The following is a 72,089-nucleotide window of genomic DNA, read 5'->3' on the forward strand; positions in this document are numbered from 1 at the left end:
GCTTCTTACAGTAATGACATTTGCCCTTCTTCTTGGGCTGTCCATCACCTTTCTTGGTATCCTGTGAAGAACCACCATCACCTGAGTTTTGATTTGCACTCTTTGGCTGAGATTTCCCTTTTCCCTTTTGACCTGTAGTGAATGCTTGTTCAGCATTTGTGTTCATATTCATATTCTTCCTCATTTGCTCCTCTTGTAGTAAGAGAGCAACAAGTTCCTGATACTTGAGGGGTTCAACAGCATTCCTCATGCTGAGGTTCAAAGAGGTATGGAAAGCCGAGTAAGATCTTGGCAAAGAGTGCAAGATGGTGGACACAAGCTGTGTCTCAGGAATAATCTCATCCACATTGATGAGTTGCTCTCTCAAATCCTGCAGCTTGTTTAAGTGGCTAGACATATCATCTCCTTCATTCATTTTCTGATTTTCAAGCTCTCTTTTCAAAAATGAGATCCTAGCCTCATTACGAGCAGCATACATCTGCTCCAAAGTCACCCATGCATTCTGTGAAGAGCCAGCTGAACGAATATGAGGTATAATGGACCTCTGAACTGACAATGCAATGAGTGACAAAGCTTGTGCATCCCTGGCATCCCATGTCTTTTGAGCATTTGTTCTCTGAACAGGCAATGGCTGTCCTGGAGCCTGTACCTGTTGTCCTCGTCCACGAGCACCCCCTTGGGGAGGAGTCTCTGGAGCCAATGGACCTGGACGTGGTTCATCACCACTAACAAAATCCCAAAGACCTTTTGCCACAAGCACATTTTTCAGCATAAAACTCCACTAGGAGTAGTTCGTGCCATCCAATTTGTCTTCCTTAGACAAATATGTGAATACATCACTTTGCTGTTGATTTGCCATTATGCTTTACGCACAATGTTGTACCTGTTTACCAAAAAATCCAATAGCAAAAACCCTGATAACAACTGTACTCCACTGAATACAGTTCACCCGAATCTGCCTGCACTCTCAATCCTCCGAATGTGCAGCTCAATGCACCAATGACTGAGTAGAGCGGCAAATTGCGTACACAATGCCAAAATGCCCCAAAAATGCCCAAATTTGCTGCACCCTAACTGTGCAAAAAACCTGTATATTTTCTTGCTAGAAAATCTGCCTGTTGTGCCTGTATATTTTCACAGAGAAAATAAAAATGCCCAAAAATTGAATTTTAATGCTTACCACCGAATGACTGTGTAGGTTGTGTTATTTCTGCAGGTACAGTCCCCAGGTACGCAGCACTGAATGCTGCACTGAAGGTACAGTCGCCAGGTGCAGTCGCCAGGTACACAGCACTTAAAGCTGCACGTTTCTCTATGCAGGTGACAAATAGCGCTGACTGTACGGAAGCAAGTCGCAGGCGGCGCTTGATTGATGCAGTACCCGTCTGAAGGCGACCACGTTACAGAAGGCGGCGCACAGCTGCAGGCGGCGATTTTCTGGTTGAGCTTACTGTACGGGGTTGGTACACGTTGTTGAAGGCGATGCAGGCGGCGCACAGGTGTACAGGCTGAAGGCCAACTGAAGGCGACTAGGCACGGGCAGGTGGCGCAGACTGACTGGTACACGAGCGCAGAGGTTGTAGGCGGCGTGCTGTACCCGACTGAAGGCGACGTGCAGGTGTTATAGGTGGCGTACTGTACCCGACTGAAGGCGACGTGCAGTACTGTACTGATGGCGCAGTCGGCGAACTGGTACGGAACCTGCAGTGTACCTGCTGAAGGCGGCGCAGGCTTTGTACGGGCAGGTACTGTTGTACGGGCAGCAGCAATACAGAGCTTCAATGCTCTGCTGAAGGCGGCGCAGGCTGTGTACGGGCAGGTAGTGTAGAGCTTCAAGGCTTTGATACCAATTGAAGACAAACAGGGTTAGGGTTAGGGTTTACACAGGTTCAAGCAAGCGTGGAAAACAAGGAGAAGAAGTGAACACGACTGCTGTATACTTCAATGATAGAAAAATCAAGTACAATAGCCACATGATAGTGACCCTAAAAAGATAAGCGTTCACATGTCCGGCCATAAATGTGCCGGGTGGACCAAAACACTTATAAACTGCATATAAGTGAAACTGAACTAAACTGGGGGAAAAAGCCTCCACTAACTGAAGTAAAAAGTGCCCCAGTAACCTACTGATGATCACTAGCACTCCTCTGGGTGCATACACAGCATAAAACCCAACAACTTCAACCGGTCTATCAAACAGGTTTGGAGTTATATCCAAATCATACCTTGCAACAACTCATTTCTGCTGCTTTAGCCACCGAATAGTTGGAGCAAAAGCTAAACCAAACTTAGTGGGATGATCATACACAAAAGGGCCAAGACAAGGCTGTCCCAAATCTGCAAAAGGGTGGACAGCCACCTAAAAAGGACTTTAGTGAAGCCAAGGGAGGCTCAAAACCTGAAAATACTTCTGAGAAGAAGCGTCTCAATAAGAGGCCTAACTATGGGCTTACTTCGGAGCAAAGGATGCAATATGTTCGTGAAGGGAAGTGTTTTTCTTGTGGAAGTAAAGATCATATGTTTAAGTAATGTCCTGATCAGGTAGCTCGCTGAAGCTCCCGCCTCCACCCTGCACTGCGCGCCCTTCGCCTTCCCTCCCTCGCGTCCCTTCCTTCCATCCCCCGCCTGCCATCGCCCCCTTCTTCTCGCCGTTGCGCCCCTTCCTTCCTCGCTGCTGCGCCTCCCCCCTCCTCGCCATCTCGTCCCCCCCTCCTAGCCTCTTCGTCTGTTCGCCCGTCCCCCCCCCTCTTCGCGTGTTCGCCCCCCCTCCCTTTGTCGCCTGTTCGCCCCCCTCCTCTCCGCCTGTTCGCGCCCGCCTCCCTTCAGCAGGGCCCCGCCCCCCCTCCCTTTCGCGTTGTTGCCGCCCCCCCCTCAGGGCTTCTCCTTCTTTTTTCGCCCCCTCCCTCCTCTTTCGTGCTGTTTTTCACCCCCAGGGGGTTTTGTTTTTCTTCATTTTCATCCGGTCTTCCACCTCTTTGTGTGCAGCCCGTTTCTTGCAGGTTTTCCGCTATCGCCTCGCCTTCGCCTGAGCTTCAGACTCTGATGGAGACTCCTCCCGCCTCGCCTCAGAGGGACTCATCCGCAGCCCCCTCGCCCGCCCCCGAGGACATCCCCATCAGGCTTTCTCTTTCACCGGAAGAGGAAGCGAGCCTCACCGCAGAGGTGGAACGCCTCCAGGCTCATTCCACCATCTGCCGTATAGTCGGCACTCGCCCCAGCAGAGGGGAGATCAGGGATCTTCTTCAGGCTCGCCTTCTTGCAGATGTGGGCAAGATCCTGGATGTACAGCTCCTGGGCCGGGGCCATTATCAGATCGAGTTCGAGGCCGCCCAGAGCGCTGCCAAGGTCCTTGCCATGAGTCCTCTGGACATCAGGGGTGCTCGGGCTTTCTTCAGACCTTGGCAGCATGGATTTGATCCAGCGGCGGCGGAGCAGGGAGAGCGCCTCTTCCATATTACAGTTTGTTTCCCTGGTCTCCGCCGGGAGTATCTTCCGCTCCTCTCCAGGCTCGGAGCATTGGTGGGCTCGGTACTAGAGACGGGCCCCTCAGCAGCTTCAGTGGTGGCCAGAGCAGCTGGGCTACGTTCGGTCAGAGTGTTGGTGTCTGACATCTCCTCCCTTCCTAAGGTCATTCAGCTACCTAGGATAGGGGGGGGGGGTGGATAGATCAGAGAGTGGAGTTCTCGGGGCTCCCGAACCAGTGCTGGATACCTCAGGGATTCGGCATTTGGTCGTGCGCATAGTGGCAGACTTGGCACGCGACCCTGGATATGTAGGTATACACGAGGTTTCTCTGTCAGAGCAGGAGGCAGTCGCCATGGGCCACAGCCACTGGCGCCTGATCCGGGATTCTTGTAGTACACCGGGTGGGCAGATTCGCAGCCGTTCGGATGGGGACTACTCTCCATCCAAGCCGCTTGCGAAGGCCCGCCGTACGGCTGAGACAGCATCCACCTCAGCAGGGCATCCATGAGGATCATCTCATGGAATGTACAGGGCCTTGGCGGAGCACACTTTATACGCTATCGAGGTTGCTTGAGGCAGGAGCTTCAGAGATGCCTGGTTGGTGGCAGTATTGATATTTTGATGATGCAGGAGCACCACTTGGGTGAGAGCAGGATCCGGAGATATGGTTCGGTGATGCCTGGTAGATGGGACACTTTTTGGTCTGCAGGGTTTGGTCCTTTGGGTGGACAGGGAGGAGTATGCATGGTTATTGCAGATGTATGGCGGCAGGCCATTGTGGATCGAGGGATCATTGTGCCTGGTAGAGCACAGTATGTCATTCTGAGGATGCATGATGAGCTATTGGGTGTGCTTAACATCTATGGGCCCAATCATGCTAGTGCCAGAGCAGAGTTCTGGACTCAGGTTACAGATGCATTGCCAGAGGCCGCACATTGGTGTGTTGGGGGAGACTTCAACATGCTTGAGGACCCGGCAGATAGGGTGGGAGGCAGTCATGTTACAGTGCACGGCACGGAGCTTGCAGCTTGGGACCGGTTTTGCATGTCACTGAGAATCACTGATGCATGGCAGCATGGGGCTTTCTCCCGGTCTCAGGACAGTCTTAGTTTCTCTCGGTCGGATCGCCGGCAGGGAGGGACTAATCTATCACGGATTGATCGCTTTTATGTGGGCGACTGGTTAGGGGAGCGAGGGGGCTCCGTCGGCATTCTCGCTGGCACCTCATTTTCAGATCATGCGCCAGTTATATTGACATTGGAGGAGGGGACACGGGAGCCCAGCTTGCAGTTGAGGATCCCAGAGAGGGTACTTGCAGATCCCAGTCTCGTTGAGGACATTGAGAGGATTTGGCATGATAGTCAGTGCTCTGACCAGGATGCAGCGGGCCAGTGTGCCCAGGGACTCATTGATCTTAGCTCTTTTCTACACGCTGCAGCTTTGACACGACTGGGAGAGATTCGCGAGCGGGAGCAACGGCTGAGACGCAGCCTTGCTTCGCTACAGCGCCTTAAGGAGCAGCAGCCTGCATGTGAGTGGGTGGCGTCCCAGCTGAGCCAGGCACGCCATGAGGTTAGAGAGGTAGAGGAGCAGAGACATGAGTTTTACTATCGTCGTCAGGCCTCTCAGTGGACGCAGCTTGGTCATAGAGTGACTGGGGAGTTTTTTGAGATCACTGGACCCCGTCATGCGCGAGCAGGAGTCTGCCAGCTTGGTAGACCGGATGGATCGGTAGCTACTGAGCTCGGGGAGATCAGAGCCATTGCCACTGCATTTTATAGTGACCTGCTTTCAGCGGAGCCAGCCACTGAGGATCGAGATGTTTGCAGACAGACTGTGTGGGCCCATGTGCAGAGGAGGGTCACAGACCATATGCGTACAGTTCTAGGTGCGCCTCTGTCAGAGATTGAGCTTGCCGAGGCCTTGAGGGTCCTGCCGCGACATAGTTGCCCAGGGGAGGACGGACTGACGCCGGCCTTTTTTATGCGCTATTGGGACCTTTTGGGGCCAGGCCTCCGCAGGGGCTTTCAGCATGTTTTGGACACTGGGGTGATGCCGCAGAGCTTTTCAGAGGGCTTGATCTATCTTATCCCCAAGGGGGAGGGAGTATCAGATGACATTCGGCATTGGAGGCCTATTACGATCCTCAATACTGTCTACAAGGTCTTAGCAAAGGCCTTGAGTTTGAGGACCTTCCTGGGGGAGTTGATTCATGCTACTCAGACAGGATTTGTCAAGGAGCGCAGTATCCTTGACAACATCTTTACTTTCTGGGAGGCGACGGCCCGAGCTAGATTTCTTGGCGAGGACTTGGTCGTGATGCTTCTCGATTTTGAGAAGGCATACGATAGAGTTGATTGGGGATTCTTAGAGGGCACTATGCTTCGCCTGGGCTTTGAGCCAGGATGGATCAGAGGGGTGGCAACTCTGTATTCCACAGCTCGCAGTCAGGTGCTGATTGCAGGAGGACGGGGGCCGAGTTTTGAGCTGACCAGATCAGTCCGTCAGGGGTGTCCTCTCGCCCCTTTCCTTTTTCTCTTCTTTGCGGAGGCTATAAGTATGTATTTGACGGCAGAGGAGGTTGGTTTGAGAGGACTTCAGCTCCCAGTCCGGAGGGAGGATTTGCTTGATGCTGAGTTTGCAGACAACACGGGCTTATTTTTGCATGGCCAAGAGGCCAATCTTATTCGGGCTGAGCAGTCGCTCCAGGTTTTTAGTGCAGCTTCAGGAGCATTGATCAATTGGCGCAAGACAGTGGCCTTTTGGATCAGTAGTGCTCCCACTCCGGCATGGAGCCCGGACCCCGGTTTTAGATGGATTCCTCCAGGCACAGCAGTGCGGTATTTGGGATGCCAGATTGGCCTCGATTTGTCACCTGAGCAGCAGATTGCCCCGCTTCTTTTGAGCATTCGGAAGAAGCTATTGTATTGGAGTACAGCTCGACTATCCTTGGCTGGGAGGGTGGTGGTGGCAAATCAGGTGCTGTTAGCGACCATGTGGTACATTACGTCTTGCTGGATTTTCTCGAGCTCTTGCATCAGCCAGGTACAGAGGCTGATCAGGAACTTTCTGTGGTCTGGGCGGGACGGTCAGCCAGCTCGGGCAAAGGTTGCATGGGCAGTTATTACACTTCCGCTGGCTCAGGGCGGTTTGGGCATTATAGATCCAGTCGATCAGAGTAGAGCCTTATTGGGGAAGCTTATTGTTCGGGGGTTGCTTCCAGGCGCTAAGCCTTGGAAAGAGCTCCTCTTGCAGCGACTGTAGGCTCGGGCGCCCCCTGCAGGGGGTTCTTGGGCACCAGAGATTCACTGGATCTTCATAGAGATGAGGAGGACAGGCCTCAGTAGAGGATGGGAGGACAGATTTGCTTTGAGTATCCTGAGAGCTTGGGAGCTGCTGAGACCGGGGCTCTCTCAGCGGCCTCCTTCTTGTGTTGAGGAGCAGGCCAGGCAGCCGCTCATCTGGAGCCCAGCGGTTCGTACGGAGCAGGGTCATATGCTGGGTTCTCGGGTTCGTCTAGCCTGGGGACCTTTAGCGGCAGGCCCAGCTCGTAGTTTTGGAGACTGACAGGCTTTCTGCAGTCTACCAGAGGAGATCCAGGTGGAGAGGCTGAGTCACTTCAGAGGGGGGTTGATTATGAGGGATGATATTCAGGAGGCACTCACAGAGGAGTGGTTCACACCTCTCGAGCCAGTGGCCCCACGGTGGATGGGAGCCTTTACATAGTTGGAGATCCTGATTGCTGTCAGAGCTAGCACTGAGGATGGCAGATGCCTCTACTATGAGATTCAGGATGAGGGCAGACTCCAAAGAGTGGCGGTGGAGTCGCCTTTGGTTGCAGAGTGCACCTTTCAGAGGATTCGGGTAGTGGCTGCCGCTTCTCGGAAGTGGCATATTGACCCCGACCCTGCTGATGTGCTCCCGGATTGGCGCATATGGGCATATGCAGCGCGCCCCTTGGCCCGGCTACAGTGGGATCCCGGGGAGTACGAGTGGCATGATCCTTATGCATCCCTTGAGGCCACAGAGATCACCTTTTTCCAGTATACTGTTCGGCTGGGACGGCATATTTTGACGGCGAGGAGGACGGTTTCTCCAGCGGCAGCGGGGCATTGGCGATTGCAGGGACTCTCACAGGAGTTCCTGAAGGATTTCTGGGCTCGGCTCTGGGCTAGTCGGCAGGCCCGCAGGATCTCGGCTTTTCAGTGGCTGGTCGCCCACAGGGGCTCAGCAGTTGACACTTGGCTTGTTTACAGCGGTCTTCCGGCGGCCTGCGTCCGATGCGGTCACTCTATGGAGACACAGAGACATTGCCTTTGGGACTGAACTCAGGCACAGCAGATTTGGCTGCGGATGCTGCGTATTCTGGCCTCCCTCTCTCCAGAGGGTATGTTTACGTGGGGTGCCGCTGCTTGGTCGACTTCGTCAGGGCCTGCTATGGGCTATGAGATGGAGCAGGGCAGTCAGGCCATCAGATTTATTAGGGGCCAGCCTCGCCTGGTTCCGGCACTGGATTTCTCGTCCGCCAGCTGGACATAGGAGAGGGATTTACGATGGGAGCTCCTCAGCAGCCTCACCATCTGGTTCACCTGGAGGGCCCGGTGCTTTACGGCCTTTGAGGGGAGATTGGAGCCACCAGCAGAGACTGTTCGTCGGGGGATTTGGCAGGAGTTGATCCACACCCTGCGAGGACAGTACGACCGCATCCGAGGAGACTCGGATGAGGCGATCTTACGGCGCCAGGCCTTTCACACCACTTGGCGCTGTGGCCCGTTCTACACCTTACACACGGGATCCCACCGTTGGCACTACATGCCACCTGTTTGGCTCTTCCCCCCCCTATTGTATGATTTAGCCGCTCAGTTCTTTATACTGATGCTTGTATTTTGCAGCACCTAGGGAGAGTCTCCCGGGCTGCCATGATGTATTCGCTGCTCTTCTCTCTCTTAGGAGCAGGAGAGATCTTTTGTAGCCCTACGGGCGTTTTTATATAACTAATGAAAGGATCTTTTCTCGGAAAAAAAAAAGTAATGTCCTGATCAAGTTCAAGAACTATCTTCTCATTAATATGCAGTGGGTTGATGAGGATTACTTCCAGGATTATCCGCAGCTCCTCCATGGTTATTTGGAGGCTTGTCAGATGCGGACAATTGTTTAGAAGCCGGGGGGGATTTCACCATTGGGCCACCCTAATGGTTCTCTTTGTGTGTGAGCCCTGGGCTCTAGACGGGCATCTAACTTTTGATGCTCGTGGGTTGAGTCCTCGGACTCTGTATGGCCCTGGACTTGGCTTTCCGGTGGGCCTGTTTGTGCCCGGAAATGTCAATGTAATTACAAGCTTCATGAACGGGGATTGTCCATTAGCAATGTTGCATTGTGCACACATGATTTGCATGCTTTTGAAATGTCTTTGCGTGAATTGTTTTAGCTGCATGCTTGATATGTGTGTCTAGCTCAAGGGTCCGGGACGCCCACTCGTGAGCGGTGGAATGCCCTGTCTTTTGACATGATTTGTGGCATGTGAACAGGTGGTAAGTATGTATTTTTTATTGGAGTTTTACTTCATGTGTTATAATAACTTGCAGGTTCACACTCAATTAAAAATATGGTGGACAAATCTATACTTTGGCCGGGCACCCTTTACCTTTATGAAGAAAAAAGAATGGAGGGTGTGCATCCAAAGCACCCCACCTTTGTAGGACAAGTGTGGGGATGGCTACCTAACCCCCCACCAACCTTGCATGGTGGAAGGTGCCCATCTATCCACGGGAGGGGATCAGCCCACGCTTAAGGGACGGACAGCCCGTACAGCTCTCCCTCTCACGCTCTCTTTCCCTCTCCACTGTGGAAGTCAGATCGCCACCACTAGCAGCGTCAACGACGACTCCTCCCCGCCTCCATCCAACCCGTACACAGGTCAGCATAGCCTGTGTGCAGGCGGCCAGCAACCCACAACTGTGTACGGCTCAGCCCACAGGCCGTACAGCAGTTGTCAGGTTGTACAGTAGCCTGTGCGCAGGCCAGCTGGCCATCAGGCCTGTGCGCAGGCCAGCCAGCCCATCAGGCCATACAGAGGCCAGCCAGCCAGCCCTCTGCCATACAGGTTAGCGGCCAGCGTACCGTACAGCCGTACAGCAGGTTCAGGCCGTACAACAGGTATAGGCCGTACCGTATCCTCAAGCCAGCCATCCGTATAGTCGGGGCTTACGAAGACTTTTACTTGATAGATGTCTGGACTCCTTCGAATTTCACCGGGTGCACACCGTGAGGGACTTCCACCGCAAGGACTAGTACGGCATGAGCCCTAGTACTAGGGACAGGTGGCAAGCGCACGGTGTGAGCGTCTCTGGAGAGCGAAGACACGTCATTTCACCTAAATATCTCCAATTTTTAACTATTTACCTGGTCCTTTGTCAACTCTTCATCTTATGTGAGCATTTACTCATTTTTAGAGGATTTTCTTTTATTCTTCTATTTATCTCCTCCCTACATTTGGATGAGTCCTATTGGTCCATAAGAACCTTAATTTAAAATTTTCAGAAAATCTTCACCCCCAAGGTAATGCCTCTTGAACATATACTTAATTTCTAATGCACCTTCTGAAAATCTTTTTGAATTTCTGTTTCAGGGGAACTTATTCTAATAAGATGAGAATGTTTTCTATCCAATAATATTTAATATCTGAGTATTATCTCTCTATAATATTTTCTCTCTCTAGGCCAAAACTGGTAGAAACAAAATCTTTATATTTCTGGAGAGGGATTTGATTACAGGGGAAGATGCTGGACATCTTAAGAGCCTGGGGAGGAATCTTACATCAATCATTTGACCAACAGAAACCAAGTTCTTATTGATGTTGGCACATGAAGTACATCGGATAGGTACTTCATCTGGCCATTTTGCATAGCTAATGGCACATTCCCGATATGAGCAATGGGATGAGCTGTGTCATCCCCAGTCTCTACATAACCTGGTATGTCTAAGTTTTTCACATCTCTAAGCCACTCACCACCCATGACAGGTCATGTGGTTAGAGGCTCCCGAATACACATACCGTACATCATCAGCACCTATGGATACATCTGCAGAGTCATCACTGAATTCAACATGTGCTGCACAACAAATAAATGCTCATATCTTTCCTCAGCCTGCTTGCTTGAGGACGCCTAATTATTTTGCTGCATTTTTCCATTCTTCATGTCACTTTGCTTCTTCCTACACTCTCTGGACAATGTGATAGTCTCTACAGTCTACTCTTGACTATTGTTTGTTCCAATCCACGTCCTCTTTGTCCGCTCTGCCTTGAGACTAGCCTCTTCCACCACCTGTGTATGATTGTTGTTGCTTTGCGAGTCATTGGACTGCTGTTGTCCAAAATTTTGATTTCCAAATCGGCCACCACCTTTGGCCTCAACCACCATGACCTCTTCCTCGACCTCTATCCGAACTGGAGTAGAAGGCCTGTTTTGATGTGTTCCTGCTTTGTGTAGAAGAGTCTTCTCTTCTATGATCAGCATAGACACAAGATCCCGAAAGTTAGAAACATTCTCCTTGACAGCAATAGATGTCTTGAATGGCTTGTATTCCTTTCCAAGCCCATTCAGACATACACTTACCAAGTCGTCATCCTCCATAGTTACATTTATAGATCCAAGGGATTCAACAATACCCTTGATCTTCAATGAATACTCATTGAGATAGACATGTTCTTCTTCTCCACAGTGTGCAGCTCTTACTTTAGCTGCAGTTTCCTTGCCTTTGTATTAGTCTGGAACATCTGCACCAAATTCTGCCATGTAATTTGCTAGTGTAGGAGCATCCTGTATGTGCCCAATCATAGTGTCTATAATACTAAAACAGACAACCAATACATCACCTTTCTTGCACCGTGGTTCCAATCCTTGAATGCCTTTATCTCTAATGCACGGTGGCATTCTCCTATGGCAACTCTGGAGGGTCTTCATTCTCGCCTTCCACAAATTTTCAAAATCCTTTACCCATCAGAAAATTGGTCATCCTGAACTTCCAAGCATGGAAGTTATTCTTGTCAAGCTTCTCACTAACAATCTAGTTGATGCCGTTTGACATCTTGTCTGCAATATCAACACAGACTACACAAACAACACGTTTCTATGTCACCTGCACAAGTGCCGTTTTCTTGCAGAGCGGTACTAGATTGCACCTGATTGTCTCAACTAGTGACTCCACTTTACATACATACACCCTAGGACCTCTTTAATACTTATGTACAGTACATATAGTGCCTACCTCTTCCTGCTTGTCTTCTTCCACCTTCGTGAACTTCTAACTTGCCTTTTCCTTTGCCTTTTCATTATCCATCCATCTAGTCAGTGCATCCAAGTCCTCCTGACTTGTTTCCTACTACTGCAACCAGCTGACCATCTTCTTTCTTCTTTTTCCCTTTTCCTATCAGCTCTACTTTGTTCTTTGCTTTGCTGCTGCTGATGTCGGGTTGTATGTTGAACAGTGCTGGTTTATACTTGGAGGCTATGCCTTCCACATCCAGCACAAAAAGTGACACAAGATCCGAATTCTCTTTCAAAATCCTCTCTTCTTCATCTTCTTTGACTCCAACTACCATCAGATTAAGGCCTTTAGCGTGCAGAGGCTTGTCTCAAACAGCTGGGCTTATTTGTCTGCCTTGGCAAACTGATAACTTTATCCTTTTCTTCCCCTTCTTGATAGTAATGGTGTCATTCTCTCAGTTTTTCTTGATCTTGCCATGCCCGAGCCACGGTCTTCCAAGCAGCATGGGGCCTACCTCTTCAGTCATTTTCATTACTATCAAGCTGACTATGAATTCACAATCTGCCATGCTAGTTCTCATATTTGAAAGGATACCTAGGGGTGTGACTCTTCTTTGATCTACCATTCTGATGTTGAATGGGGCAGGTTTCCAGTTGAGAAGTCCAAGCCTTCTTGCAATTATTTCTAAAATAATATTCACTTGAGAACCTCCATCCAGCAACACATTATATACCTTGTTTCCCTTGATCTTTCACATTGTGTGACCTCTGGCACTTTAATGTCCATGTCAGGTGCTTTTCTGGCAATTGCTAATCTGTAATCCACCTCCTGCGTGTCCTTTTTTCTATCAAACAGAGCTGACTATGCCCGGCTTTCTCCTATCTTCTTGATCCTCTGTGCTCTTAGTAAGAGTTCATCTCTAAAGTTTGGCACAAGGTTTAGGATCTGATCCAGGGAGATGTTGAGTTTCATGTTTTTCAGATCTTCCCATAGATCGTAGATGCCTTAGTCACTTTTCTCCTTGGGTGAAGACTTCATCCAGTCTTTCTTATCATCTGACTGGCTGCTCCTTTTGGTAGTTGCCTCTGACGATTCTATTGATACTTGCTATATGAGGAATTGTCTGTCTTCTTCCAAACCGTTTCGGTGATTCTGGTCTTTGTGACACTTCCACCTGGTTGATCTTGGTCAAACACCTCTGCTTTCCCTTTACCTTTTTTGTGAGCACACCTACTTGCTTCATCAGCGATTCTTTGGCTGACTCTTTCCTTATCAAATTCATCCATGCCATCATTCGCACAACTTGCCTACTTACATAGTCCTTTTGCTGACCTTATCTTGGTCAAAATTCTTGCCCTCTCATCCAGCATCTTTTGTGTGGCTTCTGGTGGCAACTCCTTTACTGATCCATACCTGATCAGTCTTCCTGCCTATTTCTTATAGCATCACCTATGCTAACCCTTTCTTGGTCAGTCTTCCTATTCTGATAAGTTGTCTGGGATTGGACACTCTGAGTCCTCTTTGCCTGACCCTGTGCTCCCTACACCATCTTGGTCACCTAGATTCTGACCCTTTCCTGGTCCTCCCACGTGACTTTTTTCTTGGGCTGGCTCTTCTAAGCCTTGGTTATTTTTGGCTGACACACCTTTGTGGACCTTGTGACTACCAAGACCTATGGTCTGATGTCTTCTTGAATTTCATGTATTTGGGCCATGTTTATACAGTTGGTTCATGCTTAACACCATCAACTGCCTGGTTTTGTATATCTTGTTGATGTCTCATGAACATTTGGCACTCTAGTTTTTTGTCTTGATGTCTTGCAGTAGTAGCAATACAAGTTATTGTACCCTAAGTTGTAGGTAGGGGCAGGTCTTGGATTGTAATAGTTGCATTGACCTCTGCCTTTGCCTCTTGGTGCATGATTCATATGAGTTGCTACTGCATTGATGTCAGCTATGGTGTTGTTTCTTCCATTGTATCTACAGTTTTCAGTGGTATGGTAGATGGCGCATTTTGGTGCCATTTTGCACTCATTCTTGTAGTGCCCTTCATTGCCACATCTTGAATAGTTCACACCCATCATGTAGTCTGATTCAAAAGTTTTATCATAGTTTTTTTCCACCTCCACTGGTTAATTTGGAGACTGTAAGGTGTTCCATCTTCTTGAGGAGGGCCTTGTCTTTTGCTGTAGACTCCTTCTTGTTCTTTTTCATCTTTACTTCTGTTTCTGACTCCTCTTTAGAGCTGTCCTGCTTTGACTCCTTTTCTTTCTTGCCTTTTTTCTTCTTCTTTCTTTCTTCTTCCTCGTTAGAATCGTTGTCTGACTCCTCTACAATCTTCTTACCTTTCTTTTTCTTTTTCTTCTTTACAATCTTTTACCTTTCTTTTTCTTTTTCTTCTCTACATCAAGGTTCTTCTCAGCTCTTTTGGATGCATCCACTAACACATCAAAACCATCATTCTAGACATCTATTGAGGCTATTGCAAGTTTCAGCTTGCTCTCCAACCCTTTTGTCCAACCCTTTTATGAACCATTCTCCCATGAGTTCATCTGAAGGTCTGTTTTGTCAGCATCTAGCTTGTTCCTAAGTGACCTGAATTTGACAACATAAGCATCTACATCCATGCCTTTCTGAACCATGCTGCTCATCAAATCTATCAATTGCCCTGTGGTTTTCACCTTTCTGAATCTTTTTTAAAAAGCTATTCTTAGTTGATCCCAATCAACAAAGTGATCCTCCTCAAACTGAGAATACCACTATGTGGGGACATCTCCAAAGGTAGTGACAAACCACTAGCCCATGTGCATATAACCTCCATTTCTTGAATGGACCTCCTCTAATGACAAGTTTCCACAATCCATTAGCCTAATGCTAAACTCCCATGCTAGGGGTGTTCCCATGGGTGTTCCACCTTACAATGCAAGGGGGTGTTCCTATGCCCAATAGGAGACTTCTTTGATACAAATATAAGAGTGCATCTACTCTAAGGAGGCTACTTTTATTTGAATGAAAGAGCAAGGAAATTTGGAGTGCATCCTACTGTAAAGGAGCCTACTGTAAGGAGACTCCTTTGATATAAATACAGGACTGCATCTACTCTAAGGAGGCTCCTTATGATTTTAATGTAAGAGCAATGAATAACGGAGTGCATCATACTATAAGGAGGTTCCTTTGATACAAATACAGGAGTGCATCTACTCTAAGGAGGCTCCTTTGATACAAACACAGGAGTGCATCTACTCTAAGGAGGCTCCTTTGATTTGAATGTAAGAGCAAAGAAATTTGGAGTGTATCCTACTCTAAGGAGACTCCTTTGATACAAATACAAGATTGCATCTACTCTAAGGAGGCTCCTTATGATTTGAATGTAAGAGCAATTGACAAACGGTCAAATGACATGTAACATTCTAATAAGTTATTTTATAAAATCCTATACAAATTGTCATTATTATCTAGTATCATCCAAGGTAAGGAGATCAGTATTATTACGATTCTATTTTCTATTTCACAACCATCACATGAGGATACTTTTACCTTGAAGATTATGTATTTACATAATAGTGCCTAAGTTGTGTAATTTGGGAGTATCCTAACAATTGCACTAGAGCATCTACCATTATCCCAATCTGTCAAGCACATTATTAGAATGTACGAAGATATAGAAGGGTCTTAAGGCCATTCTAACAAACATAAGCCACATGAATGTTTCAAATCCACATGAAGAAGATACTTTATCTTCAAAGCTAATGTGCTACAAGAGGTTCCAAGGCCTATAATGCACCAGTTTAGAATGAAAGTATCTAATACGCACACTGTCAAATGCAAGGAGGTATAGAATGGTCCTAGGGCCATTCTACCAAGCGTATTGTTGTGGGCCAAGAGTTAAGTTATCTGGCAAAAGGATGAATGGCTCAATTTCAAGAAAAACCTCCAAAATCTAAAAACTTGCTCCAAAATCTCAAGAATTGGGCCAAGCTGGGAATGGGATTTTGCTGGGAATGGGATTTTTCCCACTTTATCTAATATGGGATTGAGTGCTTCCAAAATCAATTAAAATCTTAAATGACTTAGCTTAATAATCTACTAGAGTCTGGATAATGGAGAACCGTTGGTTCTAATATTTGTGGCATGGATATGCCCTCTTTCTGCAGCTTCATTCAGGTCTCAGCACAGCAGCAAGGGCTACGACTTTAGAACCAGGGCACCCGACCTCTAGAGTTACTCCAACATTGTTGTGGGGGTGTTGGGAATCGTTCTCCCTGGTGTTTCCCCAATCTTGGTGGGAGTACACTGGGGTGACTTTGGGTGAAACCTGACGGAGCATGGTAAGATTGTTGTCTAGACTGGCTGCTGGGAGCAAGAGCTATTTGAGGGCTCCGATAATTGTGAACTAAGTGCCCACCGACTTCATGACATTGGTAGTATCTCTACTCTCTCTTGAGTCTCATATGCGCCTCATAAGGTAAGAATGGTTGGAGTGAAGTTTGCATGAAGGATTTCTTTGGAAGTTCCATCCTTCTTGAGTCTCGAGACTAACTGGGGGTTCATCTTGCAGCCCTCTTTGACACATACAGCCTCTTAGTAACCTTGGCAATTTGCTGGGGGTTTTGCGCAGAGACTAAATTGAGAATGCTTTTGCAAAGTCTTCGTCCATGGTAACAACTTCTGAGATGGATGAAGGCTTAGCATTCTTTACTAAGGTATCCAGGGGTGGGTTTAATTTGTTGACAAATATATTCAATAGAGTTGTCTCATCCAGAATAGCTAGGGCAAACAGAGAAGATCAGAGTAAGATTGGTGATATTCTTCGATACTGCAATCTCCCTGGGATAACTTTAGGAATTGGTTTATCTTGTACAACCTCATTAATATTGGAGGAAAAAACCTTCTTCTCAGAAACATCTTCATATCCATCTACCTTAGCTGATTCTGATTTAGGTTACCTGACTGACAAGGATTTTTCCAAATAGACTTTGCTATGCCCATGAGTTTAAGCCATGCAAGATCCATCTTACTTCTCTAATTATATCCAGCCACTTCAAAGTATTCGTCCATGGCATCACTCTAGGCTTCATGGCATCACTCTAGGCTTCTGTTGCTTCCCTTAGTCTGGTCTCTTCTCCTCTAAAGGGACCTGTATGTGCCTTCTTATGCAAGGATTTCTTTATGTCATGTGATCTAACTCTTCCTGGTGGGGAACTAAGGGGATACATGGTATCCTGATCCAAGGAACTCAATTAACTTGGGTACAAAACCTTATAAGGTCTTAGCTTTTCAAAGGACTTATTATTAAAACAATTGAAAGCAGAGTCCACACAAGAATTCATTTTCCAATAACTTTATTTCCATTAACAAGATTTAGTTACAAGAGCTACTAGACCCTGATTCTTCTTCTCATACAACAACGATACTCACGCGTAGGCATCCCATTGTAAACTTTCTCGGTTGCACTGGGGGTAACTATGGTTTGGGGGATAAAGTAGCTTACAAGTTTAAATGTTAGGGTATAGGGCCCATATCTTAGAGGGAGATAAAGTAGCTTACAAGTTTGGGGGATAAAGTAGCTTACAAGTTTAAATGTTAGGGTATAGGGCCCATATCTAAGAGGGAGAAAGGACCCATAAAGTACTAGCTCTTCTACAACATTCAACCTCAAGTGGATCATGGCCAAGGAGAATTTCTCTCAAAAGAGCCTCATGTTAGAGGTATAAGTGTGGATCCTCACTCCCGTGTACCACATGAATCTCTGCACCTAGGGTGTCAAAAAGAATAGCTATTCTTTGAAGTGTTGTATAAGCACTCTAATGGGTCCATGGAGACGAGATGCTTGAAGGCAAATGCTATCATGTCCTCTTCCTATGAACAACCCGATGATCCCTGATAGATGTGTCCTAATCATCACCACTCCATTCTCGGCCATCTGAAATACAATTAACTCTACATAAGTCTATGCACAAGGCATTTTAATCAATAATTTTAACTATTTCTTTTAATGGTATCACTACAATTGGGTGGTTTTTACAACCAAGCTCTGATACCAACTGTATAAGGACCACCTACCCCATTGGGTGGTATCACTCCATTCCAGTTGTTGTAAATCACTACAATTGGGTGGTTTTTACAATCAAGCTCTAATACCAATTGTATAAGGAACCCCTACCCCATCCTAGACTAGTTATGCATTAGAATTCCAAAATGATAGGGTAGATGATCCCTACACTCAGGGCCTTGCATTGCACTATTTCAACACTAGGTGAATCTAGCCACTCTCTATAGCTGAGCTAGAAGAGACCTCACGAGAGAAATGAAAGCAATTCCTCCAAGAATTGTCACCGAACTTAATACTGCTTGTTCATTAACACTCAAAAGTATAAGGCATCATAATAACAGCTCCCTGCTCTCTGCGGACTTAGCGAGGGCTAAAATGCTCATGGATCACACTTGATAATGAACGATATCGACTCCTAGATCATCCTTGACTTGAATTAGTTGTTCCCAATTCTTTTTTTGGTTGTTGACATGGTATGAACAATCTTGATTTCTTTTAAGTCGGGATCCGTAAAAGTGAGCCTAACCCCTTCCTTCCCAAGGGTTAGCCAGCCACCCAACCACTCAATTAAGGATCCGAATTTAGTTTGTTTTTGGGAAAGGGAGGTTACCAAGGAATACCTTGCCCCCCTAGTCGGCACTAGTTCACATGCATTCAATAAAATAGCACACCGGCTAATCTACCACAAACATGCACCCCATTACGCATGCACATCTCTGAAGATGTTTCTTTTGAAGGCAGGCAAGGGATGAATGAAATATATATACATATGCCATCTATCCACCATATCTAAAACTAACCAATGTTGCTAGCCCATGTCCATAAAAATATCCAATCTGGCCAATGATGCTGGTCCATGTCCACATAAATACTCAACCATTTGCTGGCTCAGGTGCCACTATCACGACCATTTTCCCAACTCAAGTTAAATAAAATACGGCCATATGCTCAGCTCAGGTTAAATAAAATATGGCCTATACCCAACCTAGGTTAAATATCCCTACAGAGCTAAAGCAAGAGCTGCACACTGTGGAGAAGAAGAACGTCTATCAATGAGTATTCATTGAAGATCAAGGGTATTGTTGAATCCCTTGGATCTATAAATGTATCTGTGGAGGATGACGACTTAGTAAGCGTTTGTCTAAATGGGCTTGGAAAGGAATACAAGCCATTCAAGACATCTGTTGCTGTCAGGGAGAATGTTTCCAACTTTCGAGATCTTGTGTCTATGTTGATCATAGAAGAGAAGACTCTGAGTGAAGATTCTTCTACATAGATCAGGAACACATCAAAACATGCCTTCTACTCCAATTCAAGTAGAGGTCGAGAAAGAGGTCATGGTGGTCGAGGTCAAGGTGGTGGCCGATTTGGAAATCAAAATTTTGGATAACAGCAGTCCAATGACTCACAACAACAATTATACACAGGTGGTGGAAGAGGCCAGTCTCAAGGCAAGGGGAGCAAAGAGGACGTGGAAATTGGAACAGATAATAGCTAGGAGGAGTAGACTCTAAAGACTGTCATTATTGTGGCAAACCAAGTCACTAGGCTAGAGAGTGTAGAAAGAAGCAAAGTGACATGAAGAATGGGAAATTGCAGCAAAATAATTATGCGTCCTCAAGTAAGCAGGTTGAGGAAAGATATGAGCATTTATTTGTTGTGCAGCACATGTTGAATTCAGTGAGACTGTAGATGTGTCCATAGGTGCTGTTGATGATGTATGGTATTTGGATTCAGGAACCTCTAACCACATGACCTGTCATGGTGAGTGGTTTAGAGATGTGAAAAATTTGGACATACCAGGTTATGTAGAGACTGGAGACGACACAGCTCATCCCATTGCTCATATTGGGAATGTGCCATTAGCTATGCAAAATGGCAAGATGAAGTACCTGTCTGATGTTCTTCATGTGCCCAACAACATCACAAAGAACTTGGTTTTTGTTGGGCAGATGATTGAGCAAGGTTTGCAGGTTTGATTCAACCCTGATGGCTGCTATGTTGAAGACTTCAAGGACAAATGTTGATTGGTTGCCAAGGGCAAAAGAGTGGGAAGAATGTTTACTTTGGATGTGAGCATGCCGAGCTTAAAGCTGCTATATATGCACAAGGTGCAGTTGTTGTGGATATAAGGCATAAGCGTATTGGTCATGTAAATGAGCAGCGATTGAAGTCTATGTAGAACTCTGAAATTATTACAGGTTTGCCAAAGTTTAAGGTGGATGGAATACATAAGGTATGTGAAGCATGCCAATTTGGGAAGCAAAAAAAGAACATGTTTCCACATGATAGAAATGTAAGCAAGAGGGCACTTGATGTGGTGCACTCAGATGTATGGGGGCCGACCAAGACGACATCAATGGGAGGATGTCACTAATATGTATCATTCATTGATGACCACACTAGGAAAGTGTGGGTGTACTTCATGAAGGAGAAAAGTGAAGTGTTTACTCACTTTCAAAATTTCAGAATGTTGGCTGAAAAGCAAACAGGTGTGTAGGTTAAGTGCCTAAGGTCAGATGGAGGGGGAGAATACTTCTCCAATGAGTTTTTGATGTATCTGAAAAAGCATGGAATTCAGAGGCAATTTACATGCAGGTACACTCCACAGCAAAATTATGTTGCTGAGAGAAAGAACAGGTACATTGCACAGGTAGCTTGCGCATTGATGGCTGAGAAGAGCAGTAGATTCACCGGAGTCCCTCCCGAGGACGATTCTCCTTCCTCGCCTTTCCGGAGGTCATCTTTCACAGCGAGTGGAGTATTCGGGCCTCCGCGGCCAGTGTCATCTTATTCTTTGTTGTGCGTAGTAGAGCCCTCTTCCAAATCCAGTGCTTCAAAAGACACGCTGGAGTCACCAATTAGAGAGGAGCACAAACTTGGCAATGCTCCTTAACCACTATGTTGGTTTATGGTTTTGTCTATTGACTGCAAAATCTATTGATGAAGGCTTGAACTTGTTGTTGTTTGTGCGCATGTAATTTTTAGATGTTTGCGATTGCATCATCTTTCAAACCATCTGGTAGAACACGGGCCAGTTGAGAATTTATCAGAGCACATCGAAAGGGCTGCAAACAAAAACCCTGGAGGTAATGTTCTTTAGTCCACCATCCTGGTCATATGAGTGTGTACACCTTGATGTTCTATGGGTGATCATTTTTCTCTTGTTAAGCATGTATCCTTGTGTGTTGCAGGTGTATTTGAAAACAAAGGAAAATACATCGTTAAACCAAGACCTCCAGTTTCAACACCTTCTGACATGGTTGAAAGTGAAATAAGGTTTAGAGAAATGCTAGAGTGTTCCTTTGCCGTGTAGCCTTGAGCACCTATTAGGTGAAAGTGCACGAATGGAGATGCCATAGTGTGAAGTTCATGGCACAGACACGAGTGAGCAAACACGAGTGAGATTGTACAAGAAGGCATAAATCTTGGCTCAAGCACCAAAGGGGACAGAGTGGGTTGTGACTACAGATTCTCTATGGTTGAAGCAGCTATGGAAACAAGTACTGGTTTGGTGAACGAGAGTGTTAAGAATGCAGCGGATGGAATAGATGTAAGTATGGGGATTCCAATCACACCAATGTCTCATAAAGATGCATGCATTGCACGTGAGGAGGAGGAAACTATGGACTGCACATCTTCTACTCCTGATAATATTACCCTCTCTGATATGGCTGCGCATTTATTACTTCAATGTATTTTGGAATGTAGGAATAATATGAAGCCTTGTATTTGTATGTAGAGTTGGACCACACAAAGGGCACTGAGGCGAAGAAGCAAAAGAATGCAAAAAAAGAAGCGGAGGAAAAGAACACTGAAAGTATGCCACCTCAGGCAAATTCTATCCCTTATCATCAAGAGCTTCGTGCATGCAAGAAGTGATTAATCACCCTAGGATTAAATCAGCCACCATGCACTTTTTGTAGTTAAATTTGCCAACACTCATTTTTTAATCACTTTTACGAGCAAAGCCAACCCTCTTGTATTTGCATCATCTTCAAGTAATGGAAATTTTGTGCAATCGATGTTTCTTGCTTCATCTTCTTATTATTGAGAACCTTAATTTCATGTGTAGATTCTTCCCTATTAAATAAGGCTTTAAGGTCTTGTTATTATTGAGAACCTTAATGTCATGTGTAGATTCTTCCCTGTTAAATGAGGCTTTAAGGTCTGTTCAGGAAGACATCAGGGCCTTGTCATGTTATGTGCGATGCTGGCCCATTCAGGATGACATCGGCTACATCTCATGTTATGTTCGAGAGTGCCACACTCAACCAAGGCCAAATTTTTGACAGAAGCAAAAGGCTAACTATGACTTTTCATACCGTCGACACTTGTATACATCTACAGAGGCAAAGTTGTGCATGGTGTGGCCTAGTGGCCCTGTGATTTTTCCTATGATTTATCTAGGATACTTGAGGTTTTTGATTTTCATGGCACTCCCTAGGCCTACTAACCTATTCTCACCACTTCCAAAAAGTGAATAACCCAGATCTTTAGTGCTGGATATGAATGGGTTGCTAATGTATCCTCACTGTCTAAATGCAAGGAGGGTTCCACCATGGACAATGTATTTTGATAGGGTGCTTGTAAACAGTTACACACTACAAGCATAGAGATGCTAAGGACTTTATCACATGGGCAAGAAAAAACTTTGATGTGTACATTTGGAGCTATGCTTTACTTCAAAATGTCAAACAAAGGTTTTCTATAGCATTTGGATCTATACAACACTTGATTCATGGATTTATGGGCTAGGAAATGTGCATGTCAGTAGACTTTGATTTTCAACAGAAGAAACGTGTGTTTTTTTAAAACTTGCAGACCTTTTGGGAAAATTGTCCAGAGTACAATGAGCACACTAACATTCTATTGGATGACAATGTGTACAAGTGCATGATGAACGAAACAGGTACATTTCACATTATGCCAAAGTTCAGGGCCATGGATGATACTAACTTACAACTTCTCCTACTACAAGTGGTCCCATGGCTTTGGGGTTGGTTGATATCAGAGAATCGAATGTACTATGCCTCGGAGGATGCCTTCAGAGCCGAGTGAGATAGAGAAGTACAGGGAGAGGCATGGTACTGTGACGCAAAGTTGGGGATTTTACTTTGGTCACTTCTTGGAATGAAAACATTCTTACATAAAACCTCACTACCTCCTTACCTCCCTCTCTCTCCCTAGATTAAGATGAAAATAAACACATTAAAGGTGATGTCATAACTCATGGAAGGGAAGAGAAAGGGCTCCAGAAAAGCAAGAATTTTGTCTAATCTTGCCGCTCCAAACAAGAGGGCAATCCTTTGTTCGTAGAAAACCTTTCTACTCAAGACTATGTGGACCGAAACATATGGGGAGTATTGGTATGGCTCATCTGTGCGAATCGGGCAATTAGGGTGAAACATTGTGGAGTGGAAAGTGATAAAAATGACTTACAAATGATTAAGATGCATGGGGGTTATAATTTCACCAAAAAATTAAGAGAATTTAATCATAATTAGGAGAGAAATGGCCAAAAGTGCAGAAAAAACAGAGATAAATAGAGAATTATAATTTTTTATACATGTGGCTATACTAAAATTGAACTATATAAATATGTAGAGCTTAAAGAGAGCTTCGCACCCATATAAAAACTTTTCAAATCGGACAACCGAGCAAGAAGTTATAAGCATTTTAGTGCAGGGGTATAAAACTGTCCTAAAAGGCCTAAAAATTAGCAATTTTAGTAAAATTTCTAGTTATTGATGAAACATGAGATGGAAAACTTAATGACATATATGGAAAGAGCATTGAGAGAGCATTCTAGTCATATGAATAGTTTTAGAAAAGATAATTTAAGCAAAGAGAAATTACCAATTGAAAGTAGGAGATTGAACCGCCAAAAACTACATCCTTCTCTCCATTGCATGAGACTCCATTTTAGTGGTTCCTCTTGCCTTGCATCTTCATTGATGATACAAAATAGAGAGTAAGGGTTAACATTACGCAGTGGATGACCTAAAGTCTACTCATGGTTCCCAATGTCTTTCCACTTGCTCACCTACCGCTAAAACCAATGGTACCTCCAAAGGTCCAAAGAAGGGCGGCAATAACACAAGGGCTACCTTAAGAAGTCACAAGCCCACCAAGATAATAACTCCTTATCTCTCTTAATTTGGGTCATGATGAAGGATTTCAAAGTTAGGAAAGGCATGAAGAGATAATGCTAAACGAAGCCACTACATATAACAAGAGTGCTCAATAGGAGATTGATAGTAGTGACACAAAAATACCCAATTGAGGAGGCTCTTCTAATTGAAAATGAAATGGGAGAGGAGGGCTCATTTTATAGGTGGAAAGTCACCCTCTCTCACCGTGTTACAAATTACAATTGTGGAAATCTTCCACCTTCCGTGACATAAGGGAGGATGTCATATCAATTGTCCATTTGGGCTAAGTCTTCTATTGATTATTAAATTGAAGGCTTCTTTGACTTTGAGGATATATTGAGACAATTGTCAAGCCTAAGTGGCATGTAGGTGGAGACCCCAACTTACACATGGCAAGAGTCTCTTCTTCCATGTAAGCATTCTAGAAGCATCTTTTTTAATTATGCACCTACACACACTCCTCCATGTGCCTTCCACACTCCTCCCTATGCCATCCACATGCCCTTATTTGTAGCTACATGGTGAATGCAAATTTAAAAGTACAAAATAAAGCCATATAAGCATGAAGGCCCACTTTTATTTTCCACCTCACCCTACTAACAAAGCATACCAAGGTATTTATATATAAACATACTCATGGTATTTACAATGTGCACCTCTGCACATGAGATAAAACCTTTGGAAATCCAAAATATTAGAAGAAAAAGTCGTTGTCAGGGTAGTGCCACGCCGTAATTCCATTATGGACGCTGCCCCAACAAGCTTCTTGAACAAGCTTCCATCTTATTATCCTTGTAAAGACACCAAATTATATACAAAGTTAAAATTTTAAGATATTAATTTTTTGTGTCACAGTATATACAACAAAAGGTCAGCCACCAGCATGAAGGGTGCCAGTTTGTCTACTATGAGGAATTGGAGCTCAGATGGCAAGAGAGAGAGAAAGAATGTAATTTTGGTCGCAGTGCTGGTCGAGGTAGGAGATAGTAGATGAACTACTGAAAAATGTCTATAGTTGGAGTGCACCATACAACAAATGTGTATATTGATACATTTTGGAACCAATATTGGAAAATGTTAACCAATGGTGCCTGTATTTATAGGGATGTAAAATATTGACAATGTAACATGTGATTAAACTTTTGGCTTGATACATTAATATACATGTTTTCCCAACCTTTCACGTATTTTAATTACTATCACAAGCTTTTTTATGGTCCTAAATTTCACTTTTCTATGAGTAAATACAAGTTGGATGTGGTCTATATTTGTGCAATTATGGACCAATTTTTATTAGTGAAGACTCTCTAGCTTGGATTGCATGTACCACTTATCTTGACCACTTTAAAGTGCTACAGCCTACACACTGTACACTCTATGTACCACTTATAAGTGGTACATGCAGTACAGGAGTGTTTAGCATGTACCACTTGTCTTGACCACTTTAAAGTGCTACAATCTACACATTGTACACACTCTATGTACCACTTATAAGTGGTACATGCAATATAGGAGTGTTTAGCATGTACCACTTTAAAGTGGTCCAAACTTTGCAAGGTGAAGAGTGTCTACCCTAGACTGCATATACCACTTATCTTGACCACTTTAAAGTGCTACAACCATATATAGCTTCATGCACATCTACTGCAATCCTAAAAACCTTTGGCTCATCAGTCATCATCAGCCTTTGGAGCGCCACGTGCTCGAAGGCAAAAGTAATCATCTCATCAAGGGTCGGCCCTGGGATGGTCCTCGTCGGCTGGAGGAGGGCCATATCTGAGAACATAAATCCCTACTTAATGTGGAAGCACTTTGGCAGATACAGAGGCTCTAGCAAAGAAACCTCTGCAGGCATTTGCAAGGCATTTGGGTGCAGATATTTTGGACATTTTGGGCATTTTGGCACTGTGAGAGCCATATTTGCTGCATTCTTGCTGAGTTAGTGGTGCATTGTATTGCACATTCAGAGGACTGAGATTGTAGGCAAATTTGAGTTTGTTATACTCAGTGGAGTACAGTTGCATTGAGAGTCTTTGCATTTGGGTTTTTGATACACAGGTACAACATTGTGCTAAAGCACAATGGCAGGTCAACAGCAGAGTGATGTATTCACGTACTTGTCTAAGTTGGATGGCACGAATTACTCCTTATGGAGTTTCATGCTTAAAAATGTGCTCGTGGCAAAAGGTCTTTGGGATTTTGTTTGTGGCGATGAGCCTCGTCCAGGTCCATTGGCTCTAGAGACTCCTCCTCAGGGGGGTGCTCGTGGAATAGGACAATAGGCACCAGTTCAGCCAGGGCAGCTGCCTATCCAAAGAACCGGTGCTCAAAAGACATGGGATGCCAAAGATGCACAAGCTTTGTCACTCATTGCATTGTTTGTACAGAGGTCTATCATACCTCACATTGAGGATTGCCAAAGAGAAGGAGGAGGAGTCTGGGATGTCTATCTCAGATGCCTCTAAAGCACCCACGGAGACTGCATCTTTTGTTGTAGACAGGGATTACTGCTTCTACACATGCAGTTATGATGCCTCTTGGTCTTCACAGGCACTCAGTGTGACTGAGCATGCATGTACTTGGTATTTAGATAGTGGTGCTTCAAAGCATATCACATCTCACAGGGATTTGTTTTGCAGTATATGCCCTGCCCCTGTTGGCAAGTCAGTTCAATGTGCCAACAACGCTTCATATCCAGTTCGTGGCATTGGGGAGATTCAGCTCACAGCCATTGATGTCTCTATTCTCCGCCTTAGGGATGCCTTATATGTACCAAGGATAAAGAAGAATTTGTTGTCCATTTCTTCTTTAGCACAGTGTGGTATGTAGGTCAATTTTGATGATGACAGATGTCAGAGACAAAGACAATGCTTTGACTTTGATGCTTACTGGTACATTATGTCATGGACTTTATCAAATGGATGCATTTCAGCCAGTGGATTAGTCCGCTTATCATGCATCCACTCTCATGCCAGCTATGGTTGATGCTGAGTGTTATATGTACATTATGTATGCTATGTTATATACACATAATGTGTGCATATACTGGGAGGCTAACCCACATTAGGCTTGTGAGCATGGGAGCATGGGAACAAGCTCTAGTGGAGCATGGGTTAGGACTAACCTTAAGGTTTAAGATTAGGGTCAGGCATCCAAGGGTCACACATGAGAAATGGAAAGTCAAGAGTCACTTGAGGGCCCTCCTATATAATAGGGGCATGGGGCACACTCAAGGGAGCTTGGGGGCTTGGAGGCTAGGAAGCTTGAGGCTTATGCTATGGTCTCTTGTGTAGAGATCCATATCTACTCATCTACCATTTCACACTATAGCTACATGCTATAGGATTGGAGTTATACCTCTTGATGGTATTGGACATCAAGGTAGAGGTATGATGTATTTCATTTATGATTCATGTGTGCATCCCTTGGGCTCGGGGGTGGTTGGGTGGTTGAGTTTATGCCTGATTTATGCATGTTTATGCATAACAATTATCTAGAGAGATCTTAGGGTTTTAACAGTGGTATCAGAGCAATCTCTATTTAATTATTGATTTTTTTTAGTAAATTTTAATATTTACTAATAAAATATTATTTTTTGTTGATTTGTGTTGATGAATTGCACGTGGATCATCGATATGGTGATTGGAACGTGTATAACTACAATTCAATGGACGAATCGACGTTGCGGGGGAATACCGTGAGTTAATGCTATTTTTTCCTATTTTTTATGGTTAAAATCGAGCATTAATGGATTTTTTTACAAAAATTCCATAAAGTTTATGGTGGATATTTTTGTAGAATGGATTCCTTGAATTTCTAAAATTTTTAGAAATTTTTTCCTAATTTTTAAGGAATTTTTTGAGCATTTTTATGATGAAAAATGTATTTTTATACATTTTTGCGAGTTTTTTCCGCGAGAATGCGATCAAATTTCTGTCAATTTCTACTGAAATTCAGTAGGGGACAGCGTGTTGATGCATGAATTGCTCTCCCGTGTGCGTGGGGTTCTCTCCGCCTCTCAAATCTGATTTTTCTTTCTCTTTTTCGGGTGAAAAATCTCTTTAAAATGATTTTTTAACATTAATCAGAATTAATCTTAATTATGATTAAGATATGTTAATTAAAAAGTTAATCAAAAGATTAAGTTAATCTTTGATTAACAGAGAAGGGAGGAGGAAAGAGATTGGAAGGAAGAAGAGGGAGAGGAAAGTAGGGAGAAGGAGGAGAGGAGGGAGTTTCTCTCTCTCCCTCCACGTTTCTGCGCACAGGCCGGGGGGAGGGGGCTGTGCTGCAGCCGGGCGAAAAAAATCGTCCCCCCCCTTAAAAAAATCAAATTGGCTATAAGCCAATAAAGGTTATTTTTTTTCATTTTTTTTCATTTTTTTAAAAAAAATGAGTTTTTTATTTTAAAAAAAAAGCTTTTTGAAAATATTTCAAAAAAAGCCTGGAAAATACTGAGAATATGGGATTTGAGAAAAAAAAATCTCTGAAAATTCCTGGAAATTTCTTTCTTGAAAATTTTTGGCTTTTCATCTTCCGAAAAACCTTTGGCTTTCCGTTTTCCCAAAGCCTTTTGGCTTTCCGAATTCCGGAAAAACTTTTGACCTTCCGTATTCCGGAAACCTTTGACCTTTCACATTCCGATTTTTTTGGTCTTTTCATTTTCCCAAAACTTTTGGCTTTCCGTATTCCGGGAAAACCGTTTGAATTCCGAAATTTTTTGACCGTTCGTATTCTAAATGCGTTCGGGGTAATTTAAAAATTTCAAAAAAAATTCTTAAAAATTAGTGAAAAATTAGACAAAGGTTATTTTAAATTTTGGAAAAATGTGGGGTTGGTGTTTGGCATGTGGTGTGTCCATTCGGGCGCCCGTGACCATTCAAATTCTCTTAAAATTATATTTTTTGACCCAAAAAATTAAAAAAATCCATTAAAATTGAAAATTTTCATTGGATTTGAGAATTGTCGAGCGGAATTGGAAATTTCGTGAATGATGGGATTCTCAGGGAAAATTAGGAAATTTCTAGAAATTATTTTTAGAAATCCTAAAAATTGGTATTTTTAAAATATCAATGGTATTTTGGTAAATGAAATTGCTAAAAATTTTCTGGAAAAATATAGGTTTGGAATGCCATGAGATAGGTTTGGTGGAATTCAAAATTATTATATTTTGAGGCCCTGTAAAATTTGGAAAAATTTAGAAAAATTCATGATAATTCTTTTTCTCGAGAATTTAATATTTTCGAGGGTTATTTAATGTTGAAGTACGTTTTCTCGTACTGATATTAGATAGATGCGAGTTATTCGCATATTTTATTAATACGATTATACCTCGTATTAATGGATATTTATGTTTGGATTAATTCTAAACGATGTATTCATGATTTTTTACCATTGTTTAGCCATTCTTTTTGGACATGTTCCTTAATTTCTTTTGATGGCTATAATTTACGTTCAAAGTGTGTTTCACCTTTGACACTTTTCCATGATAATTTATTTTGCACTTTTTTAAGTGTGGTTTGTGCTTAATTTTTTAAGCCTCTATCATGGGTTAGTTGATCGGTTTGTTTTGGTGGATTTTGGATGTTTTCCAAGTTTTATATGGACTCATCATGTTTTGCCTAGATCACTTATGTCTAGGGTTTTCTTATTGAGTGCTACACACATGTGTTTCACTTTCTTACTTTGGAGTTTTATTTGGACAACACAATGTTCATATACTCTGAATTGATGAGTTGGCCACCAATTTTAATGCTTCTTTTGACATGATGTCCATTAGATGGTATGCATTGATTTTTATGATCAACTATGGTTTTTATGGATTTGAGGAGCTTCTATGCTTTTATCCATGGTTTTATAAGGATCTTTTGATCTTTTGAATAATTACATGTGCTTTGAAGGTAGCATTTGCCTTCGTTTTTTGCACATAATTTTGGAGTATATTTCTTGTACTCTTGTGTATATTCCAACTCGGATACCTAGTTGCTTATATATCTAGGTGAGTTATTTTTTCTACCCTAACTTTATTGTGTTTTGGGTAGTTATCATTAGAAAGGCGCCAATAATTCAAAATTCTTTTCTAATGATATACTCGATAAGGGTTATTCCTTGATGTAGTCTCAAGTATATAGAGACAGGTTTAGTATGTGAAAGTCTGGATAAGGCCATATTATTCCTTTTATACAGGATTTTATTCATATTTCCTAGACGGCATACTAGGGAGTTTCAAATTGTTAAGGTATGTATGGATGGTATCATGGTGGTATGGGACGCTAGGGATCCCTCACATATATTATCTTATGGGATAATTTGGGCTCAAGATTGTTGCTTTGCTTACATCACTTAGCATGTTGACCTCAACATTCATAGACAATCTTATTTTCTAATTCACTCGAAGTTATAGTGTGGGCATTCTCTAGATAAACTTCTTTTATCTATAGCCTGCATGTTATGATGAGGGCAATCTCATCGGCATTTTCACTTGTTGAAATCTCTTTCTTTAGAGTTCAAACAAGTTTATCTTGTTGTGGTCGGATAAGGAAATTTGAATTCTTCCTTTGTTGGCATTTCTTTCTTTAGTTCCGTACTTTAGGTGATTTACACAATCAACCTGATAGGTTTACGGATGGACATATGTGACTCATCGAGACGTTGATGACTTTCTATGTTGATATGGGTAACTCGAGACGTTGAGTATTCCATATGCAGATGTGGGTGTGTCGGGGCGCCAATGAATCCCTGGTTTCTGCTGTTATAATGCCATGCTTTCCTACTTTATTCCGAATGGTTTACAACGAGGAAGTTACTTTGAATGTGAATTGCTCTGATCATCCGCCGCAGTCTGATGGGCAAACAGAGTGTATGAATCAGATTGTAGAGTATATGCTTCGTGCATGTCTCTAGAAAATCATCATATTGGGAAATATTTCAATGATGGAATTTGCCTATAACAGTTTTAAATATATGGCTATTGGTTTTAGTCCGTGCATACTTATGTATGGGTTTTAACCCAGGGCACTTGTTAATGTCAGTCTTAAGAACATCGAGCTTGATGCATCGAGGGATTTCTTGCGTGATATGTAGGAAATTCTGACCGAGGCTCGGGATTCTATTAGGAGTTCTCATGATAGGGCATGGTTTTATGCTGATAGGAGACGCTCATCTCGGTCTTTTGAACCAGGAGCGTTGATTTATTTTAATGTTCCTAAAGATTTTCAGACTTTGTCAATGGAAAAATGCTCGAATTTATCTCCTAGATATTGTGGTCCATTTCGAGTTATATATCGGATTGGCACGGTTGCGTATGAACTAAAACTACCTCCAATTGTTAGAGTTCATCCAGTCTTTCATATCGATAGATTGAAAGGGAAACTGGGAGGTGAGGATGACACAGTTACTCCTCAAGAACTCGTTGAAGTCGATGAATTATCCTATGTTCCACACATGAACCTGATTAGGTACTTGAATTCAGGGAAAGGAAACTTTGTAGTTGACTAATCCCTGAGGTTAAAATAAGGTGGAAAGATAGGGAAATTGAGAATTCAACTTGGGAGTCGGTTGAGATTGTTCAGCGCAGTTCTCCTTCTTTTCATTGCAAGAGTGCAATGTTTTGAGAGAGGGGAAGTATGTTATATGTACATTATGTGTGCTATGTTATATACACATTATGTGTGCATATACTGGGAGGCTAACCCACATTAGGCTTGTGAGCATGGGAGCATGGGAACAAGCTCTAGTGGAGTATGGGTTAGGACTAACCTTAAGGTTTAAGGTTAGGGTCAGGCATCCAAGGGTCACACATGAGAAATGGAAAGTCAAGAGTCACTTGTTGAGGGCCCTCCTATATAATAGGGGCATGGGGCACACTCAAGGGAGCTTGGGGGCTTGGAGGCTAGGAAGCTTGAGGCTTATGCTATGGTCTCTTGTGTAGAGATCCATATCTCCTCATCTACCATTTCACACTATAGCTACATGCTATAGGATTGGAGTTATACCTCTTGATGGTATGGGACATCAAGGTAGAGGTATGATGTATTTCATTTATGATTCATGTGTGCATCCCTTGGGCTCGGGGGTGGTTGGGTGGTTGAGTTTATGCATGTTTATGCATAACAATTATCTAGAGAGATCTTAGGGTTTTAACACTGAGTTATGGCATGCTCGGATGGGGCATGTAAACTTTGGTAGTCTTATGCTTATGCAGCGACATAGCATGTTCACAGACCTACCTCTTATGGAGAAGCCTCCAGATCACATATGTGAAGGATGTATTTTGGGAAAAATGCATCGGTTTTCTTTTCCACATGATTAGGCTCTAAGAGCAATTGCAAAGTTGCAGCTTATACACAGTGATCTTTGTGGTCCCATGTAGACGAAGTCATTAGGATGTTGCTTCTACTTTGCTACATTTATTGATGACCTCTCGTACATGCTGGGTCTATCCGTTGACACGGAAATCACAGGTATATGATGCATTTTTGGCCTTTGTAGCACTTGTTGAAAATGAGTCAGGATGTCAGGTTAAGACTCTCCGTTCTGACCAAGGGGGGGAATATGTGTCACACATGTTGAATTCCTTTCTTGAGAGTAGAGGTATCAAGCATCAGTATACTACTGCTTATACTCCACAGCAGAATGGGGTTGCAGAAAGGAAGAATCGGTGCATGGAGATGGCTAGATGTTTGTTGAAGGCAAAGAAGCTACCACATGTCTTTTGGATGGAAGCTGTTATGTGTGCTTGTCATATATTGAATCGATGTCCCACAAAGGCATCGATATCCATTACTCCTTTTGAGGCTTGGCATGGCCGCAAGCCTTTGGTATCACACTTTCGTACCTTTGGGTGTCTCGCATATGCACACATACCCAAAGAGTTGAGAAGGAAGTTGGATGACAAAGCCACAAATGCATTTTTGTTGGGTACAGCCGTGAGAGCAAGGGCTACCGGTTGTATGACCCAATGTCCAAGAAGATATTCAACAGTCGGGATGTGATTTTTGATGAAAAATCAGAATTATCCATGGCTGGTTATGATGTATATCAAGCTGAAAATGATGTGTTTGAAGGCCTACTGCCTATGGAATTTCACTCCACAGTTGGTACTCCAACCCATGAAGGTGCAGGGCAGCCAGCTAATCATGAAGGTGATGCAGAAATTCAGCAGCAGGAGATTGAGCAAGAGGTTGAGCCAAATGTGGGGCAACAGGCTCCACTAGTCAGACATACACCTAGATGGTAATTGAATACATTACAGGACAGCCACCTAGATGCTCCTCTTGATGGCCGTACTCGTAGGGAGACACGGACCAATGAGCATGCACATGTCATGGATTTGAATATGGTTATGGCAGCTAGCTTACATGATGATGATGAGCCTGATTCATTTGTGGATGCACGAGACAGTGTGCATTGGAATAAAGCCATGCAGGATGAACTTGATTCTATTGAAAAGAATCATACATGGGATTCGGTTGATTTGCCCAAAGGCAAGAAAGCCATTGGTACAAAGTGGGTCTATAAGTTGAAAAGACATGCAGATGGATCCATTGATAGGTACAAAGCCCGTCTAGTTGCAAAGGGCTATGCACAGAAAAAGGGCATTGATTATGAGGAGACATTTGCTCCTATATCCCGTATATCGACACTCAGGAGTGTCATTGCATTGGCTGCACATCGTGGTTGGGTTGTTCATCAGTTGGACATTAAGACTGCTTTCCTACATGGGGACCTCGAGGAGGAAGTTTATGTACATCAGCCCATAGGTTTTGCAGAACATGGTCATGAAGGGAAAGTATGCAGGCTGAAAAAGGCCTTGTATGGTTTGAAACAGGCTCCACGAGCTTGGTATGCAAAGATAGATGCTTTCCTGCTTACTCAAGGCTTTGTGAACAGTCCATCTGAAGCCACTTTGTATGTAAAGAAAGAAGAGAAAGATCTGCTGGTCATCAGTCTACATGTGGATGATCTCTTGCTCACGGGATCAAATGATGCCAAAATTGCAGCTTTTAAAGAGATACTACAACAGACAATTGACATGTCTAACTTGGGGCCCGTACACTACTATTTGGGCATACAGTTTGTGCAGGATGACAGAGGCATTGGGTTGTTGCAATCTCGGTACCTTGCTAAACTTCTGGAGAAGTTTAAATTTCAGGATTGCAAGCCTATCAACACTTCTATGGAGCCCGGGCTGAAACTGTCACTACAAGATGACAGTATTTTGTTTGATGCCACTACATATGCTCAGGCTGTTGGGTGCCTTATTTACTTGTGTACTACATGGCCAGATATTCAGTATGCCGTATCTCAGTTGAGCAGATTCATGCACAACCTGCGATTGTCACATTGGCAAGCTGCGAAGCGTGTGTTTCGGTATTTGCAGGGTACCCGGTCTCTTGGATTGCTATATCCTGAGGGGAGTGACGCAGTTACATGCTTGCAGCGACTCAGATTGGGTTGGTGATTTTGATACCAGACATTCCACTAGTGGGAACTGTTTCTTTCTTGGCTGTTCATGCATTTCTTGGCTAAGCAAGAAGCAGACCATGGTGGCCACTTCGTCTTGTGAGGCAGAGTACATAGCAGCCTACACTACTACCGTTGAGTGTATATGGTTGTGCTGTCTTATGGTTGATATGGATATTTCAATGGAGGAGCCTACCCCTATCTATGCTGATAGTCAGAGTGCCATTGCCGTGGCCAGGAATCCCGTGTTTCATGCCCGCACAAAACACATTGAGATTCACTATCACCTTGTTCGGGAGAGACTCTAGGCAGGTGATATTAGTCTGATCTACTGCCCTACAGATCAGAATGTGGCAGACATCTTCACCAAGGCATTACCACGTCCAAAATTCGAAGCATTCCGCACTGCTTTGAATTTGTTTCCTTTTGGTGATAGTGATCACATATCACTCCAGGGGGGTTTGTTGGGTTTTATGCTGTATACACCCGGAGGAGTGCTAGTGATCATCAGTAGGTTACTGGGGCACTTTTTACTTCAGTTACTGGAGGTTTTTTCCAAGTTTAGCTTAGTTTCACTTATAGATGTTTATAAGTGGTTTGGTCCACCTGGCACCACTTATGGCCGGCCTATGTGAACACTCATTAGGTCACTCACTTATCACTATTATGTGGCGACTTTTGTACTTGCTTTTTATCATTATCATTGGGTTCCTCTCTCTCTTACTCTCTGTGTACTGTGTGTTGTGTGTACTCTCCACACACACCCTAACCCTAGCCATTGCAATCCCACACTTTCATGGACATCAACGATGAGGAGTAGAAATGTAAATATAAATTGGGATTCCATCCTATTATCCAACAACACCCAAATCAAATCTTGCAACAGCTTACTAATTTAATCACTATTGCAGGAATTTTCATATGAACATCGGGCAAGGAAAATCAACTCCAAAAGGACCTAAATGGAAGTCAAGGACTGGTCATAATCAGCAGAAATCTGGCCAGCCACCAAAAACGGAAGCTAAATGTGTCGAACAAGCTACCAAAGACCATGAGAAGAAAACAAAGGGCGAGGGCAAAGCATACGGACTGTCTCAACAGTAGAAACACTCTTACTTGCGCTAAGGAAGATGTTTCAAATGTGGTAGTAAAGATTGTGTGTATGCCAAATTCCTGGATGTACGAAGGCACGTGAAGAGAAGGCACAAAGAAATGCTATTTGTGATGTGCAGGGGAACACAGGTCAACCTATTGAATATTACAAATTATTTCAAGTGTGGAGCAACTCAAAGACAAATCAACCCTCTTTTTGTTTGATGATTGCTCTTCTCACAATTTCATATCTACTGAAATGACTGCAGCCATAGTCGTAGATGTGCTTTTGAGTTGGGGATACCTTTGGAAGCTAGTTCAGCTTTCCAAGAAAAGAATGTGGTTGTGGTGCCAGTGATTGGCAAGTTGGGGATGCATGTACAGGGTTATTTGGATCATGAGAACTTCTTGGTTGCACCCTTGCAGGGATGTGATGTGATTTTGGGAATGCCTTGGCATGCACGACTGAATACAAGGATTAGGTAACCACCTTGATGCATAATACTGGTCTTTGAGGGATGCTATCCTGGTTGTAAGCCACATCCAGATTTTTCAAGTAATGAAAAATCTTTTTGCTTGTAATTGGTTTTTGTTTGAGATAAGGAAGAGCAATGTAACACTCATGTAGATGCATTGACTAAGAAAGATTAAATTTATTGCATGCATATCAAGATTGTTTTGTAGACCTTGCTTGGAATGCTCTTATTGGAACACGCGGAAGATCATTGCATTGATCTTATCCTTGGAAGCTTTCGACCAAATTGGCCACCCTAGAGTGAACAAGAGGAGATAAGGAATCAAGTCAACAAGCTCCTAGAGGAGGGCTTGCTTTGCCTGAGTAACTTACCTTTATGCTTGCTGGTCAGCCTAATGCAAAATAAGGATGGGAAATACAAAACGTTTGTAGATAGGGAAATACAAAATGTGTGTATATAAGAGGGTGGTTCCTCTTGCTTTAGCACGATTGATCTTAAGAGTGGCTTTCATCATGTATGGGTGGATTGTGTCATGAGATATTCAGAGGATGGCATTCAAGACATACTTTGGGTTGTATGAGCTTTCTCTAGTGGCTTTTGGACAAACCAATGCTTCCGCCCCTTTCAACTGCATGATAGATTGTTGTATATTCTGAGATGATGGAAGTTCACCGGAACTTTCTTTGATAATGGGTTGGTTTTCTAAGGCCACCAGCTTGCAATGAGGAGCCTTCATTCAAGCCAGCATTCTTTAGAAAGGAGAAGGAGAATGGAAGCGGGCGAAAGGGGGGAAAGAGTGGGGGGGGCGGGGGGGAGGTTATTTTTTTTTTAATAATACAAGTGGCCTGAGGCTGGGCTGAGAATTAACGCATTTATCTTTCTTGAAGTTAGTGCCAGCAGGTGGCCATTCCTTGGCACCCCGCTTGAAGAGCAGCTCTTCTAGTGGGCATCCTGCCCCAGGTCCACCAGCTTAGAAGATGCCCACCACTCTGCTTATGGTGACTATGTGGTCTAAAGCCTTCACAGGGATCTTCTGCTTATTCTGAGAACCTCTGGTCTTTGTACTTAATGCAAGTACCCATGAACTCCCTGAAGCTCTCGAGGCTGAGATAGATGCTTTCATGGAGGATTTTTGATCGAATCTAATTCCTTGCTAATGATAAGGAGATCCCTCAAGGAGGCCTGACACAAGGACAACAAACACAAGTTGCACGTAACCAACAACGGATAGAGCAGGTTACTTGCATGTGAAGCTTGTTCATTGGTGTCACAAGATTTAGATGAGTTGTTCTACAAGGTCTTCATAGTCTCTTGAAAATGAATCTAATGCAGCTTATGGAAGAGCTGGAAAACCTTGAAGAGACTCTCAATCAAAGCATTCAAGAGAGCATGGGTGCCCGAGCTAGGAAAGGACCATTTAGAAAAGGGATGGAAGATGAAGACGAGGATCTGAGGTTGGTGTTCGGAATTTCAGAGACTTGTTGTGGTCTTCTTCACAAGGTGCTGCAGCTTCTGTTTCTTCTTGAAGGTTGACACGAAGCGGACCTTTTTTTTTATGTTTTTACAACTGCAGTGATGATGATGATTTTTATGATCGCACATGGCATGACAAAGACAAAACCACCATCAAGGGAGGCGAACCTGCTCAAGTTGTGGAAACGGCCGAGTCATTGCTTGAAAAGAGAGAAGATTATTAAGGATATTGAAAGGTTAACTGAAGTGGTTGATTCTGAGAAGAAGAATCATGCTGAGATTTGTCCAGATCAGGAGCCTCCGGACACTTTGGATGCATTCATGACTAATGTATCATCCAAACTAGGTAAGAGGCACCACTCTCATGCTTTAGTCAGATATAGAAAATTGGGGTGCTGCAAGTGGTAAATGCCATGGTAAATTGATTTAAAACCAATGCCTGCTAATTGCACTCAAATTTTGACCAATCAAGATGAAACTCATTAACCTTAGTTTGCTGAAGATGTTTACCTTTTGATGTTTGAAGACTTTTCCTCTACCTTGCAAATCTCCAAGGATTGTTTGCTGCAAAGATTTTTCCCCTTTGCCCACTTTGGGTGAGCCTGGTCCAACTCCCTAAACAGGCCGGTGGCTAATGCGTGTGGCTGATCGTATCTGTGCTGCTCGTGACTTTTTTCAGGTCAAACTTGGGCAGCCCAATGGCCTGCCTTTCTTGTCAGGTCATTGCTGATGCTGTGCCTTGCTGTTGCCCTTCTTTTTTCTCCTGCCCTTTTGTTTTCAAGTGACATACTTGCCTAGTTGAAAGTGCTGACTCTTTTCTCCTGTGATACTTACCAACAATGTACTAAGTTGTTTTTCTGTTGCTACTGCTTTAATCTTGGGATGACTAATTTCTTGCATGTTTTTAACAACAGAAAGTGACCGTGCTTCTGGTCTCAGAAAAGAGATAGAAAAGCAACAAACCGAATTAGACACGGTTATTTTTCTTCTCAAAATCGCAGATCCAAGTGGAGAGGCACTAAAGAAATGGCATAATGAACCACGATCGACCAGCCCTCGGCAAGTTGCAGATGCTCATCTGAAGCAGGCAATTGAGAAGACATCAAAAACGGACCTAAGTTCCAAAATTGAGAAGGAAACAAGCAGCAAAACCACTGTAATTGATGACTTGGAAATAAAAGAGCTAAGAATGGTGTCTCCACAGGTCGATGAACAGGATAAAAGGAAAACAGAAAGTTTGAAGGGCCGGTTGTGGCTTGGTCATGCCAGGAAGAATGTGGTGGAGAAGACAACCACAGATAACCTTGAAGAGACCTCTACTGGTAAGGAGTTTTTGGAATATAAAGAAAGGCACAAAGCAACAATGAAAATGCATGAACATGATAGTTCACAAGATATACCAGAAGATGCTCATGGTCTCATCTTGCGAAAACCCACCAAGGATGTTGCAAAGGAAGACACACACACAGAAGATCGTGAAGATGAGAAGAGCATGTGGGAGGGAGCTGCTCTTACTGCTGCTGATACTGTTGCCCTGCTCTTGAGACATCAAAAAGGATTGGGGGCTGCTGTAGAAGAACTTGAAGAAGAAAGGGCAGGCTCAAGGAATGAAGAGATATCAAACACAACAAAGAAGAGAAGGCTAGGGCCTGAGAAACCGGTTTTCCTCAATAAAGAAGAGGCCAAATTTCAAGCTTGGGTCCCACCTGCAGGTAGGAAGTTGCTGCGGTTGAATTTGTTCTTGAACAAATGGTGTGTTTTGTGCAGTACATTGTGTGACAAGTTTGTATTTTTGTGCTTTTCAGGGCAAACAGGAGATGGAAGGACTGCACTGAATGATAAATATGGCTACTGATCCATGCTCTCCCATGGAGCTACAGAAAAAGGTCTATGGCAGTCAGTTGTACAGTGGCCTTTGATTGCCAAAAACAATTCTTGTAGAGAGGTGATTGTTTGGGCTAAATCAATACGATACACATTGGGGGATGATAGCCACACAAAGACATTGACAATATGAAGCAGGGAAACGTTAAAATACGAAAAAAATAACCAAGCATAATGTCTTTCTGAGTTGTGGTCCATGATGGTAACCAAGTTTAAGTCTGCTTCTGTACTTTGGAAGCCTACTGTTCTTGCGCCGTGCAATTATTAGTGCAGTCATGGTGTACACTTCTATATTATAATTTGAAGGTTTTGGGGCTTGCTACGTGGCAGCTCCAAACCTTCCCTTCCCTTTTCCTTTCCTTTTTTATTTTTGGGAGGATTCAAAATTTGAATCACACCGTGTCAATGTCACACCCACGACTGTTTTGAACAGATGCAGCACAGAGGTCGCGGGCCACGACTGTTTTGAACAATGCAGCACAGAGGTCGAGGTCACAGATGCAGCACAGAGGTCGCGGGCCACGACTGTTTTGAACAATGCAGCACAGAGGTCGAGGTCTCTCTTCAAACGCGTCACTGACTCACTATGCTCTAAACTGTTTTTGAACAGATACAGCACAAAGGCCTCTCTCGCTCCTCTCTGTGCCTTGGCCTGCCTTTGCCAACCAGTCAAGGTGTTCTCTCTCTCTCTCTAGAGGACAAAGACATGAACAACGTGGACAAAGAGGTCTCCAACCTCATGTCCATGATGGGGGTGGAAAAACCCTCACATACAAAGGCATGGAGAGTGGGCAAGAGGAATGAAGGTTCTGGAGAGTCATCAAAGGAAAGAGCCCTCATACTTTGCTTCCCCTCTCTAGAGGAGAAGAAAGATTTCTCAAAGAAGAGGCCCACTCTCAAGAAGACTGGTATTTTTCTCGGAGACGACCTCACTCTTTCACAGCTTGCCCATATGAATGAGATGATGCCAGAAATTAGAGCAGCAAGGGAAAAAGGCAAGTTGGCCTTCTACAGAGATGGTCGGGTGGTGATTGTAGAGCGACGCTCTACATGACGGGAGGAGACCTATGGGACCACACTGAAGATGGCTGCGTGGAACTGTAATGGATCCATGCGGTTAGACATAGGTGCTTTTGAGGACAGCTTCAGAGATAGGGACATGGTTTTCTTCTCAGAGACACACCAAGCCCCTGGACAGTCGATGCCACATGTGACAGGTGATAGATGGGAGACAGCTCACAGGACAGTCACGAGATCTCAGCATGGGAGTAGAGGCTCAGGAGGAGTAGCAGTGCTTTTCAGGGAGGAGTTACAGCCACTGCTTCATATCGTGCGACGAGATGACTAGGCGAGGTACATGTGGGTGAGGCTGAGAGCGGACACAGGCCGATTTCTGTACATTGCCATATGCTACTTTCCCCCCAGTACGTCAGTCTATGCTACACCCAGAGGACAGTCGCCTTTCTCTATGCTAGATGATGACATATGGGAGTTCTCTAGAGATGCTGACGTTATTCTTCTAGGGGACTTCAATGCCCGAACGGGCAACTCTCAGACAGTCTTTTATGACACCTCAGAGGAGATGCTTAGAGAGCTAGATGTGGGTGAGCTGGGGTTAGAGAGGTGTTCACATGATAGAGAGCAGACAGAGTATGGGAGATACCTCACAGAGATGACTACTACACATGGTCTGGCCATTCTTAATGGCTTACAGAGATTTCCAGGATCAGCAGGGTTCACATGCTTTCCACATAGGCATGGTGCGAGTACAGTGGATTATGTTATGGCTCAGCCGAGTTTCATCCCTTGCATTCAGGATTTCACAGTGGGGTCCATGCCAGTGGGCATAGCAGTAGATCATGCTGTCTTGACGTTATCGGTCTCATTTCAGTATAGTACAGCCCAGACATCAGGAGGCATGTCACATACCCGGTATACATTTACACCAGAGACTGACTTGGTCTATACAGAGGGGATTTGGGATCGTCTTTGCACAGTCAGCCCAGGACTCTCAGTGGAGGAGATCACCACTTTACTGACTCAGACATTACATGATGCAGCATCAGAGGCATACCCACATACTCAGCCCGGTCGGAGGAGACATTCTGGGAGCATGCCTCAGAATAGCTGGTATGATGAGGAGTGCAAAGATGTGAGAGCCCAGCTTGAGAGAGATCTTCTTTTAGGAGTCATTACTCACAGACAGTCTCGGATTGCCTTCCGGCGCCTTGTATGACGGAAGAAGCGAGCATTCCTAGCCCACATGGAGCGAGACTTGTATCAGCTGTTCTTGAGCAGAGATTCAGGAGAGGCATGGCGACTCTTTCATGAGCACTCTCCTCCCCCAGTGATTACTTCTCCTGATGTATTGGGCCAGTATGCGACATCACTATATACGGTTTCTGGACAGGATCCCCTTCCAGACCCCACAGAGCCATGCCCATCTACGAGCACTTTCTTTACCACTTAGATGGTAAAGAGGGCCATTGACAGGATGAGGACCAGGAGGGCATATGATCATGATGGTCTAGTAGCGGAGCACTTTATACATGCTAGGGACATGCTGGCAGAGGTTCTTGCGGTGTTGTTCAACCACGTCATGTGTGAAGGATTACTTGAGACTTGGAGTTTGTCTACTATTGTGCCTATCTTCAAGGCAGGTGATCCTACAGAGCCCGGGAATTACCGCACTATTATGGTTGGGCACACATTGGCACAATTGTATGCATCCATTCTAGAGCAGCAATTGAGCAGTTGGGCAGAGAGTGAGGGTATGCGGGCAGTGGGTCAGGCCGGTTTCAGGAGGGGTCTCTCCACTCTTGATCATATTCTGACACTCAGAGCCGTCATTGAGGAGGGGAGGTCACATGGGAGACGGATTTATTGTAGCTTTGTGGATTTCCGCAAAGCATTTGACACGGTACCGAGAGCTCGGCTGATGCGCAGACTGCAGGGGATGGGGGTGCCCACAGTGTTGATTTGGGGCATCATGGCTCTATACAGATCAGTGGTGGGATATGTACGTACTCCGGAAGGAGTATTGGATTTAGTTCACTCCACTATTGGGGTGAAACAGGGTTGCCCATTGTCTCCTACTCTATTTGGTTTGTATGTTGATGAGGTGTCTGATTACATTGATAGAGAGGGTGATAGGGGTGCCGAGCTGGCGGGGACGTGGATCCCATTGTTATTATATGCCGATGATATTGTATTGATCTCTGACTCACCAGAGGGTATGCAGCGACAGTTAGATGCATTACACAGTTTTGCGGCGGACAGTGGATTATCTGTAAACCTTGGAAAAACCAAGGTTATGGTGTTTAACACCACACCGCAGTGGATCAGGAGATCAGCACCTACTTTCACATATGGCCAGGAGACGGTGGAGTATACAGATGCATACACTTACCTCGGGGTGGTCTTCACTGGGCCGAGATTTTCTTTGGGGAGAGCAGCAGAGACGAGACTGACTAGAGCCTATGCGGCTTTGGGAGGATTGGAGAGGATGTGTTTGCAGGTTCAGTTCCAGGAACCTCGGACAAAGTTATGGCTCTTTGATACTTTGGTAGCCCCAGTTATGTTGTATGGGGTGCAGATTTGGGGTCCTTCTGTAGGTCCAGATGGGTGGAAGCGTGCAGAGAGACCCTTGGTATCTATGATCTCTAGATTGATTGGGGCTAAGGCCTCCGTACCACACGATATCATTCGAGCGGAGCTCCTATGCAGATTGAGGCGCTTACCAGATCAGTCTCCTTTGTGCACAGACTATGGGACACTACTAGAGACAGATATGCTAGATTGGCCCTTGAGTCTTCTAGACAATTAGCTCTTCAGGGGGACACATCATGCTGGTACGCACAGATGACAGCATGGTTTCAGACGCAGGGCTTCACCATGGACAGGCTGCCTCCTTTCCAGTACTCTCTTCAGGCACCCTCGATTTCTCTTACACGGGTGGAGATTACTAGGCTCATTCGTCAGGATCTGATCCAGTTGCACACCAGGAGGACATGGACTGAGCCGACACAGGAGTTGGGTACGAAGATGGCTTTCTATAGAGAGCATCTTCTCCAACTCACAGGAGATGGGTTTGTGATTCGACCTAGCTATATGGATACACATCTATCTCATGGTTTACGTTGTGCCATTGGTCAGATACGCACATCCTCACATCAGTTAGAGGTTGAGACTGGTAGATTCAGTGGGATACCAGCAGACAGCAGGATATGTCGCTTATGCCGTTTAGAGCCAGAGACAGAGCTACATTACATATGCCATTGCACAGTATACTATGAGATACGAGGCCGATTCCACTGTCTCTTCAGAGAGGGTTTTGGACCTTTATCTAGAGTCATGAGTTATGAGGATCAGAGATGTCTTGGACTGTATCTACTGGAGTTACACAGATATAGAGACACTCTATTGAGGAGAGCAGGAGAGAGACAGTCCCAGAGACAGATTACAGATTTCTTTACACTAGATATTGGACAGACACGGGAGCAGACAGAGCAGCAGACAGAGGAGCAGTCACCACTGCAGAGCTCGGCTCACACCCACACTACCACTACTGGCATTCTCGTTGACCGGGCACTGGAGTTAGGGAGATCCAGACGACCACGACTGAGGAGAGGAGCTACACGGAATCGATGGAGACTACAGCAGAGGATTCGAGCCATCCTTGCTCGACGTCCGGAGTGCAGATGAGGAGCGATCATTGTGTCACATATTGTAGCACCCAGCTTACTGGGCACTTATTGTATCAGCTACCACATCCATGCACTTCTAGTTCTTTTAGTTCTTTTTGTATCTAGACATGGTACCAGATTCACTATTTTTGTAACAGATTGGTCTCATAGGTCATTTTGGCCTTTTGAAGACGTTAATATATCATATCATTTCATTTCTCTCTCTCTCTCTCTCTCTCTCTCTCTCTCTCTCTCACACACACACACACACTCACTCTCTCTCTCTCACAGAATTTAGAGAGGTTTGGTCCTCTTGGTTGAGTCATAGATTATGATGACAAGATGTGTGCATGAAGTACAAAGACACGAGCAAACTTACAAGGAGTTTAGAGGATCATGTCCCAATGCTTGTCACCTTTTTTTTTGAAAATGTTGGGCAATGTTTTGCAAGAGACCGAGATACTGATGAGGAGACACATTGAGACCCAATTAGACACTTAAGTTGCACCTACTTGTTGGAGATCCATAAAATCTCCCAGACCTAGAATACCACATTTAGTTACCTAGAGGAGACGACAGGGCCGTACAAATTTTATTAAAGTAAGGTTCTTCACATTGCTTCGTTCACCAATTGGGAACTATCTAGTGCCTTGCACGAGGAGAAGTGATGACTATAAGGGTTGATATGAGGATGCACAACCAGCCATCTCAAGAGAGAACTCTCGCTTGTGGAGAAGCTAGGGACTTCTAAAATGTCACCCCTTGTGTCACTCAAGGAATGCCTTGTCCTAATGGGTGGTGAGTAAAGAGGGAAGGAGTTATGGAGAGCTCTACCTCTACCTTAATGTCTATGTGCATACAAAATGGGCGAGAAAAGAACGCTAACTACTAATAAGAGAGATTAGAGATGAGCAATCATTAGCAAACCATAGTATACACCACAATCCATAGCATGCAAATAATCTAGAAGAGAGAAGCAAGCAAGCATGCATACACTAATCACAAGAGCAAATTAGCAAGAGTGCTCCACCACCTTAATTATGATTAATGGGATTGTCTCTTTTTTCATTGTATAAAATGATGTTTATACATGGCCTCTCATTTACATTTGTCCTATCGTCCAAAGTATTTGGGGTCCAAATGCTCGTTAGGCTTATTCTTAGGCTATGTATGTGCAAATTATATTTTAGTGGGCACTTACATATGTCATAGGTTGGACTAAACCGCATAATCAGGAAATTGTAAAAAAATAAGAACGTCTTTTGCAAAAATAAAGTGCGTCCTTGTTGGCAGTAATGTTATTTAAATGTGGTTAACATGTCCTTTTCCTAAATTTAGATTATGTCCTCCGAATTGGTGAGATATAATAGTGATTGAAATGTGGTTGCTCACTATAATAGCAACTTGGAGGTTGATGAAGTGCAGTTGGTTGGCGAAACATATTTGAGTAGTCAATATTTAAATGCTTTGGTATTAACTTTAGGTTGATGTTGAAGACGATTTTGCGTGTCTTGTAAGGTTGAGGTACCACTGTTGGTTTCTTACAAATGAGATAATTTTCTAGGAAATTTGATTGTAATTATGAATTTTAAGAGTAGGTATCACGTTGGATGGCATGATGAAGGCTTTATACACAAGTTAATTTGCTTCATAGTGGATTAGAGCATTCATCCAATCGGCACTAGAGATCTGTAGAGAAATGATTTTAGTATTGAAGCCTTGGATGTTGAATAGTTTGGTACACATGGCAAGGCTTTGGTATGCCTGGAGTGCAAAAGTTGGATAGGTTGGCAATATTTGAGTTAAATTCACGATTGGTGAGAGGAGATCAATTGACGAGGCTGGGGGGTAGAGTAAGGTGTATATGAAAATTGATGTTGAGGGGTCCTAGTCATTGGCGAGGTATTTGGTTATCGAGAAGAACTGAACGACACTTTGTAGGAAGCATGCCACCCTCACAAAGAAAAGGAAATCCTTACAATCACCCAATAAAGAATGCTCTCTAGAAGGTAAGAAGACCCGTCTACTAGCAACAACACAACCCCTAAACATTGAGTTGGTTGGGGTATCCTAAGACTGGTGCTAAGTTATGGAGTGATCTAGCCTTAGATGGAGAAATCGGAATGAAGTTTGGTTGGGATTTCCTTAGACTAGTGCTAAGTTATGGAGTAGTTATGGAGTGATCTAGCCTTAGATGGAGATATAGGGATGCAGGATGTGACATGGATGTTTGTTGATCAAGAGGGAGGTAATGCTAAGTTTTGCAGTGATCTAGCCTCAGATGGAGACATAGCAAGGAATGATATGATTGGTATGTTTAGTGGTGAGAGGGCCCCATTGAGGGATGTACTTGGAGGGTATTGATGGTGAGGCTACGATGTGTGCATAAATTTGAAAGATGTGTGAAGCTTGTTGAGTGCTTAGTTTGTGTAGTGTAAGCCTTAGTAAATAATGTAGGTGAGGTGTTTGGCCTGTGTGAACATGGATGTGCGATCAGTTGATTCAATATTTGACATCTCCTCTAGCTATTAGCTCCAATATCTCACTTTCTTCTTGTCCTATGTTCTTTAACTTCACCTCAACCCTTCTACTTTCTCCAACTCTCTTTGAGTTGTCTTCTTCAGTATTTTTATTTGAGGAACCCCTCATATTGGGCGAAGTTTTGTACCTATTTTTTGGCCATAGATCAAGGTTCATAAGTGCAGAGTTTTTTTTGATTGGTTGATTGCTCTACCTTTAGTTGTTGAGATAATAGTAGTGAGATTTGGTTACCTTGGATTGGGAGAGGTAGAGGTGGCTCATCTTAAGACTTTCATCATGAAGGTAAAGCATATAACATAAAACTCTTATTAAAATATATACTTACCACCTGTTCACATGCCACAAAACGTGTCAGCATACAAAGCATTCCACGGCTCACGGGTGGGCGTCCCCGACCCCTGAGCTAGACACACATGCCAGGCATGCAAATGAAACTAGTTGACGCGAAAACATTTCAATAGCATGCAATCCATGAGTGCACAATGCAACATTGCTAAAGGACAATCTCCGTTCATGTACTTGCACATACTTGACATTTCCGGGCACAAACAAGCCCACCGGAAAGCCAAGTCCAGGGCCATACAGAGTCCGAAGACTCGACCCACGAGCATCAATGACTGAATACCCGTCTAGAGCCCAAGGCTCACACAAACAGAGAGGACCATTAGATAGCTCAATGGTGACAGTTACCACGGTCATCCACATGTGTGTGGGACAGTCAAAAGCCTGCCGCATGTAACGAGCTTGCAAGTGTACCATTTCAGCCCACAAAGCTTCGTGCTCTACTTCATGCATTTTTCCTTTACCATGGGATGGTTGTCCCACATGTTCTTGCTCCTTGCTATGCACCAAATGAGTGTCTTCTTCCTGCAAAGCATTGGAAACATGTATGCCACTGTGGTTGCCCTTTGAATTGGCTTTTTGAGCATTCATTGTATGGCTATCCACAGTATTCTAAGTGTACTAATAGCTAGTGCTCTCAATGATCGTCTTTCACAATAGGAGTGAAAGAAAACCGTGCGTAATTGTATCGCCATTCCGGATATGAGCACTAATTTAAACACAATGCATATTAATACACTTAAACACTCTTAGATTTTAGGATATAGCAGAATACAAAATGAAACTACTCAATTGAGAAGAGACACAATGAGCCGGAACGGCCAGCCCCTCCCTCAAATAGCTTTATTAATCTTGGGAGAAATGATACATAGCTTCACGGGCATACCAAGTTAGATTCCCATGCCAATGCACATGAAAACAGCATTTGCAAACAAGTGTTTTGTCGATGGAGACACCACAAGGAGCTGCCCTCTTTTTCTACCCGCTCATGTGTCCATATTCCCAGCCATCTGCTCGTCATTGCCCCACCAAACAAGGCAGCCATCAATCCCTAGAGCAAGTAGGACAAGAGAATACTGCACAGGGTAACAAAGCAGGGAGCCTTGCCCTTCCTACTAGGTACTTACACCAATAGATGGTCTTGTAAGCTTACTAATAGCTCAAGGAGTCGATGACAGCGGAAGTCTTCGCGATAGAAGTGCCTTTGGTGCTGAATTCTTCCATTTTATTGCGGTTCTTTGCGATGAAAATCTTCAAGAAGGTGCGGGGAGCACTGGGACGGCTTCTCCTTTGGTTCTAGTATGGATTAGAGAGCTGAAAATGAGAAAATCAGCCTCTAAACCAGTAATTACAACGATGAAAGAGAGCTGTTTTGGTGAAAAACAGCCCTTAGAAGGGTTAGGAGTGAAGTAGAGTACTTGGAAACACGCCTAGCAAGGTAGGTATAGCTATGGGAGGCTTGGAAATGATGAGAAATCATGAAAAACCAGAGTTTTCAGCATCATAAAACCCTCATAAAGCTCAAACTCGCTTTTCACAAGTTGAGAGAAGAGGAGAGGAAAAAGTAAGTGAGTAGGGGTCCAAAAGTTGAGTGACACTTGGCTGGTTGCTCTCTTTGTACAAAGGGGATAAGGTGGGCAGCTGAACACTAAGTTATGACCGCCTTGAGACATCAGTGAGTGTGTACACACGGCCGGTCATAATCTATAAGTGAGTTTTGGTCGCCCACATATAAATGAAATGTAAATATACTCACTTCTAAATGAATACACTACACTAAGGTTAATTTGGTCAATACTTACCACCTATCCACATGCCACATAACCATGTCAGCAGACAGTTTCACACACACGGTTCACGGACGGGAGTCCCCTTACTCGGAACTACACACAGGTCACACAGGCATAAAAACAGCATGCAAATTCATTTGCTGGCAATCACATAAAGATGCGATGCAATGCACCATTGGCATGGACAATCCCCGTTCATGAAACCATATCACGCGGGTGTTTCCGGCAAGTACACGAAGTACAAGACCCATCAGAAAGCCAAGTCCTCCAGGCGTTTCCGGGCATGTACACACAAGCACAAGTCCCATGGAAAGCCAAGTCCACCAGATATTCCGGACATGAACACATCAAGTCCCAGCAGAATATCATATCCAAAAAGTATCATATGACATGCGTCAATCCAATGCATACGCATAACCTTGGGTCCAAGAACACCAGTCCAATGCATACATAGCATCAAAGCAAGGGTGGACCATTTGGATGGCCAAATGGTGACATCGTCCAAGGTTTTGCAATTATTATTTCGAACGTGAAGCTGGTCATTTGGAGATAAACCCCTCATGAAAAAACCAAGTAGGGTCACCGCATCCATGTGCGGAGCTCTAGCCTGCAGCTCTCTAAACCTGTGTAAGTATGTGTCGAAAGACATAGTCCTCATATCCAAATCTGCAAAGCTCGAGACCACATCATACTCGTCCTCAACGTGGAGGAACTCATCTCTAAACCTGTGTTCTAAATCGGCCCATGCAGTAGGCCTGTTCCATAGCTCTCGCCACCATGCCAAGGCCTTTCCTTTTGTTTTGCTCTACCTCGTGAGAGCAAAACAAAAAACATAGAACGTCGCTTTTCTTTCTTTTCACAGCTCCTTGGCATGCTTTTGCTGTAAATCATGGTCTATCATACACTAAGCAAGAATGCATAATGAATGATTAAGGGAATGCTAATAAGAAGATTAATCAACAAAGGACTAGACTAATCAAAAAGGAGAAACACCAAAACAATGACATTGAATAAACACTTACTTGCGAATCGTGAGGCCAAGTACTTCTTCTTATAGCTAGAAAAGGTATCCTTGACATCATTGCTTATGTCATACCCTTGACCTCATCACTTATGTCACCACACAAATATCTAGATATTATTGCGCCCCTCTGAGAGGTGGTTCACACACATACACACACATAAGTGTATGCACACTTGGTGCACACACGTACACACACATTTGACCACAAACGTGAAGGCTTTATTTGGCCTTTCTCACACACACACAGGTAAGACCTTGATTCCGAACAATCCCCCCCTTAAGCGATTACCTCATACTGTGTCAGGGATAAATCTAGCCTTATGGTTTCTTGTTCTAGTTTTCTTGTCAAGGATAAATCACATAGCTCTAGTGTCACATGCCAGTTATGGGCTCCCTTGGGTAGAGTACACAGGATCGGGTCACAAACTCACAACACACAAATAACACCAAAGAACACACATTATTAGAAAACCCGCTCCTATGTGACCTTTATTTTCTACAGCCTCCCACAAGCGAACAACACATACACTCATGGACAACGCATATATGGCTTTTGTGTAGCCATTACACCAACTTTTTAAGGCTCTTTTGTGGCCCGGGCAGTGTACCCTTGTACGTACAAACATGCCTCTTTGTTGAAGGGAGCTAAAGCTCATCTGAAATAGTTAGGGTTTCATGTGGGAGACACACAGAGAAGAAGAGAGAGAGAGAGAGAGAGACATAGTGGGGATAAGCAACTCACACAAGTGAGTGTGTGACTCCCCTATCACACTAGTATATTTACTCTAGTACACATAGTGCACTTAGGACTTTTAATGTACTAAGTGTACTATGTATTATAAAAACTTATGGGCTTGTACACACTATAGGGGTGGGCATAATGCCTTTACCCCAACAACCTCCCACTTAAAGGCAATGTGCCCTTAAGTGAAGAAAGAGAAAAATCATCATGTACATGATAATATACAAGGCCATATCAAGGCTGAAACTGGCCTCATCCAATGCCATATCAAGGCTGAAACTGGCCTCATCCAATGCCCATCAAGTGTCTGCAATGAGCAAACCGCTCTGGAGGCAAACTCTTTGTCAACAGATCAGCCGGGTTGTCATCCGTATGAATCTTGACAAGCTGAATCAGCTTGTCCTCTATCACCTCTCTGATGAAGTGATACTTCACATCCACATGCTTCGTCTTTGCATGAAAGACAGGGTTCTTTGCCAACTGGATGGCACTCTGACTGTCACAATGCAACAATGGAATATCCCCTGTATAACCCAAATCAACCACTAACCGAGATAGCCATAATGCCTCCTTGCAAGCCTCTGTGGCTGCAATATACTCGGCCTCTGTAGTACATAAGGCAATGCACTTAGTCTTCACATCCATCTGAATCAAATCCAGATCATCATGAGCAACCAAAGCTAACACAGCTCTAAGTGTGGTCATCTTGACCACTGGAGAGAAGATCTCATCAAAGTCCACACCATATTCCTGCTTGAAGCCCTTAGTTACTAACCTGGCTTTGTATCTTGGCTTTGCATCAGGTGTAACTTTGAGCGTATAAACCCACTTGCATGGCAAAACCTTCTTGCTTGTAGGCAAATGCACCAACTCCCATGTTCCATTTTTATGCAGAGAATCCATCTCTGACTTCATAGCACGCTCCCATAGAGCCTTGTCTGCCCTCTGTAAAGCCTCCTTGTAAAACAAGAGGGTTCCCCACAGTCAGTGAGCATCAAGTAGTCAACCCCTGGAACAAACTTGTCAGGGAGTCTAGAGGGTCTTGTGGACCTCCATACCCAATGATCATCATTTGCAGGTTGCTGTCCAGCCTGCATATCACCATTTGGTGGCTCTTGTTCCATGCCATAAGGCTGAAAGATCATGCCTGGTATCTCCTCTAGCTGTGGGATATCCATAGGGATATCTTCTGCGATCTCTGGCTGTCCATTTGGACCATTTTCAGCACCATTTAAGGGCTGGTTTTGTTTCTGTAATGGCTGATTTACAGCCCTTGGTTGTTGTCCATGATGTCCATCATCACCAAAGATGACTCTGCCAGGCTCCTTATACATGCATGTTTCATCAAAAATGACATCATTGCTGCATATAATCTTTCTATTCACGGGATCCCAAAGTCTATACCCCATTTCACCACTGTCACCATATCCTAGGAATATGCATTTGTGAGACTTAGGATCAAGTTTGGTGCGTATTTCCCTGCGTATGTGCACGTACACAACGCAACCAAACACTCTCAAGTGCTAGGACGGAGGCTTCCCTGTAGGACGGAGGCTTCCCTGTCCATACTTCCTCTGGTACTTTCCCACCAAGCCTCGTATTAGGTGACCTGTTAATAAGATGAACGACTGTCATAACAGCTTCAGCCCAAAAACCATGGGGTAACGCAGCATGTGACAACATAGAACGGACCTTCTCCTGAATGGTCCTGTTCATCTTCTCTGCTGTCCCGTTTTGTGGAGGATCATAAGGAGTAGAGAGCTCCCTCTTGATGCCTTTAGCATCACAAAAGTCCTGAAACTGTTTGGACACATACTCACCACCATTGTCGGAACGCAAAGCCTTCAGTGTTTTGCCAGTTTGATTCTCAACACGAGCAACAAACTTCTCAAACACTGAGAATGTATCACTCTTCAAACGAAGAGGATAAACCCACACCTTGCGTGTGGCATCATCAATAAAAGATACAAAATATTTTGCCCCTCCCAAAGAAAGCTGAGGCATCTCACATACATCTGTATGCACAAGCTCTAACTGAGCATCTTTCTGGCCAAGAGCTTTCTTGTGGGGGCACTGGAGTTGCGTGCCATATATACAATGCTCACAAAACTGAAAATTTGAAAACTTTAGAGAAGGCAAGTAACCAAAACGAGACAATTGCTCCATTCCTTTGACACTCATGTGTCCCAACCGGCTATGCCACATAGAGATTTCCGGCAGCTTGGTTGCATTTACGTTAGCATGGTGACAAACACCAGCATACATGAAGTAAAGAGTGTCAACCTTAGAGCCTCTGGCAACAACCAGTGAGCCCTTACTAATCTTCCACTTTCTACTACCAAATGTGGTAACATAACCAGCATCATCAAGCTGTCCAGTACAAAGCAGGTTCTTCTTGATCTTAGGCACATGCCTGACATCATGGAGCATAAGCTGTGAGCCATCTGAAAACACAAGCCTCACATCACCTCTGCCAAGAATCTGGCATGCATGGTTGTCACCCAAATAAACTACTCCTTCATTGCCAGCAGTATACCTGACAAACAAGTCTCTGCATCCTGTGACATGAAAGGAGGCACCTGAATCAATGATCCATGAGTGCATACCATGACCATCTCCTGCATGGAGTGAATGGGCATCAAGTGAAGACATGAATAGGACTTCATCCCCCACTGTCACCTGCATGTGACACATTGACTTCTTCAATCTTGACTCCACTTTTGCCCTTTGGCTTTGCATCATTGGCTTCATCTTTGTCTTTGTCTTTGCCTTTGCTCTTTTCCTTTTGATCATTCTTCCATTTGTAGCACTGCTTTTTGAAATGTCCCTTCTTGCCACAATAATGGCATTCCAAGTCCTTTTTGGAGTGGGACTTGCTCCTTCCCCGTTCTTGGCTTATACCCCTTTGCTGGGATCTCCCACGTGCATTCATTGCATTGGACTTTCCAACAGAGTTATTTTTCCTGTTCATCTCCTCTTGAAGGAGAGCACCCTCCACATCTGCATATGACAACATAGCATTTGAATTGCTAGTGGCTGTCCTGAATGTGTCCCAGCTCTCTGGCAAAGTGCATAAGAGAAAGGTGGCTTTGAACTCATCGTCCATTGCCAACTTTTGATTTATGACCTAGCTGACAACACCATTAAACTCATTTAGGTGGGCTGTCATAGACGCCCCTTCCTTCATTTGAAGACCAATGAGTTTCTTCAACCAATACACTTTGCTTGAGGCACTTTGCTGGGCATACAAGTCCTACAATCTCTGCCACATTCCCCAAGCTGTCTTCTCTTCGCGTATGTTGAAAAGTAACGAGTCTGACACAGACAACATGATGGTGGATCTTGCAAGCTCATCCACGTCTTGCCATTCTTTAGCAGTAAGAGAAGCGGGCATTACACCCCTTTCTTTGATGGGCTTGTGCTGCTTCTTCTGGAGCAACACATTATAGCACTGGGTTTGCCAAATGTCATAATTATGCGAGCCTTCAAGCTTCTTGATGTGAAGCAATGAAGAGCTTTCACCTTGCAACCTTTGACCCAAAGTCAATGCCTGACTCCCTACAAGGCGTGCAAACACTGCACCAATGCACACAAAGTGCTCACAGTTGTTCTCCCAAAGTTTATCTCCCACTGCGGAAGCAAGAATGCAACATTCCTCCCACTGAATGTGACAAAGTCACTAAAATCTGGTTGATGCAGATTTATGACAGCACCTTTGATGTGCTCTGTTTCCCTTTCAAAGTACTGTACAACAGTACTAAGTGCTCACCAATGATGTACCAAATCTGTACCGGCAAGTAGTAGCTGAAAATGAGCCTTTTCCTCACTCAAATCAATGTACAGCCATGCCAAAACTTGTACAAAGTTGTACCAAATCTGCACCAGCAAGTATAGTAGCAATAAATGCTCTCCTAGCTGTCCAAATGAGTGAAAATCAGACCTTGACAGTCCCCACCACTGCATACAACAGTCCTGGACAGAAATTGGGCAAAAGCCCCTTGACTGCAAGTGGATTACTGAGGATTCAAGGCATAAAAGTCTTCCCTGCTGCTTTGCCAAGCTCAACAAGCACAAAATCTAGAAAAGCCCCTTGATTCAAGATCAATTTCTGATCATGAATGGCACATTAATGCACATGAAGGCATCCAGAGTCTTCACAATGCTTCCCCTTGACCACATATACATCCAAAACATAAAAGCCCCTTGATTTACTGGCACATTGAGTGCTTGACAGGCATCAACACATTGCCCAAAGCATCAAATGCCAGTCTCCGCATGCAAATCAACCCAAATGGCACAAAAGCCCTTTGATTTGCACTCCAATGTCCTACAATTTTGCCCTGAATGTGACCAATGTCACCGATTTTTGCCAGTTGTGCTCAAATCTGAGCCATTATGACCTGTACCTGCTCAATTGATTGAATTGATAAGAAATTCCCAAAGAATTGAAGCAAATACCTCTTAATTTTTGAATTTCTCTGAGATTTGCAGACTGAATTTTGTTGTTGCAGGAGAGGGGGGGCACGTCTGATGCTGATGCTGATGCTGTTGCTGCTGCTGTTGTACGGATACGCCTGGCTGCTGCTGCTTTGCAAGTGCTAGCTGCGCTTGGTGTTGCTTCTGCTGCTGCTGTAAGCGCCTGGCTGCGCGCCTGGTTGGCTGGGCAACCCGCTCAGCTGCCTGGCTGTTGGCTACCTGTGCTAGGCAGCCTGGGGCGCCTTAGCTGGGCTGCATGGACTGGGCAAGGCGACCAGTTGCGCAGAATGGACAGTGCGACCAATAGAGAAATCAAGGTACGACCAGAAATCAGTAGGTATGACCAGCAGAATGGCTTTTGAACCAGTAGAGAAAAACAGGGTGCAGCCATCATAAGAAGAGGGAGGGGATCAAGAATGCTCTGATACCAGTTGAAGGGAGCTAAAGCTCAGCTGAAACAGTTAGGGTTTCATGTGGGAGACACACAGAGAAAAAGGGTTCCAAATTTGCTTGCAATGATATCATTGCAGAAAACCTTTGGTTTTCATTAGGTGCTGGTAGTTGAAATAGAGGGTAATGTGGGTCCAAATACCCATGATGAGGCGTGAAGCTCTGTTATTGGTATGGCTGACATGGGTGGATATTGCCTGTGAGGACATGTTAGCCGGTGGTGATGTTATCTCTTTGTGGACCAGGTGTCAATGATGATGGCTTGGATAGAAGCCGCAATGTATGCTTGGTCCTAGTTTGAGGTTGTCGATGGCAAGGTTGTTGATGTGAGGCTGGGCATTTGGGTTTGTAGGGCAGGGAGTTGGTTTGCTCCAGTGGTTGGGACAAGATCTCCAACACAGCTTTAAGTTTTGAATCTCCAACACATTCTTGCTTTCTTCTATTCTCTGCTTTCTTCATGCTCCAGCACTTTCTGCTTTCTTCGACTCTTATTCTGCTTTCCTCGACATTTTTCTTGTGATAGGCCTTTTAGTTGACTTCGTTGAGGCCTTTGATGTTGATGCAATTGTCTCTCGAGCTAGGTGGACATTGGAGAGACTGTCGTGGAAGTCCACCATTTCTTGGTGTAGTAGGAAGAAGAATTCTTCCACATTGCATGCCATGCTGCCATGTTTGAAATTCCTACCATCTTTGGAATGGCTTGTTGAGGGGTAGGTTCCTACAGTGCTATGGGTTTATCTTTAGTTTTCACCTTTGGGGAGGCAGGTTCTTGTGGCTCTGACTTTGAGGGAAGACTCATGAGTCTTCTTGTACCTTTTTAGGTTTCCATACCATCTTTTGAGAGGTTTGTATAGGAGGTGATGGCTTTGGAGATGTGTTCTTGGGGACCCAAATGATTGTGTTGCCATCATAGAAGGCTTGTGCTTCTAAGAGATTCTTTGGCAACCAGCATTGGCGTGTGTTGCGGGTCCTTTCTTGGCGAGGTTTCTTTGTTGTTTGGGTGGTCCTCCTTGGCTTCTTGTTGGTAGCCTGTCAGTGATGAGGTTGAGTTGGGGGCTTAGGAAGCCACAATTCTGTGTTGCCTTCATGGAATTGTTGGGCTTCGAGTAGGCATTTTGGTACCCAACGTCGTTGACTTGGTTGTGCTAGAGGCTATCGTATTGGTTGTGGCCGAGCCAAATTTTGACTTAGAAATAATAGGTTATAGATAAGCTCTCACTGAATTAAACTACATAGTCAACTACAACGCCTATATCGAAATTGTTGTTGTAGTTAACTAGTCACCTTTTGAAGGTTGGACTTTTGTAAACGCTTGGCTGCAACAATGGAATGTTGGCCTGAGATTATCCAGTATGTTGCACTGGATATTTGGTCCCTAGTAAACGTCTGAAGAGGGCGTTGAAGATTCTCATCAATTGGCATCACGATGGCTAGAATATCTTGAAACTTTGTATCTTTAATCAAATCATGGGTGAGAATCTTAACCGAATCTTTGTTCAGCCTTCTGTAAACATAGTGGGATGGCGCAGGGAGGCACTTCATAACATCAATGCTAAAATTTGACTCAAAACCAAAAGGATAATAGGTCTTTTTTTTCTCTATTGAAGTTAATGCCTTATTCTCATCTGCTTCAACCATAGATGTGTTTGTATTGATCACTGCAAGCTGTAAAGAAGTTGATAAAACTTTCTTCTTCTGTCTCTTTTGTGGTTGTTCACTGTCAATTGCTTCCAATGGCATGCTTCTCTTTCCTTTTGATGCTTCACTGCTCTTTTGAGACTTCTTGGTAGACGGAGGTTGTTGATCTTGTTTTTTGAGTTGCTCTTTGGTTCCTTGTGCTTGTGATGCTAGGTTTTTAAGATCGCTTGAACTTTTCAGTTGGCTTTTGAGAACTTGTAGCACCTTCTCCAGCCATGGTGGCAATTGCAGACTTCACAAGCCCTCTACCTTCATTTAGCATGATTGCCCTCTCTTGGTTTGCAAGCTTTGCTTTCTTCGAACCTGTAGTCTTTTCTTTCTTTGAACCTGTTGTCTTTTCTTTCTTTGAACCTATTGCTTTTTTGCCAGGGCATAATATTGCCTTAGCTTTCCATATTCCTTTTACTAAGTGAGCATAGCTATAACTTTCTTCTCCCAATTTAGAGAAATCAACAATGTTCATGCCCAACTTCCCAAATGAATTCTCCTTTCCCTGTATGCTTCCAATTGTGTCCGCTAGAGCCTAGCTCTCTAAATGCAAAGATATTTCTGTAGCTTTTGTGGTCTCTCCCTTAGGTACAGTAGTGATGGTGATGCAAGGAGTTGCCATATCATTGATATCCTCTTTAGCATTAACTATAAATCCCATATCCCCATACTTCTGACCCTCTTGCTTCACATAAAGATGTAAGTCCTCTTGATAAACTCCTTCAAAATTGTATGTATCCACAAACCAATTAATGTTATGACGAGTAGAAAGGTCAAATGTTTTGATCACTTTCACTCGTGGGGGGATGTACTTGGCCTTCTTTGGAGAGTCATGTATGTTCTCCAATGAGATACTCCTCCTTGTGGCAAGCTTTGGGAAGGAGATTTTAGGATTTCTTCCATGCCTATAAACAAAAAAAAAAAACATGGTCATTTTGTGCTTAAAAATCACCAAAAGTAGCTAAAAAATCACCAAAAGTAGCTTAAAGGTCATTTTGAATTAGTGGTCCATGCATGTTCTTTTGAAAGGCTCAAACTTAAGATTGAGCCTCTAGGTCCTTATGGCCAAACTTCAAGCTAGAATCTCCTCCTCAATCATCTCAAACTTGTGGAGGCTCAAACCAAAGTTTAAGCCTCTTGAAGTTTAGGGGCTTCAACTTTGTGAAGACTCAAACCTAAGTTTGAGCGGCTCTAGGTCTAAGCACAACCCCATGCTTGCGGCTTCAATTTTGTGGAGGCTCAAACCTAAGTTTGAGCGTCTCCAAGTCTAGGCACAACGCCATGCTTGGGGCTTCAATTTTGTGGAGGCTCAAACCTAAGTTTGAGCGTCTCAAAGTCTAGGCACAACCCCATGCTTGAGGCTTCAGCTTTGTGGAGGCTCAAACTAAAGTTTGAGCATCTCCAAGTCTAGGCACAACCCTATGCTTGGGGCTTCAGCTTTGTGGAGGCTCAAACTTAAGTTTGAGCGTCCCCAGGTCTAGGCACAGCCCCATTGGGCTTTGTGGACGCTCAAACTTAAGTTTGAGCGTCCCCAGGTCTAGGCATAGCCCCATGCTTGGGGCTTGGGCTTTGTGGAGGCTTAAACTTAAGTTTGAGCGTCCCCAGGTCTAGGCACAGCCCCATTGGGCTTTGTGGAGGCTCAAACTTAAGTTTGAGCGTCCCCAGGTCTACGCACAGCCCCATGCTTGGGGCTTGGGCTTTGTGGAGGCTCAAACTTAAGTTTGAGCGTCCCCAGGTCTAGGCACAGCCCCATTGGGCTTTGTGGAGGCTCAAACTTAAGTTTGAGCCTCCCCAGGTCTAGGCACAGCCCCATGCTTGGGGCTTGGGCTTTGTGGAGGCTCAAACTTAAGTTTGAGCCTCCCCAGGTCTAGGCACAGCCCCATGCTTGGGGCTTGGGCTTTGTGGAGGCTCAAACTTAAGTTTGAGCCTCCCCAAGTCTAGGCACAGCCCCATTGGGCTTTGTGGAGGCTCAAACTTAAGTTTGAGCGTCCCTAACTTTAAATCAATGCATACACAAATATGTAAATTCGAAATAAAAATATGATTTCAAACATAAAAAATGTGCAAGCAAATCACCTTGTATGCACTTGTAAAATTGCGTAAGAGGATGAAAAAACGCAGACCGCAACAATTGCGTAAGTGGATGGAAAAACGTGGACCTTAATAGTTTTGTAAATGGATGGAAAAACGTGGACCACATTAGTGGATGAGAAAACGCGGATCTGGAAGGTTTGAAGTGGAGATGCAGGAGACAAGCGACGGTCTTCTTGTTGATCCACTCTCTATGTGCAAAAACGTAGAATTTGTGCGTGTTCAAGAAGCCACAGATCCGTGCGGGAAGGAACGCCGATGGTCGTGTGTCCGCACGTACTCCTGAAGTTCTATGTGTGCGGGAAGGCTCTTGAAGATTGAAGCGCGCAGGTGTACTCCCAAAGCTTCGAGATCTGAGCGCGCAGGTTTTCTCGCAGAGCTCTGATATCTGAATGTGCCGTGTTCGCTCCTTTGTTAACTCGAGAAAGTCTACGGGTCGGTCAACATTTAGGTTTAATTCAATTTTTGGTCGGGTTAGTGGCCGCCCGTGTGAACGAGACCTTAGTTTGAATTTCAAATTTGAGGGGGAGTGGCCGTTTGAATTTCAAATTTGAGGGGGAGTGGTAGTTTGAATTTCAAAATTCAAAACAAAGGGGAGCGTGGGCTGCGCGAGGAAGAGGAGGGGGCGGGGGCTGCGCGAGGGACGGCGTGGGGGGGAGAGGGCGGCCGTGGGCGGGGCTGCGTGAGGAGGGGGGAGGGCGGCATGGGGCCGGGGCTGTGCGAGGAGGGGCCGGGGGCAGGGCTGCGAGAGGGCGGGGCTGCGCGAGGGCAGCCGGGGCGGGGGCTGCGCGAGGAGGGGAGAGGGCGGCCCGGGGCGGGGGCTGCGCGAGGAGAGGGGAGGGCGGCGTGGGCCCAGGGCTGCGCGAGGAGGGGGGAGGGGCCGGGGCTGCACGAGGAGGGCGCCGGGGGCGGGGCTGCGAGAGGGCGACCGGCGTGGGCCGGGGCTGCGCGAGGAGAGGGCAGCGACGGCCGGAGGACTCAACGCCAACTCGTGGGCTGGCTGATCCGAGAGGAGAGGACCGACTGGCAGAAGGTTGATTTGGTTTTATTCCCCAAGCCCAAGCCCACAGGCCCAGCTCCCAGGTCTTTTGATATAGACTAGTTTTATGTTTAGTTATATACCCTTCTTAAAACTCACCTTTTTTGGTTTATGGGATTAATCAGACTCTCCCTTTCCCTCATCCTCCTTCCTCAAACTCTCAAGCAAGGCTCAAACTTAAGCTTGAGCCTTATTCTTCTTCCATCCTTCCTCATCCCCTCAAGCAAGATTCAAACTCAAGCCTCCACTTTCTTAGAGGCTCGAGCCCAAGTTTGAGCCTCTTCAAGTACACTCAAGCATGCGTTCAAGAGACTCAAACTTGAGTTTGAGACTCCACTTTCTTGCATCATTCCTCATGCCCTCAAGCAAGGCTCAAACTTAAGCATGAGCTTGGAAATTATTCCCTTTCTAATAACTTCAAGAAAATCTCAAACTCAAGCTTGAGCCATTTATTCCCTACCTCCCCACTTCTCCATATCCTCAAGTTTATCTATTCTACTTATACTCTATGAGACTAAAACTTGGACTAAAGGTCAAATAACACATTATGGCTCAAACTTAGGTTTGAGCCTCACAAAAAAGGAGAGTCAAAACTAAATTCGTTCATTTGTACATCCCCTAGTTGTGTTCTCTTCACTAGCATATTTTTTTCCTCCCATCATAGTCCGCTCATTCTTACTTTACCTTACTTTTACTACTTTATGAAGGAATGACTCAACATTCAAATAAAACAATTGCACCCTTTTCTTTGGAGAAGTGACTTATTGGTCATGATATATTTCATGTCTAGATATGATTTCTAAAAATGGAAGGCTACATATGAACATGACAATCAACTTAAGCCAATATATGAGTAAGAAAAAAGACTCATTTGGGTTTGGGGATGAAACTATACCTCTAGAACCACAAAAGCCTCTACAAAGAATGAAGCTCAAACTTTAGTTTGAGCCCGTAGACATTGATTACAACAAGAAAAAACATTAATTACTTTTGCCTCAATATAAAGGTAGTCTCTTAGAAATGATAATATAATAGGCTTGTTTGGCTAAATCTTATGCTACGACAATTTTTTTGGAATACTTTTTGAGAGGATATACATAGAAGCTAAATTTACTGATTGAAGTATTCTATTGTTTGATTGTAGATGCAGTGGAAGAGTGGAGACAAGGTGTTTCTTGCTCAAGGAAATTCAAGAAAGGGATGTGGAATTATTCATTGCATTGATCCTTTGGAAAAGTGCGGTTGTGATTATATTGGAAATGCATGCGTCTCTATTCATGTAACTGAAAGTATTGAGAACACATGGCCACTTCCTTTCCCAACAATAGAAGCAACGACAATGTCATCAGCCGTTGGAAGCATCATTAAGTGGCCAATCCATTTGCTCATGCCAGATATGCCAGATAAATAAGGGTCGCATAATCATTTTGAACATGTGGAAGAATTACAGGATGCATCCTTTGTGCGGGACTCTTGGCGAAAAAAAAGAGTTCATTTATGGAATGAAGCAAAGATGCAAAAAGTTGGAGAAGGAGTTGTTTTGCTGGTTCATCCATATGAAGCAATCAACTTTACAGAGTTAGGTGATTCACATCTTGGAATCATACTTGAGAAACCTTTGCATTCTATACCAGATGCCTCATGTTGCTACTTGGATTTGCCACACTTGAGCTTGATTCCTTGGCCAATCAATCAATGAGGATGGAGAATCTCTAAAATCAATTGACTCTAATCAAGATGCATGCATCAATGATGAGGAGGACATTGATGAGCTTCTCGTTCAAGAAGAATCAGATAGTTCATGTCATAAATTGGGGGTTACAAATCAAATTGATAGTACATCCTCAGATGATGGGCTACAAAATACAATCACATGTTGTACAAAAAGGAGATATGTGAGACGAGTTAGAACTGTCAAAACAAACCAAAATCCGGCATACTCAAAGAGATGCACTATTAGTGACATAGCCATGATAGATTGTTGTAGTGAAAAGTGTTGTCAAATGGCAGATCATGCAAAGATAATGGAGACGAGGCTAGAATTTTTGGGACAAGGGTACTCACAAAGATCAACTTATATATACGACAGCATCAGCTTGGCTTTTAGAAAGGATTCTCAGAAAGACATGTTACAGTTTGTGCATAATGGTGTGTATGTTTATACTATGGCTTGGTACTCCATACATGGTATCTTAAAGACAACATTTTACAGGTACAAGAGAAGGTTCTTTGAGGGTGGAAAGTGTGCTAGCCATGGAAACTTTGCAATCATCCGTAAAGGTCATGCACATGTAGAGATGGGTAAGGCCTTAATTCAAGAATTCATTGACAAAAATGCAGAAAGGATGCCTCATAAATCAAGGACTTCTATCAATGGTGATCGTGAAACACAACTAGTTCTCCCATCTATGTATAAGCAAGTGGACATTCTACGTGAGGTGAATGCAACGCTTGCTTCTCTTGGATGTTCAAGATTATCACAACCAACCTTTTCACATCTTTGGAATACAACATTCAAGATAGTATCACTTTCAAAAACCACTACATTTTCAAAGTGTGATATTTGCACAGCAATCAAGCTAAAGTTGGAGTCAACAAAAGTGCAAGAGGAGCGTGCAAGGCTCTTCATTGTTTGTAGGAAACACATGTTACGGCAAATGACTTGTTGAAATGTATATTATGCTTGGAGGACATATTCTGAATTGTATCCAACCAAATACTTATGTATTATCCATGACAAGATGGACCAAAAAAAGACATGCTTACCACGGGTGAACCCAATCCCAAAGTCCTTGAATCAGGTTATGCCCCTTTCTATGTCTTTGACAGGTATGCTTACACATGGACATGGACAGAATGCTTATGGACATTTTGCTTTGGGATTCTGGCCAAGTGATCCTAATTTCACCATAGGGTCTTTATCAAAGTGTTTTCAAAACTTGGAAAGACTTGATAATCACATGTATGGAGATTTGATGCATATGTGTACCACTGCAAGAAATTCAAATCAGGTATTGGATAGTCTTATGTCTCCACATGCTCTAGATGCAAAAGTTCAATGAATGTACACAATCTCGTCTTGCACCATTTTGATGCAACAAGTTCCTAATTTCAAAGGATTTGTTAAAGGGTACTTACATGAAGGGGCTGATAAGCTTGTGGGTCACTCAAAACCTTTGCAATTTAGATTTTACATGAGTCAAGGAATTCCATTGATGCAATACAAAATACATCCAACAAAAACATATTGGTCACCAGACGAAGGCATCGAACTCTGGAAACGTGCTGAGAATGGAGAGCCACTGCTCCCTACAGGTGTTCCTAATGTTCTTCCATACTTTGAGTACCTGAAAGATCATGAGAAAGTGGTAGAAGGCTTGCAAACATTTGCTAATTGGTGGAAGTCTTTTGTGGATAGCAAAGGAGTTGACTCTGCATATGCCACTTGGATTAGACCAGTAGTTCACTACTGGGAGCAAATGATTATTGCCTTGAAGACTCCTTGTGTGGATAAAGAAGAGGCTTTTCATGAGTTTTGCCCTAGAAGTTTACCTTCACCAATTGTTGCTCTAGAAGATGCATTTGCCGATGAGGATATCTTTGGAATGGATGACAATGAAAATCATTATTGTGGCTCAATTCGAAACAAACCCAAGGATGAGTTCAATCCACAAATTGATGTATCCAAGGGTAGCTTTGTTCTTGTGCGTCCTAGTAGCTCAATCTACCCTATATGGCTAGGGGTTGCAGTATCTGATGTGGACAAAGAAAAGGGATCAGAGACCTTTTTGAAGGTCAAGGTTCAATATTGGGCTCCCATCACAAAGAATAAAAATGCTAGTGAAGCAGATGTATATAAAGACTGTTGGAAAAAGAGCTGGAGATGCAATGCAAAAGACCCTCAAAGATGGGAACATGTGAGTACTATAGTTTGGAGTTGGACTCCAAAAAACACAAATGCTTCTAGCACAGAGGGAGAGAAGAGCAAGCTTTACAAAACCATAAAAATCCCAAAGAGTGTGGTTGAAAAAGCAAAAATAAGCTTGAACCTTGTAGGGTGTGTAAACAATGGTAATGCTTCAGATTGTGATGAAAACACCCTTGGGTGTTAGCTTATGCCATTGTTGATCTCTTGTTATTCCCAAATTAATGATTCAAAAGAGAATGTCAACTTTGATATCTTGTTGATAATCATCTATCTTGTTTTTTATTTTTGTACGCAATACAATCGTCTCAAATACAAATGTTTTCTTTTGTTGGAAATCCAAGTTAGCTTGCTTATTTTTACAAGACGTATGCTCTCTACACAAAGGCAAATTTGTGCCAAAGTGTTGAATTTTTCCCAAAATTACTAAATATGTGTTATTCAAAGTTTGTAATTATTGAGAATTTTTTATATCATAGATTCCTTAAATTGAATCTAGACTTGATTGGTGAACAATATTATCATTTCATGCCTTCCCATATTTGAAACATAGTTGAACCTCAAAAGTACTAAGAAGCAAGGTTACCCACTAGGCAGTGCTCTTTACAAACAAAAATTTATGTGTATACCTTTGAGAGATAGTGATAGAGGGGGAACATAAAGGTAGCTTGTATGTTGGTGTTGTGTTATGTTATGTGGGGATGCAAGCCCCCAAATTTAAATATAAACTCCTAGTTAAAATTTTTAATTTCTAAGCTACCTTTCATGTACCAATGTGTGTGTGTGTGTGTGTGTGTGTGTGTGTGTGTGAGAGAGAGAGAGAGAGAGAGAGAGAGAGAGAGAGAGAGAGAGAGAGAGAGAGAGAGAGAGAGAGAGAGAGAGAGAGAGATGTCATAGTTGGTGGACATTACCACACTTTGTGATGTCATAGTTGGTGGACATTACCACACTTTGCGATGCCTTAGTTATGGCTACTTTTGCATGAGAGTAATTACACCTTAATGTAGAGTTAATCTAATACCAATTGAAAAAAAGTACTTAGAAATTAATACCAAATGAAAGAAAGTACTTAGAAACTAATTTAGAATTATATGAGATCACATGGGACCTAAAAAAAGCTTGCAAAAAGCCCATGAAACTCATATGAGATTATATGAATCCATAAGAGCTTCTAGAATCCCAAATTGGTCCTCCTAAGATAATAGGAGTCCCAATTAGCTCAAAGAGTTACGTACGATTATGTAGCCCATGAAACTTATATAAGATTTTATCATAAAAACTTTTAGTATCCAAAATTAGTCATCCTTAGATAATAGGAGCTCCAATTAGCTCAAAGATTTAAGCACGATCATGTAGTCCATCTTATTGGCTCTTTTTAAATCTTGAGGTTCAATTAGCTCAAAGATTTAAGTACGATCATGTATTGGATCTTTTTTGATGCATAAGAGCTTATGTGAGCTCATACAATCATGTAGTCCATCTTATTGATTCTTTTTACATGCATAAGAGCTCATATGAAGTCACAGGATCATAGCATACAACTCCTTCGAGAGACTAAGAGCTCATATGAAGTCATATGAACCTGGGTGACAACATGAATAGGTGGTACAACTTTTTGACTTTTAAAGTACTAGCATTACAAAACGGGCGACTAGTAAAATTTTTGTACGTAAACTCAAAAATTTTTAAACTTTTTATTTTTAAATTCTCCTTCTCCAGATCTATCTAGTGATATATAGCATGATAGGTAATTTTGCATTAGGCTCACAAAAAATGTATCCTAGAGTGTCCTAGAGTGTTATTAAAGTAGTGTCAAAGACCCTAATTTTTGTACCACCTATTCATGCTATCACCTACCTATCATACAAGTCATTAGAGAGACTAAGGGCTCATATGAAGTCAAGATACTATATAATGTAGTCCATCGTATATGGACTTTGTTACGTACGAGTTCATATGAAGTCATAAGACCATATTATAAAGTCCTTGAAGAGACTAAGAGATGAAAGTGCTTTATGAACACGTGTAAGAGTTGACAAGGGACAATAAAAGGTCATATCTAGAACTTCTAATAAAATATCACCTAAGAAAACATATAATCACATAATTTATCTGTAAAGAGTTCATAGGATCTCATGAGAGTATATAAGATCTTCTTCTAAAGACTATCACTTGAAAAGGATTGTATAAGCTTACAAGACATACTAAGATACAATAAGATACTCTTGTTGGAAATTTAAACAAATGAAAAGACAAGAGTTAATTGGATCATAAAGACCTATGAGAGAGAGCTTTAAAACAAATGGTAGAACCCACCCTTATCTACCAATGTGTAGGTACAAGTTCAAAACTTGAAACTTACATAAGAATAATCACTTTCTCAAAGACAAATCCTAATTGAGATCTTAAAATCTTTTAAGAATCCATAAGACCATATCAAACCACATGATATGCCATTTTATCTAGAGTTACACTAAGCACATAAAGCCTTCTATGAGATCACAAGAGTTCAAAAATATTTAGCTCAAATGAGCATTAAAAAATCCACGTAAGTCCACATTGGAGGTCACTATATCCTTTTTTATCCCATAAAAGTTCATAGTATGAACTCATGTGATTCCATAGAAGCTTGTATAAGATTATATGATACAAGATCTCATAGGAGACACACATAATACCACCTAAGAGATAATAAGAGCTCACATATATCTATATTATTTTATAATAGCTCCTATGAGCATAAGAGGTCATGTAATGTCGTGAGAGTTCAATGTCTTGAGTATAAGAGCTCATGTAATGTCTTGAGAGTTGAATGGAACTTGCAAGATCATATAAGAGGTCATGTAATGTCTTGAGAGTTCAATGTCTTGAGCATAAGAGCTCATGTAATTTCTTGAGAGTTCAGTGGAACTTGCAAGATCATATAAGATCTTGTTAAATAAACTAAGGCTTCAAGGAGCTTACATAAGCTTGTATGAGAGATCCTTGAAGTTAATAAAAGGTTTTAGCTAAAAAAATTAATGTAGAAGGTACTCCACAGGACTTGTGTTAGACATCATGGATTTTTTAGTACCATTAATGTTTGTACTATGTTATGATTACTCATCCAATATTGGAACTAAATAAATCACACCTTCTCATATTAATAGGTTACAATTAACTAAAAAATGATCACAAGTATTTCAATAAGTTTTTAAAATAGTATGATTAGAAGTGCATACACATATGATTGTGTGTGTACATCTATGTGTGCGCACACATTTACACATATGAATGTATATATATACAAGGGTAAACATGTGTGTGCAATGTATACAATGTATACATGTGTGTGATAGAGAAACAGAGAGAGAGAGAGAGAGAGAGAGAGAGAGAGAGAGAGAGAGAGAAAAGAGAGAGGATTTGAACATTTCAACTTATAATATTATTTATTTACGAGTATAAGGTATTAACAAGATTAATTTACATTTTTCAAAGGTAAAACAAGTAATGCATTCTCTACATAGGAAATCTAAAGTTTCATAAAAGGAAGCTTAATCCCTATGTAGGAAATTTGTAATTTCCTATTTTCCAACACACAGACAATGCATTCTCTACATAGGAAATTGAAAGTTTCCTAGACAAGAAGCTCAATTGCTATATAGGAAGTTTGTAATTTCTTCTTGAATGGCTTAGATAGAAAGAATTACGTAACTAGGGAATCCAATTCTCTAGTTATATCTAGGAAAATCTCATTAAGGTGACTAGGGAATCTCTTAAAATTCCCCATAGGACCAATCAAAAGTTCCTTGTGCTAGAGAGAGGCTATGCAGGGCACCCTTACCTTTCTCTACCCTTTCTTTCCTCGCAATGAAAACAACCCGTGACTGCAAAGCTTCAAAAATATGGCAGCACCGTTCTTGCTTGGTGAATAGATCACCAGAACGTCCTCACGCTTACGCCCAATTAGAGGCGATGGAAGAAGATGTCCACACGAAGGGGCACAACAAGCAGCCGCCCATGAGCTGATGTGGATGACGCGACAACGAACGACAATGATTCGCGCTTTGGAGAGGATAACACAGACCCTCCCAATTATGAAGAAGACGATGATCCCAGAAATGACCCGAGTGATGCAGAGAAAAATGAACCTGCACAACAATTAGATTATAATTTACCTTCATGCCGCCACTGAAGTGGCATATGCAGCCGATAAAAAGCCTGCTTTAGTAAATAAAAAAACTTCAGAACCTTGTAGCCACAGAGCATGATTATGGCGCATATGATGCAGGCCCAATTTGCATAGATAATGATGAGGTGGATCTCAATGATGATGCTGATTGTTCTCTTGGTCTCATGAAAATAATGATGCTGACAGAGACAAGGTTTATAATAACACTGGTGATAATTCTTTCAATGCTACAGCGAATCAAGGAACCAAGATCCTACCGAAATTGCAGCCAAATTATGAAGTTGATAACAAAATTGGAGCAGCTGCTTTTGATGATCACGTGCATAAAATTGCTGATGGTGTTGCTCCCGAATGAGTCTCGAATGTGCAAACGTTTTGCATGTAGTTCATGTTGAGCACGAAGATGATGAAGATACTCACTTTGCCATTCCCGAAGGAAGGCTTCGTGAGAACTGACGGCTTGAACATACTTCAGCCACACCAATGCTCTTCGTTTTCCACTAAGAATCCCAATGAGAATATGTATGGTTCTTCTTTTTTTGTTTCTTTTTGAGTCATAGATAGAGGTTGATGCACACTCTACTGCTTTTTGCAATTTCTAAGAGTTCATTCAACTGTTGTGTAACATCCTCTGGGATTTCTAGAGTAGTGGGTGGCTGCTATCAACATGTTACAGGCACTAGGCTTTCTTGGTGGGTAGAGAATCTAGTTCCCATCTTCTGAGGTAATATATCCATTGTGGCATCCAATTCTCAGAGTCATAGATTTTGACCGACATCCTGATTGTGGTCATAGATTCTATCACAAAAGGTTCTCTAGTCATGGGGTGAACTTTCCAAGATTCCAGATCTACCTGTAAGGTTTGATCTTTCTTTTGGGGGTACACTCTCTTCTCCCCCCAATCGTGGATTAATTATGTTGCTCTCATGAAAGGCCTCCCTATTGTGTAGTCGTAAGAGTTTGGTTGTCAAGTGAAGTTCATCACGTGACAAGGGAATGTCAGAGGTTCATACCAAACATCTTAATCCTGACATTATATAAGAGTCCCATGTCTAGTTTTACGATGAGTGTCATATTTTCAAGACTTGCTTTCCCCCATTTTTCCCAACATTGTTTTGTGATAATGCTAACTCCTGCTCCTCCCCGTCAAGAATTGCAGAGTGACCTCATGACCTTCATAGGTAATAGGGAGTGTAGCGTTCCATGTATCATTTTCAAAGTACTCACCGAATTGATTTACCGCCACATTGGGGAGTTCTTCTTCACTCTCTTCATGCTCCTTGATGTACTTAGGAAGCACTATTTCTTCTTCTTCTTCAGCTCCCTTTGTGTACTCTTCTACTCTAGGCTTTAGATTGCCATTCATCTAGTCCTTTAGATAATTCTAGAGCATAGGGATACTTTGTAAAAGTGACCCCAATGGCATCTGTACTTGTGTAGATAGGAATGTATGTAATACTGTGGTGTCCCTTGGTGGATGTCTTGTGTATCTCTGTGGTCTTTCCACCTTGTGTGCTTGTGGTGATACAAAATATGGTCTCTCCCTAGGTTGACTAGGAACATGCATGAGGAGTTCATCGCCTAAAATCTTAGAATAGATGGTTTCCAAGCCCACACCCAAAGGATTTGATCCGAGTTCTAAGTCTGATACATCAACAACTTTTGGAATTGCTGGTGAGGCTGGCTCAACTGCAATTGGAAGCCATGTAGAGGGTAGAAATGACCTTTCACTCTTGAGTCATGGATATGACATTTCACTCTTTATTACTCTTTAATACAACAAAAACTTGTAGCTTATCAATGATGATTAATAAGCTATGCTAGTTATGCTAATCAATGATAATTTAGAAATAATAGCTTATAGATAAGCTCTCACTAAATTAAACAACAAAAGATTTGTCGTCTTTAAAATATTTTTTTTCAAGAAAATCAATTATTAATAAGCTATGCTAATTAATGATGACTTAGAAATAATAGGTTATAGATAAGCTCTCACTGAATTAAACAACACAAGAATTGTCTTGTCTTTTAAACATTTTTTTTCTAGAAAATAATTTATTAATAAGCTATGCTAGTTATGCTAATTAATGATGATTTAGAAATAATAGCTTAGAGATAAGCTATCACTAAACTAAACAACACAAGAATTGCCTTGTCTTCAAAATATTAGAGATAAGCTATCACTAAACTAAACACAAGAATTTAGTGATAGCTTAGAGATAAGCTATCACTAAACTAAACAACACAAGAATTGCCTTGTCTTCAAAATATTTTTTCTCAAGAAAATCAATTATTCCTCATTGGATAGAATAGAAGAATGTGATTAAAAGAACACATGATGTTTTTGTTAGCATGTCTTTTTTTTTTGGATTTTGGATTAGCTATCTCAACATCAATACAAAGCATCTCCAATTTCAATGTCACTCTCTAAGTAAGCATGCACTTTAACCTACCTTTATCTAAGGTGACTCTTACATGTCCTTCATCCTCTATTCCTAAAGCAGATTAATTTTTTTAATATTTCTCTCTCTCTCTCTCTCTCTCTCTCTCTCTCTCTCTCTCTCTCTCTCTCTCTCTCTCTCTTTAATTTTTTCATGCTATAGATTTTTTTAGTAGCTATAGTTGCAAGTGGCTACTTGGCTCTAGTGCATGCAAAAATGACACTTTACATTAAAATAACACAAGGGGATCCTTAGCCTCTCACATTGGATATGGGACCAATCACTACTATAGATGCTATGAAATGCAACAATGTCCATATTCCTCTCGATTTAAATAGTTGTAATATTTGTGTTATCAAAGCGTGTAGAGGTTGAATGCTACAACGAATTAAGAAACAAAGATCCTACCGAAATTGCAGCCAATGAAGTTGATAACAAAATTGGAGCAGCTTTTGATGATCACGTGCATAAAATTGCTGATGGTGTTGCTCCCGAACGAGTCTCGAATGTGCAAACGTTGCATGTAGTTCAGGCTTTAAATTTGGCACCTAAGTCTAGGTGCCATAGAAAATCTAGTGGCACTTTTGCCATCAACCATGGGTGTCAAAATGTCACCTTTGGCTAAAATTTTGAGTGCCCCTTTTAATAACAAACCACTTTACTTTGAGTAATGAAAACATATTAGTTTTGTAAGTGCATTAAGCTTTCACAATTCAAAAGACGTTTTCTCATCACACAAAATACATTATAGCAAGAGAATTTTTAAAGGCATCATAAATTATTGAAGACTTTCAAGTTATTCCAATCAAAAGCATCATAATTTAATCATTCTGCTTTCACAAGCTCCCAAGCTTCATAAACTGCTGCCCAATCAATGCTATCAATTCCATGACCAAGAAGTGAGAGCCTCATTAAAGCCTCAAGCATCTTGACATTGAGTAATTGACGTCGATTCTTTTTTATTATGTTTTGTTTCAAAAATCCTCTTTCGCACGACACTAATGACGTAGGGATTACAAGAACAGCTTGCCATAGTTTCATCATGTTTGGAAATGTGTTATGCCAATCCAGATTTGATGAAAATACTCGCCAAGCATCCTTCATCTGCATGCCTTCACATCCCTAATAGAGAGTGTCTGAAAAAGCAAGAAGCTCATCCCTACAACCTTGCTTGTTGATGATGGGATGGTCATTGAAATTGTCCAACAATCTATTTAACCATCCTGTAATCCTGGGCTCTCTCTCCTTTTCATCATTTGGAAAATGTTGAGGACTAAAGAGTTTGCAAGCATTGAAGAAATAAACATCAGGGAACCGGTCATTTACACAATCTATGACCTTTTGAACAAATGCTTTTG

At 43.1% G+C, this 72,089-nt stretch overlaps 2 protein-coding genes across 2 annotated transcripts; both read left to right on the plus strand.

Annotated features, from left to right (window-relative positions):
* The first annotated feature begins 36,948 nt into the window (after positions 1 to 36,948).
* Positions 36,949 to 39,542, plus strand: LOC147603822 (SMAD/FHA domain-containing protein). The gene is given in 7 exon segments (XM_086796328.1): positions 36,949 to 36,969; positions 37,136 to 37,207; positions 37,304 to 37,425; positions 37,545 to 37,655; positions 37,657 to 37,790; positions 38,359 to 39,156; positions 39,250 to 39,542. Coding segments are annotated over 7 exon segments (1,308 nt in total). The 3' UTR covers positions 39,300 to 39,542.
* A 2,978-nt stretch (positions 39,543 to 42,520) lies between these two features.
* LOC147603823 (uncharacterized) lies at positions 42,521 to 44,229 on the plus strand. The gene has a single exon (XM_086796092.1). It carries the CDS (start codon positions 43,049 to 43,051, stop codon positions 44,030 to 44,032), a length of 984 nt encoding a protein of 327 aa, XP_086652218.1. The 5' UTR covers positions 42,521 to 43,048; the 3' UTR covers positions 44,033 to 44,229.
* The last annotated feature ends 27,860 nt before the right edge of the window (positions 44,230 to 72,089 follow it).

The sequence above is a fragment of the Cibotium barometz genome, chromosome 63, assembly GCF_041138505.1.
Source record: "Cibotium barometz isolate CiBa-2024 chromosome 63, ASM4113850v1, whole genome shotgun sequence".
Taxonomy (NCBI): domain Eukaryota; kingdom Viridiplantae; phylum Streptophyta; class Polypodiopsida; order Cyatheales; family Cibotiaceae; genus Cibotium; species Cibotium barometz.

What these genes read in the sequence shown, in the direction of transcription:
- LOC147603823 (XM_086796092.1), top strand. Translation starts at nt 43,049, where the DNA reads ATGCAGATTGAGGCGCTTACCAGATCAGTCTCCTTTGTGCACAGACTA.